This window comes from Hyla sarda, chromosome 3 (assembly GCF_029499605.1).
Source record: "Hyla sarda isolate aHylSar1 chromosome 3, aHylSar1.hap1, whole genome shotgun sequence".
In the NCBI taxonomy this organism is placed as follows: domain Eukaryota; kingdom Metazoa; phylum Chordata; class Amphibia; order Anura; family Hylidae; genus Hyla; species Hyla sarda.
In genome coordinates, this window is record NC_079191.1 from 4,355,622 (window position 1) to 4,427,710 (window position 72,089).

A 72,089-nucleotide genomic window follows, 5' to 3' on the forward strand; every position below is an offset into this window, starting at 1 on the left:
TGGTCACCACCTTACCCAGACGGAACGTGATTGGTCGGATTCTTCAAAAAAGAATTGCCGCGGATGCCTCTTGGAATTCTCCAAAGAGGAAATACACGTCTCATCCCTGCTTGGTCTCTGCCCGGACCAGCCCAGCAGCGATTGGTCGAATTCTTCAAAAAAGATTTGCCGCTGATGCCTCTAGGAATCCCCCAAAGAGGAATTATACATCTTTAACCTGATTGGTCACCGCCCGGACCTGCCCAGCAGCGATTGGCTGAAAGAGTTGAAAGACATCCTGCCGCCACCAGCGGCAAAGACTTGCAACCTGAACTCATACGACCCCTCTCTGATTGGCTCACTCGACATCCCGAACAGCCAATCAGAGTTAAGCCTACCATCCTCATGCCCATGTTTGGATGACATCCCCTCACCGACTTTTTCCTATGACAGCGTAACTGTACACAGCCATGTACGTTCCTGATTGGTTGCCCCCATACCATCCAGCAGCGAGTGACCAATCAGCTTCAAGAGGCCCGTCTTCATTAAAAATTCACCGTGGCAACCCTGCACAGTGTCACCAGGTTTACCCAATGCGCAGAGTAGGTGATATACCGGTCCTGACCATGTGTTGCAGACCAGGTATCAGTGGTCAGATGGACCCTTGACCCAACACTGTGTGCCAGACATGCCATTACATCCTGTTGCACAATTGAGTACCGGCTGGTGATTGCCTTTTGTGCAAAGAAATTTTGGCCGGGTACCTTCCACTGCGGTGTCCCAATAGCTAAAAAAGAAATTTTTGCTATTTTTTTTTTTTATTAAATTTTTTACATTTTGTAACATTTTTTAAAATTATTTTTTTAAAAGCTGGCGGGCTATGAGTTCAGACAAGCCAGCTGTCAGACGCCGGCCTAGGGAGTGACCTTGTGACATTGGCATCTTACCCTCAAACATGTCCTTGATAGACGTAGACGTAGAATAGACGCTGTAGGCCTGACACACACGCTTGCAGACAACTAACTGCTATTCAATTACAGTCAAAATTTTATTTATTTTTGTTAAATTTACACAACTGTCACACCACATATGATTTGCACTAGTGTGACAATGAGCCCAGCAGGCCCAAAAACTCCCAAGTGTGAAGTGAACTGACTGATTTTATTTCACAGCCAAAAAAGGTATTTTTTTTTCAAATTTACACTATGGTCGGTGTTACACCCAGACCTTCTGCTGTTGCCCCTGACTACGACTCTTGCTGTCTGCCCTGACCTTCTGCTACGTCCGACCTTGCTCTTGCCTTGTCCCTGTGTACCGCGCCTGTCTCAGCTGTCAGTGGGGTTGAGCCGCTATCGGGTGGAACGACCTGGGGGTTACCTGCCGCTGCAAGTCCATCCCGCTTTGCGGCAGGCTCTGATGAAAACCAGTAACCCCTTAGATTCCGTTCCCGTGGTACGGCCCACGCCATCACCCCACTGACACAGAGGATCCACCTCCAGTGTCCTCGCTGCATACCAGTCCGGACCCTGACAGTCGGTCACCCCAAAGATGATTTGCACTAGTGTGACAATGAGCCCTACTCACACTCCTGAGGAAGTCACTTTGTGACGGAACGCGTGGAGGTTCTTGGATCCGGGCGGATGGGTGATATCTTGCTCTTCCCCTCTTGTGAGCCTTGCCTCTCTCATATCTGGTCTCCATATTTGGCAGCTATCTCTACAGGATTATTTGCCCAGCTGACTCTTTATCCATTTATTTATTATATGAGCTATGTGTGATTTTTTCTGAGATTTCCACTGTGAGACCATTGTCTGCATTTACTATTAGAGATTCTTTATAGCATATTGATATTTTGCAGATTTTTGACCGGGTTGAGATTTCATGTGCTTGCTCATATATATTTATTGTTATTGTCTTCAAGGGTAGAACGCTATATTTATTAGCCCGGATTTTGATGAGACATACACCATGTCTCATCTGTGTGGTGTGGCCCAGGTTGGGCCTTTTTAAGTGTTTTTAACTTGTGTGTGTGTCTTTATATTTCCTCATTTGCTTTGTAACATTTTGTGCTCCAATAAAGATTGTCATTTTTGGAATAATTGATTGTTTCAGGTGTGCTTCCATATGCATTTCTTTTCCTTTTTTTTCCTGTGGTTTGTTTTATGCAGGTTAAGCACCCTCATTCACCATCATTTTAGCTGAGCCCCCCTTTTTCTTTCTTCTTTCTTTTTTCTCTACAATGAGCCCTAAGGGCCAAAAGACTCCCAAGTGTGAAGTGAAGTGACTGATTTTATTTCACAGCCCAAAACATTTTTTTTTCCTAATTTACACAACTGTCAACCCACATTTGATTTGCACTAGTGTGACAATGAGCCCAGCAGGCCCAAAAACTCCCAAGTGTGATGTGAACTGACTGGTTTTATTTCACAGCCAAAAAAGTGCCACACCAAATGTGATTTCACTAGGGTGACACAATTAGCCCTGCTGCAAAAAAAAAAACTCACAACTGTGACGTGAACTGACTGGTTTTATTTCACAGGCAAAAAGGGTATTTTTTTTTTATTTGCACAACTGTCACACCAAATGTGATTTGCACTAGTGTGACAATGAGCAAAAAAGGTTGCCAGCGGAGTTCCTCTATTAAGCAGTGGTCCCCAACCAGGGTGCCTCCAGCAGTTGCAAGACACAGGAACTGAATTTATAGCCCTTTTAATACTGTAGTAGTTAGTTGCTTGAAGGAACTTAAGTTTTACACTGGAGTACCCCTTTTAACCAGCGTCCCCTCCCAACCAAGGTGCCTCCAGCTGATGCAAGACACACGGACTGAACTTATAGCCCTTTTAATACCGTAGTTAGTTGCTTTAAGGGACTTAAGTTTTACACTGTAGTACCCCTTTTAACCAGCGGTTCCCTCCCAACCAGGGTGCCTCCAGCTGTTGCAAGACACATGGACTGATATTTGAGCCATAAAAAGGGCTTTTTTTGGGTGCTGTCCTTAAAGCAGATGTTACACTAGTGCTTTATGAGTAAACTGGACCCTGAATACACCACCTAGCAGCAATCTAGCTATCGCTTTCCCTATACAGCAGAAGCAGCTTCTCTGCCCCTCCAAGGGAGGGAGGGACTGCTACTGATTGGCTGTAATGTGTCTGCTGACTCTGACTCACAGGTTTAAAGTTTACCGCAATGTTAAAGTATAGGGGGCGGATCGAACTTCACATATGTTCGCCTGGCGATGCGAGCGCGAACATGCTAAGTTCGCTGGGAACTGTTCACCGGCGAACAATTCACGACATCTCTATACCCTACATGACTGGTTATATCTGGTACCGTCTGCTTTCAGCTCCGTTCTCTGTCTATGATCTCAATCCCCGGATTGTGCAGACAGATGATTGATGGGGTCGGGGGTCAGCGCCCACTGATCTGATAGTGATGACCTGTCCTGAGGATGGCCTATCAATATATTGTGAGCAGAAAACCCCTTTAATTCTTACATTTAGGGATCAGTTTGGTGTGACTGCTCCTTTAAGACACATTGTTTGGATATAAGGTGCCCATACATGGCGTTTTACCAACACCTATTCTTCCTGACCCCTCCCCCATATACATGAATGTGTTTCCAATGGGCACATTCCAACACGCTGCCATCAGACACCAAGGGCACCAACTGATCTCTAGAGGGGAAAAATGTTTCGGCAAGATGGAGCCCACCCCCCCAACCTTCTGACCCCCATAATTCCTGTTAATACTAAGTCACTTGTAGACATCTACCCCATCTATATCATTAGGACATCCCCCACCACATATCCCATCATCCTCCTCTACTGACCTGCAGCCGATATATATCCGGCACACACCGAGCCGAGGACAAGGACCAGGAGGACGGATCGAGCAGACGCTTCCATCTCCCCGGATCACTATGTGGACAGATCCCTGAGATCTGCTTAGGGCTAGTTGACTGACTGCTAGGACCTGGGTTTGGGAGAAGACGTATTTAACAGCCAGACCAGGGGGAGGGGACTCCAGCACATTCCTACTGGGTTATATATCCCCCTGTTTTGATCCCTGTGGGTCCTCCAGCTGACGTTGGCTTTATGACAAGTCTTCTGGCTGACTTGGCTCTCCCCCTACTGGTACTGGTCATGGTGACTTGTTGCTTTGTTAGCAAAATTGGAGAACTGCCCTATGGTTTCTGGGTCTCGTCATACTCTCCGCCCCTGAATCCCCTTCTGCTGTCAGTGCATGCTGGGAGTTGTAGTTTTGCAACAGCTGGAGGTTTGCCCCCCTCCCCCCCATGTGAATGCACAGGGTTTACAGTTTCTCACTGCAAGTGTGAGATGTGGCAACTTTTCCGCTGCATCTCAAAATCTAAAAACACTACACAAAATAAAGGGTAAAACTCTACATATACACCCCCTTACACTGTCCCCCCCAATAAAAATGAAAAACATCCGATACGGCACTATTTCCAAAATTTAGCCTCCAGATGTTGCAAAACAACAACTCCCAGTATTACCGGACAGCCATTGACTGTACAGCCAGGCTAGGAGTTTTGCAACAGCTGGAGGCACCCTGTGTGGGAATCACTGGCGTAGAATACACCTATACAAATCCCTAATATAGGTCTCAAATGCGCATGGCGCTCTCTCACTTCAGAGCCCTGCCGTATTTCAAGGCAACAGTTTAGGGCCACATATGGGGTATCGCCGTACTTGGGAGAAATTGCTTAAGGTTTCTCCTTTTACCCCTTATGAAAAGGTAAAATGTATTTTTTACACTATCTTGCTGGTGTTGCCCCACACTATTTATTTTCACAAGAGGTAAAAGGAAAAAAGACACCCAAAATTGGTAACACAATTTCTCCTGAGTACGGAAATACCCCATACAGTATGTGGACATAAAATGCTCTGCGGGCGCACAACAAGGCTCAGGAGTGAGAGCCCCATTTACATTTGAGGTGATTTGCACAGAGGTGGCTGACCGTTACAGCGGTTCTGACATAAACACAAAAAAAAAAAAAAACACCAAGATGTGACCCCATTTTGGAAACTACACCCCTAACGGAACGGAACAAGAGGTATAGTGATCCTTAACACCCCAATGGTGTATGAAGAATTTTTGTTGAAAATGAAAAATTTAAATTTTTTCACTAAAATGCTGGTGTTATCCCAATTTCTTTATTTTCGCAAGGGGTAATAGGAAAAAAGCCACCCAAAATTTGCAACCCCATTTCTTCTGAGTAAGAACATAACCCATATGTGGATGTAAAGTGTTCTGCGGGCGCACTACAGGGATCAGAAGAGAAGGAGCGCCATTGGGCTTTTGGAGAGAGAATTAGGCTGGAATTGAAAGCCATGTGTGTTTACAAAGCCCCCATAGAGCCAGAACAATGGACTCCCCACAAGTGACCCCATTTTATAAACGACACCCCTCACAGAATTTAATAAAGGGTGCGGTGAGCATTTACGCCCCACAGGTGTCTGACAGATTTTTTGAACAGTTGTCCGGAAAAATGAAAAATTACATTTTTCATTTGCACAGCCCACTGTTCCAAAGATCTGTGAAATGCCAGTGGGGTGTAAATGCTCACCGCACCCTTTATTAAATTCCGTGAGGGGTGTAGTTTATAAAATGGGGTCACTTGTGGGGAGTCCATTGTTCTGGCACCACGGGGGGGCTTTTTAAACGCACATTCCATTCTAAACAAATTCTCTCTCCAAAGGCTCCTTCTCTTCTGAGCATTGTAGTTCGCCTGCAGAGCACTTTACATCCACACATGGGGTATTTCCATACTCAGAAGAGATGGTGTTACAAATTTTCGGGGGCATTTTCTCTTTAAAATGGTAAATTTTGGGGAAAAAACAGCATTTTAGTGAAAAAAAAATTTCAATTACACATCCAACTTTAACGAAAAGTCATCAAACACCTGTGGGGTGTTAAGGCTCACTGTACCCCTTGTTACATGCCTGGAAGGGTGTAGTTTCCAAAATAGTATGCCATGTGTTTTTTTTTTTTTTTGCTGTTCTGGCAGCATAGGGGCTTCCTAAATGTGACATGCCCCCCAAAAACCATTTCAGAAAAACTCACTCTCCTAAATCCCATTGTCGCTCCTTCTCTTCTGAGCCCTCTACTGCGCCCGCCGAACACTTTACATACACATATGAGGTATTTCCTTACTTGAGAGAAATTGGGTTACAAATTTTGGGGGTCTTTTTCTCCTATTACCCCTTGTAAAAAATCAGAGACTGGGTCTACAAGAAAATGTTAGTTTAAAAAAGGGAAATTTTTTATTTTCTCCTTCACTTTCTGAATGTCATTTTGAATACTTTGAGGGGTGCAGTTTTTATAATGGGGTAATTTATGGGGTATTTGTAATATGAAGATCCCTGAAATCCACTTCAAAACTGAACTGGTCCCTGAAAAATTCCGATTTTGAATTTTTTTTTTAAAAATTTGAATATTGCTGCTGAACTTTGAAGCCTCTGATGTCTCCAAAAGTAAAAACATCTCAACTTTATGATGGAAACATAATATATTGTATATAATATAATAATATAAAGATGTCTCCTGTATGATTGCAACATAAAGTAGACATATTGTATATGTGAATCAATATATCGTTTATTTGGAATGTCTATTACAGCTTCACAGTTGGAAAAATTCAAAATTTTCAAATTTTTCATAAAATTTTGGAATTTTTCACCAAGAAATGATGCCAGTATTGAAAAAATTTACAACTATAATAAAGTAAAATATGTCACAAATAAAATATCTCGGAATCAAATTCATAAGTAAAAGCATCCCAGAGTTATTAATGCTTAAATTGAAAGTGTTCAGATGTGCAAAAAATGAACGGGTCCTTAAGGCCAAAATGACCTCGTTCCTTAAGGGGTTAAGACCCATTGTTTGGATATAAGGTGCCCATACATGGGGTTTGACCGACACCTATTCTACCTGACACCCCCCCCCCCCCCCCCATATACATGAATGTATTTCCAATGGGCACAAGCCAACACGCTGCCATCAGACACCACTGGCACCAGATGATCTCCTGAGGGGACAAAGGATTGGACAAGATGGAGCCCATCCCCCCAACCTTCTAACCCCCATCATTCCTGTAAAGGATAAGTCCCTTGTAGACATCTGCCCCATCTATATCCTCAGGACATCCCCCACCACACATCCCATCATCCTCCTCTACTGACCTGCAGCCGATATATATCCGGCACACACCGAGCCGAGGACAAGGACCAGGAGGACGGATCGAGCAGACGCTTCCATCTCCCCGGATCACTATGTGGACAGATGCCTGAGACCTGGCTGAGTGTCATATATATATATACACGGACCTGATACTATTACAGCTACACCCACACACATCCTGGATACACAGAACAAACACAACAGGAACGAACTAAAGGATCATACCTGGGCACTATTATGTGTGTGACTGCTGATATCTGGACACTGTGATGTGATGTGACTGGTTATATCTGGACACTGTGATGTGACTGATTATATCTGGACACTGTGATGTGATGTGACTGGTTATATCTGGACACTGTGATGTGATGTGACTGGTTATATCTGGACACTGTGATGTGATGTGACTGGTTATATCTGGATACTGTGATGTGACTGGTTATATCTGGACACTGTGATGTGATGTGACTGGTTATATCTGGACACTGTGATGTGATGTGACTGGTTATATCTGGACACTGTGATGTGATGTATCTGGTTATATCTGGACACTGTGATGTGATGTGACTGGTTATATCTGGACACTGTGATGTGACTGGTTATATCTGGACACTGTGATGTGATGTGACTGGATATATCTGGACACTGTGATGTGATGCGACTGGTTATATCTGGACACTGTGATGTGATGTGACTGGATATATCTGGACACTGTGATGTGATGTGACTGGTTATATCTGGACACTGTGATGTGATGTGACTGGTTATATCTGGACACTGTGATGTGATGTGACTGGTTATATCTGGACACTGTGATGTGACTGGTTATATCTGGACACTGTGATGTGATGTGACTGGTTATATCTGGACACTGTGATGTGACTGGTTATATCTGGACACTGTGATGTGACTGGTTATATCTGGACACTGTGATGTGACTGGTTATATCTGGACACTGTGATGTGATGTGACTGGGTATATCTGGACACTGTGATGTGATGTGACTGGATATATCTGGACACTGTGATGTGATGTGACTGGTTATATCTGGACACTGTGATGAGATGTGACTGGTTATATCTGGACACTGTGATGTGATGTGACTGGTTATATCTGGACACTGTGATGTGACTGGTTATATCTGGACACTGTGATGTGACTGGTTATATCTGGACACTGTGATGTGACTGGTTATATCTGGACACTGTGATGTGACTGGTTATATCTGGACACTGTGATGTGACTGGTTATATCTGGACACTGTGATGTGACTGGTTATATCTGGACACTGTGATGTGATGTGACTGGATATATCTGGACACTGTGATGTGATGTGACTGGTTATATCTGGACACTGTGATGTTATGTGACTGGTTATATCTGGACACTGTGATGTGATGTGACTGGTTATATCTGGACACTGTGATGTGATGTGACTGGTTATATCTGGACACTGTGATGTGACTGGTTATATCTGGACACTGTGATGTGACTGGTTATATCTGGACACTGTGATGTGACTGGTTATATCTGGACACTGTGATGTGATGTGACTGGGTATATCTGGACACTGTGATGTGATGTGACTGGATATATCTGGACACTGTGATGTGATGTGACTGGTTATATCTGGACACTGTGATGTGATGTGACTGGTTATATCTGGACACTGTGATGTGATGTGACTGGTTATATCTGGACACTGTGATGTGACTGGTTATATCTGGACACTGTGATGTGACTGGTTATATCTGGACACTGTGATGTGATGTGACTGGTTATATCTGGACACTGTGATGTGATTGGTTATATCTGGACACTGTGATGTGATTGGTTATATCTGGACACTGTGATGTGAAGTGACTGGTTATATCTGGACACTGTGATGTGATGTGACTGGTTATATCTGGACACTGTGATGTGATGTGACTGGTTATATCTGGACACTGTGATGTGACTGGTTATATCTGGACACTGTGATGTGACTGGTTATATCTGGACACTGTGATGTGACTGGTTATATCTGGACACTGTGATGTGATGTGACTGGTTATATCTGGACACTGTGATGTGGTGTGACTGGTTATATCTGGATACTGTGATGTGACTGGTTATATCTGGACACTGTGATGTGACTGGTTATATCTGGACACTGTGATGTGACTGGTTATATCTGGACACTGTGATGTGACTGGTTATATCTGGACACTGTGATGTGATGTGACTGGTTATATCTGGACAATGTGATGTGACTGGTTATATCTGGACACTGTGATGTGATGTGAATGGTTATATCTGGACACTGTGATGTGATGTGACTGGTTATATCTGGACACTGTGATGTGATGTGACTGGTTATATCTGTACACTGTGATGTGATTGGTTATATCTGGACACTGTGATGTGATGTGACTGGTTATATCTGGACACTGTGATGTGACTGGTTATATCTGGACACTGTGATGTGATGTGACTGGTTATATCTGGGCACTGTGATGTGACTGGTTATATCTGGACACTGTGATGTGGTGTGACTGGTTATATCTGGACACCGGGATGTGATAGGTTATATCTGGACACTGTGATGTGATGTGACTGGTTATATCTGGACACTGTGATGTGACTGGTTATATCTGGACACTGTGATGTGACTGGTTATATCTGGACACTGTGATGTGATGTGACTGGTTATGTCTGGACACTGTGATATGACTGGTTATATCTGGACACTGTGATGTGATGTGACTGGTTATATCTGGACACTGTGATGTGATGTGACTGATTATATCTGGACACTGTGATGTGATGTGACTGGTTATATCTGGACACTGTGATGTGATGTGATTGGTTATATCTGGACACTGTGATGTGATGTGACTGGTTATATCTGGACGCTGTTATGTGATTTGACTGGTTATATCTGGACACTGTGATGTGATGGGACTGGTTATATCTGGACACTGTGATGTGACTGGTTATATCTGGACACTGTGATGTGACTGGTTATATCTGGACACTGTGATGTGATGTGACTGGTTATATCTGGACACTGTGATGTGATGTGACTGGTTATATCTGGACACTGTGATGTGACTGGTTATATCTGGACACTGTGATGTGACTGGTTATATCTGGACACTGTGATGTGATGTGACTGGTTATATCTGGACACTGTGATGTGATGTGACTGGTTATATCTGGACACTGTGATATGACTGGTTATATCTGGACACTGTGATGTGATGTGACTGGTTATATCTGGACACTGTGATGTGATGTGACTGGTTATATCTGGACACTGTGATGTGATATGACTGGTTATATCTGGACACTGTGATGTGATGTGATTGGTTATATCTGGACACTGTGATGTGATGTGACTGGTTATATCTGGACACTGTGATGTGACTGGTTATATCTGGACACTGTGATGTGATGTGACTGGTTTTATCTGGACACTGTGATGTGATGTGACTGGTTATATCTGGACACTGTGATGTGATGTGACTGGTTATATCTGGACACTTTGATGCGACTGGTTATATCTGGACACTGTGATGTGATGTGACTGGTTATATCTGGACACTGTGATGTGATGTGACTGGTTATATCTGGACACTGTTATGTGATTTGACTAGTTATATCTGGACACTGTGATGTGATGTGACTGGTTATATCTGGACACTGCTATGTGATGTGACTGGTTATATCTGGACACTGTGATGTGATGTGACTGGTTATATCTGGACACTGTGATGTGACTGATTATATCTGGACACTGTGATGTGACTGGTTATATCTGGACACTGTGATATGATGTGACTGGTTATATCTGGACACTGTGATGTGATGGGACTGGTTATATCTGGACACTGTGATGTGATGTGACTGGTTATATCTGGACACTGTGATGTGACTGGTTATATCTGGACACTGTGATGTGACTGGTTATATCTGGACACTGTGATGTAATGTGACTGGTTATATCTGGACACTGTGATGTGACTGGTTATATCTGGACACTGTGATGTGACTGGTTATATCTGGACACTGTGATGTGATGTGACTGGTTATATCTGGACACTGTGATGTGATGTGACTGATTATATCTGGACACTGTGATGTGATTGGTTATATCTGGACACTGTGATGTGATGTGACTGGTTATATCTGGACACTGTGATGTGATGTGGCTGGTTATATCTGGACACTGTGATGTGATGTGACTGGTTATATCTGTGTGGTGCTCGGGGATGAGGGGTGAACAGGGGTGTTGCAGGGTAGTGTTGCTGGGTATAGAATTAACCCTTGATTGTCGTGCCGCCAGGGTGCGGGTTTCCTCAATGTATATATATATATGTTCTACCGCCACCCGTCCCAGGAACGATAGGGAGGAATAAAGGATTGTTCATAGTCGGAATTGTATTGAACTTGGAATAATTTTACTGCAGATTTTATGCAGGATGCAATTAACAACAGTCTGTACAAGAGGACCAGAATTTAGGCTCCTCACAGGTTGGCTGGGACCTTGTAGGGAATAAGCTTTGAATCCTTGCTTTACGCTGTTCCACTGATTTAGGGGTATATTTTAGGTTCAGAAGTCACGTAGGATTTTAGGATGGAGTTGGAATTGGTCGGATTCAGTCCTTGTAGAATTGTACAGAGCTCGGCTCGCTGTCATATCCCGGAGGAAAGAGCGATCATTGGATACAGCGCCATTATATCTGAAGGGGCAGGCTCAAAGCTTATAGGTTCCACAAACCTGTCAGTCCTAGTACAAAGGATTGTGTTTATAACACATGACCTAGTCACATGACCCGAAGGTCCTTAACCTCCAATACAACACAAATATCATTGATCACGTGTTCTAAGGTCCTTACACTACATTATAATATATTAAATATATACAATTTTAAGAACACTAGGAGAGCCCTATCAGCATTAGGAACTCTGACTATGGGGACTTACAACCAAAGGTTGGTCCCTGTGCAATAACCACTTACATTTTATTTAGGCACAAGAATTTGCATTTCACCGGACACAAGTGCAAATGGGCAACACAAAAAGACAACATATTACTTTAGAGGAATATACATGTAAACAGACAAACAAGGATCAGCAGTCCACCTGTGCTAAGAGTTCAGTAGACACGGCTGCCACCAACAGCCGGGCACACACTTACGAATCTCCTAAGACCCAGGAGTCTCTTGGCCAAAGGCCAGGTACAAGCTTGACAGTTTCAATGGTGAACAAAAACTCTCGTGGCATAGTCCTGCCAGGCACCAGCGTAAACATGTTACAACAGTCTGCGGAAGACAAAAACTAAACCAAAGAAATTAGTACAGGCCTCACTTGAAACCCCTCCTGACACTCCACCCGCTCCTGATTGGACTCTTGCCAGTTTTAGGCTCAGGACGAGAGGAGGACCCTCTAACAGGGTTCATGCTGGAGGGACTCTCTGTTGCAGGACTTGATGGTGGAGGCAATAGGGGCGAACCTCTTCGGCCTCAGTCCAAATGGATCCGCCCCTCAATCAATCGAGGGAAAATATTTGAATGGAAGCTTTGTGGGGTTTTTGGTTCTTGTGACCGCTGCAGCCCACTCACCCCGCCGACTTTGGACCGGAGTATACGCTACAATTTCTCCCACTTCTAGGGAGTGGTATTTCTTGTGCAAAGAGTCCCTCTGGACGGCCCTTCGGTTCACCAGGATGGTACCCCGTGCCTGCAATCTAAGAGGGTACCATATCCCCTGGACTTATCAAATTTGGCCACCGTGGCACGGCGGATAGTCCCACATCCGGATGTAAAGGGCCTCCAGCTGCTTTATGTCTTGTTGCTGTCAGACCCTTCCCTCATAAGAGAGGTGGATGGACTTAGGGCCATAGAGTTCCCTATGTCGGGCCTTTAACTTTTCCATGAGTTGAGCCATTTCGGCCTCCCTGCGGGCCCTCTCTCTTTGTGCTGTGGGGATCGGTGGAATAATCTCGTGCATGAACTGGATCACCTCCATGTCTATTTTGCTTGTGGCCCCCAAATTCCTTCAAAACGGCCCTGCCTGCACTACCCCTAAATTGTCACACTGGAAACCCCCCCCCCCCCCCCCCCGTGATTCCTGAGCTGCTCCCCCAAATCTCCATCACCACCATGATGGGAAACAGGAAGGTTCCTGACAAGACCAGAAACTTTCCACTCCTCCCACCAAGACCCCCCCACACTACTGACCCTGCGGATAAGCTCCAAAGCCTAGCCCCGACCCTCACTGCATCTGTAAACAGCTTCAGATTCCAGCTGCCCACCAGGCTTTTCGTAACAACTGCCCTCCCATTGTACCTCTCCAAAAATTATTGCCACATACTAAATCAGCCACCAAATCTGCCAACAACCGCACGTAGTGCCCCGGCCACCAGATCCCAAAGGTGGAGGCCGCCAACTTCCTGCAGAACACCCGCACCATGGGCATGATGCGGCATGCAAAATTCAGGCGGCCCAACAGGGATTGCATGCTGCAGCTTGCGCGCCGCAGTGCAACTGCTACAAGCGACCTCAACTCACTCAGCTTATCAGCAGGCAACCTGCACTCTATCGCCACCATGTCAATCACGATCCCCAAAAACGTAATCTTGTCAGGGGCCAATAAGACCACCCGCTCCATTGTCTGCAACAAAATCCCAAACAAACCTAACCCCCAGGCCCCTAAAACATCTTTATCTGGGTACTGGGCGAGGAACGGCATCTCTGCCAGCCTCCCCAGCATCGCCCCTCTTCTGCTCAGGATCCCTCCCCCGGCCCTTACCATGCTTGAAGCATTGTGACAAACTGTGGGAGCCCCCACAGCCTGAACACTTGTGTTTAAAGTGGCAATTGCCGCCAAACTTGCACTGGCCCCTTCGTTGAACTGCCAGCAGCAACCCTTCCCAGCTCCTGCAGACCAACCTGATCCAAACCCTGAGCCGCCGGCACCATCCCAAAAGGACTACTGCCCACCCCCTGCCTTCTGCCCTGACATAAGCCTCATCCAGGGGCTTTTGTTCTTATGGTCCCAGTGCAGCGACAGGTGGACGGGCTTCCTTTGCCTAAACTGCTCATAGTACCGCAGCCAAGCACTACCCCCCATAAATGCGATAGGCCTCTTCCACCGAATCTAAAAAGCAAAACAGGGCCGAACACATTTAAACTTCAACCCTAAACTAATCTGCCAAGTACAACCCATCCACCACCTTATCCGCCACTGGCACAACAGGCGTGGCTGCTGACGGAACCCGACATGGGCGCACTAGACTTTCACACAACACCACCTCTTAAAGCTTAAAACACACACACGGACCCGACGCGCCCACCCTGTCTGCCCAAAGCCACATCTCCCCCCGAACTGGAGAAGGTGGTCCACTCACCCAATCTCTCTGGCACGGATGGAACAGCTACCAGCCTCCTGCACTGGATGAGATGGAGATGCCGCAACATGTTCTGTACGCCATGTTCCGCACGAATTGCTCTCTTTGCAGGGAACGGCCGGCCCCACCCCCCACTCCCTTCCGACACCCTGGGCAGGCTGCGAGAAGCACCACTGCAGGGGGTCCATCGGGGGGAGGAGGTGGGCGCTGTCATTCCCACATTCACAGTGCACTGGTGCTGCCAGGAGGTACTCCCCGCTACATGAGGGGGTATAGGACTAGCAGAGGAGGCCAGAGAATTCCCTGCTGGGCTCCCCTGACGCCGCCACGCACGTGGGACAATGTCGGGCCTCAGCAGGGAGAAAGGACAGGAGTGGTGTGCTCTTTCCCACTGGTTGCCCAAGCCAGGAGGAACAATTGGAACAGAGAGAGACCCCAGCAACCTCCTACCTGTAAACCCCTTAACCACTTAAACGCTCTCATACAGCCCCCTGTCATGGGCCCCTCCCATTCTGTCCACTCCGGGGGCTCCATTGAACACCTATGGTTGAGGAACTGGATGACAAACAAGCTCTGTAGATGTGATGGCCACAGTCAGATCTCCTTCTCTCTATGTTACAGGATTGTTCTAGACCTGGCACAGGACATCCTCTTGGTTATGCACCTGGATTTCAGAGGGCACTATTACTTAAAAAACAGGTTCACATGATGGATCAGTAGACTCTACGGCCTTAAAAGGGTCTTCTGCCCGGTTTAGAGAGGTCACTTAGTGAATGTCACATATTAGACATGTGTTGGCCGGAGAGTTCAGCAGGACCAGCTGACCTTCTTATGTGTATGGGGGGGGGCTATATCCGACTCTCCCCCATCCACAATACATGAAGGCCCAGCAGTAGGTGAGAGCTCCTGGTAGAGCCTTCACTCAGCAGGTATCTTATGTGTCTCGTTACCTCTAGACACTCCTGATGAAGGGTTTTCTACAATGTTTGGATTTCTCAGTGTTTAGGTTTATTGGCCTTCCTCTGGGTCATGTATGGAAATTCAATGGCTTCCTTTAGGTATGCTGCTTGAGGTCCAATTGGAAAAATAATTGATCAGGCCTAATGAGAAATAGTGATACAGAGCCGGTGCTGTATACAAGAAGTATGATTCTTATACACAAAGATGGCGCACTGCCAGATTATACGTAACTTCAACAGATCTTCTCTCTAAGATGGAAGAACAGGATGTGTGGGAGTCTTCAGAGTTTGCAAACTACGCAACCTTGAAACTTCTGCAAACTCAGCAGCTATGGCCTTGGATACAGGTTCCCTGCTTATAATTGCCAGTAAAGTTCATATTTAGTTCATGATGAAGGAATATGGACAAGATGGCAGATTATAGACAACATGGCGGATGATATACAAGATGGCGTATAAAATGTAAAAAGAGTAATATAACAAGCTGACTTCCCTCACAATCAACACCGGGAGGTCATAGGTTAAATTGGATGGACTGTTTGTCTTTTCCACGGTGTTAGTATGTTAATCTCTTCACTTAGGGTTATCGGGAGGAAGTCTTGTGGATGAGAAGATCCAGGGAAGAAAGATTCCTCATATTCATGATATTATGTAATGGATGATATAATGGGGATTATCTCTGACAATGAGGGACCCCCAGAGAATCCTAAAGCCTAGAGGCCCAAACCTCTAGTGGCTTCTGATTCACAGACCATGTGCGGGACCTCAGTCCCCCACATGAAGGCTACACCTGGTGCTAAGACCCCAAGACCGAGTCCAATAGAAAAACCCCAAATGGGATCCAAAGGCCTATGGGACAGTATACAAACCTCAGTGCGGCCTCTGATCCTTATTTTCAGGTCTCATGGTCAGAATTACACTTGGACACCATAGAAGAATTTCACACACAGACGTCTGCAGATGATCAAATAACTTTATTGATTTTACTCGACATGGACATTAACAATCGTAGAATTCTCCGAAACAGCGCCCCAGGAGGTGAGATCCGGAGGTGCCCATCATCATCGTCATCGTCCCCACCAGTCGCCTACTGGAAGAGGATAAAATATTTGTTATTTTACAGACATTATTACAACCATCTCCTAAAACCCTCTGTGCTGCTGGACCCTCCGCTCCCACCATGTGACGCCCCCATAGACTTTATAAGGGACACCTTCTTAGCACCTGGTTCGGGGTCCCAGCAGCCTTTCCCACAGAAATCGCAGCACTTCTTCCCATCATCGCATTCGGAGTCGTCCTGGCACCGATCCACCGAGGGCTCCACACATGACACCATCATATTGGGGCATCCGTAGGCGATTGTTGTTGTCGTCGTTGTCATTGTTGTTGTTGGTGTCATTGTTGTCGTTGTTGTAGGCGGAATGGCTGAAAGATGAAGAGAGAAGAACAAGGAAGATCTCAGCTGTTTGTATTACAACCCCCATCATGGAAAAATATCCTCCTATCTACAGCCTAATAAGTCCTAAATTACCTAAATCTCAGGAAAAATCTCCATCTGCCATCTAAGGATTAAATACCTATATATATGGCAGTACCCTACATGACTGGTTATATCTGGCAGTACCCTACATGACTGGTTATATTTGGCAGTACCTTACATGACTGGTGATATCTGGCAGTATCTTACATGACTGATTATATCTGGCAGTACCTTACATGACTGGTGATATCTGGCAGTACCCTACATGACTGGTGATATCTGGCAGTATCTTACATGACTGGTTATATCTGGCAGTACCCTACATGACTGGTTATATCTGGCAGTACCTTACATGACTGGTGATATCTGGCAGTATCTTACATGACTGATTATATCTGGCAGTACCCTACATGACTGGTGATATCTGGCAGTATCTTACATGACTGGTGATATCTGGCAGTATCTTACATGACTGGTTATATCTGGCAGTACCTTACATGACTGGTGATATCTGGCAGTATCTTACATGACTGGTTATATCTGGCAGTATCTTACATGACTGGTTATATCTGGCAGTACCCTACATGACTGGTTATATCTGGCAGTATCTTACATGACTGGTTATATCTGGCAGTATCTTACATGACTGGTTATATCTGGCAGTACCTTACATGACTGGTTATATCTGGCAGTACCCTACATGACTGGTGATATCTGGCAGTACCTTACATGACTGGTGATATCTGGCAGTACCCTACATGACTGGTGATATCTGGCAGTATCTTACATGACTGGTTATATCTGGCAGTATCTTACATGACTGGTTATATCTGGCAGTACCCTACATGACTGGTTATATCTGGCAGTACCTTACATGACTGGTTATATCTGGCAGTACCCTACATGACTGGTGATATCTGGCAGTACCCTACATGACTGGAGATATCTGGCAGTACCCTACATGACTGGTGATATCTGGCAGTACCCTACATGACTGGTTATATCTGGCAGTATCCTACATGACTGGTTATATCTGGCAGTACCCTACATGACTGGTGATATCTGGCAGTACCCTACATGACTGGAGATATCTGGCAGTACCCTACATGACTGGTGATATCTGGCAGTACCCTACATGACTGGTTATATCTGGCAGTATCTTACATGACTGGTTATATCTGGCAGTATCCTACATGACTGATTATATCTGGCAGTACCTTACATGACTGGTGATATCTGGCAGTATCTTACATGACTGGTTATATCTGGCAGTACCTTACATGACTGGTTATATCTGGCAGTACCCTACATGACTGGTGATATCTGGCAGTACCCTACATGACTGGAGATATCTGGCAGTACCCTACATGACTGGTTATATCTGGCAGTATCCTACATGACTGGTGATTTCTGGCAGTATCTTACATGACTGGTTATATCTGGCAGTACCCTACATGGCTGGTGATATCTGGCAGTATCTTACATGACTGATTATATCTGGCAGTACCTTACATGACTGGTGATATCTGGCAGTATCTTACATGACTGGTTATATCTGGCAGTACCTTACATGACTGGTTATATCTGGCAGTACCCTACATGACTGGTTATATCTGGAAGTACCCTACATGACTGGTGATATCTGGCAGTACCCTACATGACTGGTGATATCTGGCAGTACCCTACATGACTGGTTATATCTGGCAGTATCCTACATGACTGGTTATATCTGGCAGTATCCTAAATGACTGGTTATATCTGGCAGTACCTTACATGACTGGTTATATCTGGCAGTACCCTACATGACTGGTTATATCTGGCAGTACCCTACATGACTTGTTATATCTGGCAGTATCCTACATGACTGTTTATATCTAGCAGTACCCTACATGACTAGTTATATCTGGCAGTACCCTACATGACTGGTGATATCTGGCAGTATCCTACATGACTGGTTATATCTGGCAGTACCCTACATGACTGGTTATATCTGGCAGTACCCTACATGAATGGTTATATCTGGACACTGGTTATATCTGTCATTACCCTACATGACTGGCTATATCTGGACACTGGTTATATCTCGCAGTACCCTACATGACTGATTATATTCGGCAGTATCCTACAGGACTGGTTATATCTGGACACTGGTTATATTTGGCAGTACCCTACATGACTGGTTATATCTGGCAGTACCTTGCATGACTGGTTATATCTGGAAGTACCCTACATGACTGATCGTATCTGGCAGTAACTTACATGACTGATTATATCTGGCAGTACCTTGCATGACTGGTTATATCTGGAAGTACCTTACATGACTGGTCATATCTGACAGTACCCTACATGACTGGTTATATTTAGACTCTGGTTATATCTGGACACTGGTTATCTCTGGCAGTACCTTACGTGACTGATACGCTCACAGACTTGCCTCACTTGGTTATGGGGCAGACAGATGGGTCTGATTGTTGGTGTACAGATCGGCCATGCTTGGTCACATTCATTTCAGTAGGAGCTGAGCTGCAGTTACCCGACAAAGCCACCGTACAATGTATGGCGACGTCTGCTTTCAGCTGCGTTCATTGCCTATAATCTCGATCCCCGGATTGTGCAGACAGATGATTGATGGGGTCGGGGGTCAGCGCCCAATGATCTGATAGTGATGACCTGTCCTGAGGATGGCCTATCAATATATTGTGAGCAGAAAACCCCTTTAATTCTTACATTTTGGGATCAGTTTGGCGTGACTGCTCTTTTAAGACCCATTGTTTGGATACAAGGTGCCCATACATGGCGTTTGACCAACACCTATTCTTCCTGACCCCTCCCCCATATACATGAATGTGTTTCCAATGGGCACATTCCAACACGCTGCCATCAGATAGCACGGGCACCAGCTGATCTCTTATCTGAGGGGACAAAGGATCCGGCAAGATGGAGCCCATCCCCCCAACCTTCTGACCCCCATAATTCCTGTAAAGGATAAGTCACTTGTAGACATCTGCCCCATCTATATCCTCAGGACATCCCCCACCACACATCCCATCATCCTCCTCTACTGACCTGCAGCCGATATATATCCGGCACACACCGAGCCGAGGACAAGGACCAGGAGGACGGTTCGAGCAGACGCTTCCATCTCCCCGGATCACTATGTGGACAGATGCCTGAGACCTGGCTGAGTGTCATATATATATATATATATATATATATATATATATATATATATATACGGACCATGTGACATACTGATTACACCCACACATTGTCCTGGTGACACCTGATCACACACATCCAGGTGAAATGTCGATCACAGCCATACACAGTTTCCGGTAAAACCACAATCACCCCTACAGTACAGTACAGGGTGGTATTAGAGCTTTTATTGACAAATATCACAGTTATTGAAAATTGTATTAAACGGTTATTCCCATCTCAACTTTTTACCTCCCATTTGCGCCCTGCAGAGGTGATCTGGAAACCGAAAACTGCTGAAGCAGACGATTTACCCATAGACTTTAATGGGTTTGTGGGTCTGCTCTGGTGGCACAACTTCCATTAATGTCAATTGTCAGTTTTCAGCTTCTTGTTCGACTCTGGGGTCCACAAATGGGCCTCAAAAAGGTGAGGTGTGAATACTCCTTTAACCCATTCAGTGCCACCACACAGTCTGCACAGTATCATAGATTAGTCTAATCAGTCCAGTTCTGCTAATTGTCCAAACTATCATTCGTAATCCAATCCAATACTGCCCCCAGGGTCTCCACAAATAACTGTGATCCAATCTCAGTCTGCCCCCTGTGGTGGTCACTACTAAATGATGAAATGCTATATGGCCCCCAGGGTCTCCACAAATAACTGTGATCCAATCCAAGTCTTCCCCTTTTGGTTCCCTGTGAACTATTGGACCCCTTCTCTGGTCTTGATGGTTCGGGGGCTGATGACATTATGGTTACAATATCCAATCACGGTTCTTGGATAAGATTAGTCAGCAGATGGATTGCTTTGTAAGGGGCTCATGGGGCCATGAAGCTACCCCCTTGTGTTTGCCCCTGCTAAGGAAGATCAGGACTTTGGGCGAGATAACATTTTATTCAGTGGAAAGTTCCACTCTACACTTTCCTCCTTATACAATCGCCTGTACGTGGTTGAGTTTCGGTATTTACTTTACCTCTTATAATCTTTATAATCCTTCCTTGTTTACCTGAAACCAACAGATCTGAGGAGGAACAATCTGTGCAGAACTTCTATTTCCAGATAAACATTACATCATCTGAGACTCCTCGGGGGCATTGACTCCAAACATCCGCCTCCCAACCAATCCAATTCAAACTGTTCACCACAACATACAAGGCCACGACCTGTCCCCTCCATACATCTGTGACTCGATCCCTGATACTGCTCCTCATGAGACCTCGGCCTGTGCTCTCCCCTTGTCCACACCTCACATGACCGTCTCCAAAACTTCTCCTGCACTTCCCTAATATACTGGAACTCTACTTGTAGATTGTAAGCCCTTGTTGGCAGGGCCTTCTCCTTGTAGATTGTAAGCCCTTGCGGGCAGGGCCCTCCCCTTGTAGATTGTAACCCCTTGTGGGCAGGGCCCTCTCCTTGTAGATTGTAAGCCCTTGTGGGCAGGGCCCTCCCCTTGTATTTTGTAAGCCCTTGTGGGCAGGGCCCTCCCCTTGTAGCCTGTAAGATCTTGTAGGCAGGGCCCTCCCCTTGTAGACTGTAAGTCGTTGTAGGCAGTGCCCTCCCCTTGTAGATTGTAAGTCCTTGTAGGCAGGGCCCTCCCCTTGTAGACTGTAAGCCCTTGTAGGCAGGGCCCTCTCCATGTAGTCTGTAAGTCCTTGTAGGCAGGGCCCTCCCCTTGTAGATTGTAAGCCCTTGTTGGCAGGGCCTTCTCCTTGTAGACTGTAAGTCCTTGTGGGCAGGGCCTTCGCCTTGTACATTGTAAGTCCTTGTAGGCAGGGCCCTCCTCTTGTAGACTGTAAGTCCTTGTAGGCAGGGCCCTCCCCTTGTAAATTGTAAGCCCTTGTAGGCAGGGCCCTCTCCTTTTAGACTGTAAGTCCTTGTAGGCAGGGCCCTCCCCTTGTAGACTGTAAGTCCTTGTGGGCAGGGCCCTCCCCTTGTAGACTAAGTCTTGTAGGCAGGGCCCTCCCCTTGTAGATTGTAAGCCCTTGTGGGCAGGGCCCTTCCCTTGTAGTCTGTATGTCCTAGTGGGCAGCGCCCTCCCCTTGTAGACTCTAAGTCCTTGTGGGCAGGGCCCTCCCCTTGTAGACTTTAAGTCCTTGTGGGCAGGGCCCTCCCCTTGTAGACTCTAAGTCCTTGTGGGCAGGGCCCTCCCCTTGTAGATTGTAAGCCCTTGTTGGCAGGGCCCTCCCCTTGTAGACTGTAAGCCCTTGTGGGCAAGGCCCTCCCCTTGTAGACTGTAAGTCCTTGTAGGCAGGGCCCTCCCCTTGTAGATTGTAAGTCCTTGTAGGCAGGGCCCTCCCCTTGTAGATTGTAAGTCCTTGTTGGCAGGGCCTTCTCCTTGTAGACTGTAAGTCCTTGTAGGCAGGGCCCTCTCCTTTTAGACTGTAATTTCTTGTAGGCAGGGCCCTCTCCTTGTAGACTGTAAGTCCTTGTAGGCAGGGCCCTCTCCTTTTAGACTGTAAGTCCTTGTAGGCAGGGCCTTCTCCTTTTAGACTGTAAGTTCTTGTAGGCAGGGCCCTCTCCTTGTAGACTGTAAGTCCTTGTAGGCAGGACCCTCTCCTTTTAGACTGTAAGTCCTTGTAGGCAGGGCCCTCTCCTTTTAGACTGTAAGTCCTTGTAGGCAGGGCCTTCTCCTTTTAGACTGTAAGTCCTTGTAGGCAGGGCCTTCTCCTTTTAGACTGTAAGTTCTTGTAGGCAGGGCCCTCTCGTCATTGTAAGTCCTCTCCCCCTCTGTGTCAGTTGGCATTGTTCTCTCAGCTGTCTCCATTATCACATATACAGTTCCCTGGAACCAAGAGCATATTTATCTATGGGGCGATTTCAGTGGCGGTTTATTGCCCAGTTCCTGGAATACAGTAAACATGTGACCTTTTATAGATGATTTTTTATATACATGATTTTTATTATCCAATCCCTCAATTTAAAGGAATATTCCGGCCAAAGACAACTTAACCCCTATCCAAAGGATAGGAGATAAGAAGTCTGATTATTAGGGGCCTGCCGCTGGGACCCCCGAGATCTCTGTGCAAAACTCTGCATTCTATGGCGGGCAGCTGCTTAAGGTCCGGTCTTTGTTTCTGGGACTGGAGACGTGACATCATGCCATGCCCCCTCCATAGACATGAATAGAGGGGGCGTGGTGTGACATCACAAAGGGGCGTGGTGTGATGTCCGAGACTGGAGCAGCAGCCCACTATACAATGCGGGTGCTGCAGGGAGTACACCATGACTACACCATGACTACACCATGACTGCACCATGACTGCACCATGACTACACCATGACTACACCATGACTACACCATGACTGCACCATGACTGCACCATGACTACACCATGACTGCACCATGACTACACCATGACTACACCATGACTGCACCATGACTGCACCATGACTACACCATGACTGCACCATGACTACACCATGGCTAAAACTACAAAGGGGCGACAATTCCTAAATTTATTGCAGGATAATTTTATGGGCCAGTTTGTGGAGGACCCAACAAGAAGTGATGCCTTGTTGGATCTGATCATTTCCAACAACGCAGAGCTGGTTGGTAATGTAACTGTGCAGGAAAACCTTGGGAATAGCGACCACAATATAGTTACTTTTGACTTAAAATGTAGAAAACAAAGACAGGCGGGGAAGGCAAAAACATATAACTTTAAAAAGGCAAATTTCCCTGGGCTGAGATCTGCACTACAGGACATAGACTGGGGGAGGGGTTCTCAAATACTGATACAGAAGGTAAATGGGACATCTTTAAATCAACTCTAAATAACTATACAGCTAAATATATACCAAAGGGGAACAAATATAAACCATTAAAACTAAATCCTACATGGCTGACAAATGAGGTTAAAAGAGCAATAAACAACAAAAAAAATAGCCTTCAAAAAATACAAATCTGATGGGTCAGCGATAACATTTAAACAGTACAAAGAGCTTAATAAAATCTGTAAAAATGTAATAAAAACAGCAAAAATTCAAAACGAGAGACAGGTGGCCAAAGAAAGCAAAACTAATCCTAAATATTTTTTTAGATATATAAATGCAAAAAAAACAAGGACAGGGCATGTAGGACCCCTTAATAATGATAATGGGGAGGTTGTCACAGGCGATCAAGAGAAGGCGGAGCTACTGAATGGGTTCTTTAGTTCTGTATACACTATGGAAAAAGGAGCTGACATTGGCCAGGTCAGTGCTGGTAACACATCATGTACAGGTCAGTGCTGGTAACACATCATGTACAGGTCAGTGCTGGTAACACATCATGTACAGGTCAGTGCTGGTAACACATCATGTAATGTACTGAACTGGCTTAATGTAGAGATGGTACAAGGTAAGTTAAGTGATATAAATGTAAGCAAATCTCCAGGGCCAGATGGACTACACCCAAGAGTTCTTAGAGAGGTAAGTTCAGTAATATCTGTACCCCTGTTCATGATATTTAGAGATTCTCTGGTGTCTGGTATTGTGCCAAGGGACTGGCGCAAGGCGAATGTGGTGCCAATCTTCAAAAAGGGCTCTAGGTCTTCCCCAGGAAACTATAGACCGGTAAGTTTAACGTGCATTGTGGGTAAATTGGTTGTGTATATAGAGGGGGGCTGTGTATATAGAGGGGGGGGGGCTGTGTATATAGAGGGGGGCTGTGTATATAGAGGGGGGGCTGTGTATATAGAGGGGGGGCTGTGTATATAGAGGGGGTATACTAATAACCTGCAGCATCGTATGTCTTAGGGGGGATTAAACTGGCAGAGTCACTGGTAGAGAAGGATCTGGGGGACTTGTAGATCACAGACTACAGAATAGCACAATGTCAGGCTGCTGCTTCCAAAGCCGGCAGGATATTGTCATGTATCAAGAGGCCTGGACTTAAGGGACAGGGACATAATACTCCCCCTTTATAAAGCATTGGTACAGTCTATAGTGTATAATACTCCCCCTTTATAAAGCATTGGTACAGTCTATAGTGTATAATACTCCCCCTTTATAAAGCATTGGTACAGTCTATAGTGTATAATACTCCCCCTTTATAAAGCATTGGTACAGTCTATAGTGTATAATACTCCCCCTTTATAAAGCATTGGTACAGTCTATAGTGTATAATACTCCCCTTTATAAAGCATTGGTACAGTCTATAGTGTATAATACTCCCCCTTTATAAAGCATTGGTACAGTCTATAGTGTATAATACTCCCCCTTTATAAAGCATTGGTACAGTCTATAGTGTATAATACTCCCCCTTTATAAAGCATTGGTACAGTCTATAGTGTATAATACTCCCCCTTTATAAAGCATTGGTACGGCCTCACCTGGAATATGCTGTTCAGTTTTGGGCACCTGTCCATAAAAGGGACACTGCGGAGCTGGAAAGGGTGCAGAGACGCGCGACTAAACTAATATGGGGCCTGGAACATCTTAGCTATGAGGAGCGATTAAAGGAGTTACAATTGTTTAGTCTTGAGAAGAGACGTATAAGGGGGGATATGATAAACGTATATAAGTATATAAATGGCCCATACAAAAAATATGGAGAAAAACTGTTCCAGGTTAAACCCCCCCAAAGGACGAGGGGGCACTCCCTCCGTCTGGAGAAGAAAAGGTTTAGTCTAAAGGGGCGACACGCCTTCTTTACCGTGAGGACTGTGAATTTATGGAACAGTCTACCTCAGGAACTGGTCACAGCAGGAACAATTAACAGCTTTAAAACAGGATTAGATAAATTCATGGAACAAAATAACATTAATGCTTATGAAGAAATATAAAATCCCATCCCTTCCCCAATATCGCGCCGCGCCCCTACCCCTTAATTCCCTGGTTGAACTTGATGGACATATGTCTTTTTTCGACCGTACTAACTATGTAACTATGACTACACCATGACTACACCATGACTACACCATGACTACACCATGACTACACCATGACTACACCATGACTACACCATGACTACACAATGACTACACCATGACTACACCATGACTACACCATGACTACACCATGACTACACCATGACTACACAATGACTACACCATGACTACACCATGACTACACAATGACTACACAATGACTACACCATGACTACACCATGACTACACCATGACTACACAATGACTACACAATGACTACACCATGACTACACAATGACTACACCATGACTACACCATGACTACACCATGACTACACAATGACTACACCATGACTACACCATGACTACACAATGACTACACCATGACTACACCATGACTACACAATGACTACACCATGACTACACCATGACTACACCATGACTACACCATGACTACAGCATGACTACACAATGGCTACACAATGACTACACAATGACTACACAATGACGGGTTAGGATAAGAGTACAACAAACATGCCCCTCCCCTGACCATGCCCTTTCTTTGTTAGAGTCCCCAAAATGGCCACCAATTATTTGAAATGGAAGCAGGAAGTACAGGCTAAATTTAAAGGGTCTAAATATGTTTGTAAACACCCAGAAACACTGATTACATTTTATACAACTATGAAATAATTGTACCAGGTATTTTGGCAGAAATGTCTTGTACCGACAGGGAATCCCACCAAATCAACTATCACTCAGTTACCAGCAAAGTTAATAACATTTAATAAAACATGAATTACCTAAACCAAATAAGACATACATACAAGCATTAATACAATAGTACATACTCTATGTTTAGCATAAATCTCTGATCTCTTATACTGATCATTGTTATCCCATAGGAAACTATAACACTGCACACACTGATCTCTTTCATTGACCATTGTTATCCCATAGTGGGCTATAACACTGCACACACTGATCTCTTATACTGATCATTGTTATCCCATAGTGGTCTATAACACTGCACACACTGATCTCTTATACTAATCATTGTTATCCCATAGGAGACTATAACACTGCACACACTGATCTCTTATACTGATCATTGTTATACCATAGGAGACAATCACACTGCACAGGGCACACACTGATCTCTTATACTGATCATTGTTATCCCATAGTGGGCTATAACACTGCACACATTGATCTCTTATACTGATCATTGTTATACCATAGGAGACTATAACACTATACTGATCTCTTATACTGATCATTATTATCCCATAGGAGACTATAACACTGCACACACTGATCTCTTATACTGATCATTATTATCCCATAGGAGACTATAATACTGCACACACTGATATCTTATACTGATAATTGTTATCCCATAGGAGACTATTACACTGCACACACTGATCTCTTATACTGATCATTGTTATCCCATAGGGATCTATAACACTGCACACACTGATCTCTTATACTAATCATTGTTATCACATAGGAGACTATAACACTGCACACTCTGATCTCTTATACTGATCATTGTTATACCATAGGAGACTATAACACTATACATACTGATCTCTTATACTGATCATTATTATCTCATAGGAGACTATAACACTGCACACACTTATCTCTTAAACTGAACAATGTTATCCCATAGGAGACACACTGCACACACTGATCTCTTATACTGATCATTATTATCCCATAGGAGACTATAACACTGCACACACTGATCTCTTACATTGGTCATTGTTATCCCATAGGAAACTATAACACTGCACACACTGATCTCTTATACTGATCATTGTTATCCCATAGGAGACTATAACACTGCACACACTGATCTCTTATACTGATCATTGTTATCCCATAGGAGATTATAACACTGAACACACTGATCTCTTATACTAATTATTGTTATCCCATAGGAGACTATAGCACTGCACACACTGATCTCTTATACTGATCATTGGTATCCCATAGGAGACTATAACACTGCACACACTGATCTCTTATACTGATCATTATTATCTCATAGGAGACTATAACACTGCACACATTGATCTATTATACTGATCATTGTTATCCCATAGGAGACTAAAACACTGCACACACTGATCTTTTACATTGATCAATGGTTTCTCAAAGGAAACCATTGATCAATGATTCTGCCGCTTGACTGCTCATGTCCGGATCTCAGGCACTGATCAGTCATTCGGCAATCGGACAATAGGAGGCAAGGTAAGGGACCATCCATCTGTTCTACAGCTGTTCAGGATGTCGCGATTTCACTGTGGCGACCCAGAACAACCCGCTGAGCTAGCCAGGGGGTAGTTTAGTTTCACTTTAGACACGGCGATCAACTTTGAATGCCGCATCTAAAGGGTTAATACTGCGTGGTACCGCTATCAGTGCCACGCGCTATTAGCCATGGGCCCGACCAGTTATGATGCGTTATAGAACAGGAGCGGACTCAGGCCGAATTTTGGTGCATGTAGTTAACAATTTTTTTTAAGTATTCAAATAAAATAAAACCTATATAAATAAATTGGGTATCCTTGTAACTGTATGGACCTACAGAATAAAGATAAGGTGTCATTTTTACCGAAACGTGCACTGCGTGAAAACGGGTGTCCCCAAAATTCACAAAATGGCGTTTCTTTTTTATTTCACCCCACAAATATTTTTATTTTAAATTTTGCCACAGGTTATATTAAGGGCCAGCATTAAGGCGGGGCAAACGGAGCAATTGCCCAGGGCCCCCATCCCTGCATGCAGGCTGCTCAGTGGCGGATCCAGATGGGGGGATCCCAGATCCGCCACTGAGCAACCGCAAGGGGCCCCCTGTCACATTCGGGACATTCCTGTGTCCCGAAAGATCTTTTTGGGACACAAGGATGTCCCGGTTACCTCTCTGCTGCCCCGCGTTCACTTTAAAAACGCAGAGGCCGCCTTGAGGTAGCGCACACAGGGACGTGACTGACGTCCCCTGCGTGCGCCCATAGGAACGGAGGGGCGGAGCAGCGGAGAGGAGGACGCTTGCTCGCCGGAATGGTAAGTGACCAGCAGCACGTAATCTTCAGTGCTCCGACCACTGCTCCTCCGGTCCCGGGACCTACTGCTATGGCCTATAGGCCATAGCAGTAGACCGTGACCCCTGACTGGAGGAGCGGTGGACGGAGCACTGAAATGGGGCAGTACACAGGCATACAGCCTCCAGCTATACACTGTATATGACTGAAGGCTGTATGTCTGTGGGGGAACTATACTGCCAACCTAATGTGGGGGGACTATACTGCCAACCTAATGTGGGGGAACTATACTACCAACCTAATGTGGGTAACTACAGCCTAATGTGGGGGAACTATACTGCCAACCTAGTGTGGGGGAACTACAGCCTAATGTGGGGGAACTATACTGCCAACCTAATGTGGGGGAACTATAACATAATGTAGGGAAACTATCCTGCTAACCTAATGTGGGGAAACTACAATCTAATGTGGGGGAACTACAACATAATGTGGGGAAAACTATACTGCCAACCTAATGTGGGGGAACTATACTGCCAACCTAATGTGGGGGAACTATACTGCCAACCTAATGTGGGGGAACTATACTGCCAATCTGATGTGGGGGGAACTATACTTCCAACCTAATGTGGGGGCAGTGGCATACTAAGGGGGGGGGGGGGCGGGGGGGTTTGGCCCGCCCCGGGTGCCGCTTACAAAGGGGGTGCCAGGGGCGGACTGACCCGCCGCAGCCGCCGCAGCCGCCGCCACTACTGAGGATCCGGGACACTCGTCCCAGATCCCCAGCAGACAGCAGTGCCTTCTCCTGTATGCGCGATACATGCACACACAGGAGAAGGCGTCCCCTCTGTGTGAGCCGCATCTGCAGCTACAGATGGGACCTCCGCCCCCACGCAGCACGCAGTACAGGCGCCGGTGACGTCACTTACCCGGCGCCTGTACTGTGGAGGGGAGAAGACGCGGCCCTGCAGTTGAGGAGATCGCTGCATGGGATATCAGGTGAGCATCATTTTTTTTTTTTCTCAACTCTGCCTATACCTATGGGGAAGGGGGGGGGGGGGTGTTACTCTACATATACCTATGGGGAAGGGGAGTTGGGGTGTTACTCTACATATACCTATAGGAAAGGGGAGGGGGGTGTTACTCTACATATACCTATGGGGAAGGGGAGTTGGGGTGTTACTCTACATATACCTATAGGAAAGGGGAGGGGGGTGTTACTCTACATATACCTATGGGGAAGGGGAGGGGGGGTTACTCTACATATACCTATGGGGGAGGGGGGAGGTTACTCTACATATACCTATAGGGAAGGGGGGGGTTACTCTACATATACATATGGGGAAGGGTAGGGGGGGTTACTCTACATATACCTATGGGGGAGGGGGGAGGTTACTCTACATATACCTACAGGGAAGGGGGGGGTTACTCTACATATACCTATGGGGAAGAGGAGGGGGTTACTCTACATATACCTATGGGGAAGGGGAGGGGGGTTACTCTACATATACCTATGGGGAACGGGAGGGGCTACTCTACATATTCCTATGGGGAAGGGGAGGGGGTTACTCTACATATACCTTTGGGGAAGGGGGGGGTTACTCTACATATACCTATGGGGAAGGGGGGAGGTTACTCTACATATACCTATGGGGAAGGGGAGTGGGCTACTCTAGATATTCCTATGGGGAAGGGGGGGGGTTACTCTACATATACCTATGGGGAAGGGGAGGGGAGATTACTCTACATATACCTATGGGGAAGGGGGGGAGGTTACTCTAAATATACCTATGGGGAAGGGGAGGGGAGATTACTCTACATATACCTATGGGAAAGGGGGGGTTACTCTACATATACCTATGGGGAAGGGGAGGGGAGATTACTCTACATATACCTATGGGAAAGGGGGGGGTTACTCTACATATACCTATGGGGGAGGGGGGAGGTTACTCTACATATACCTATGGGGAAGGGGGGGTTACTCTACATATACCTATGGGGAAGGGGAGGGGGGGGTTACTCTACATATACCTATGGGGAAGGGGGGGGGGTTACTCTACATATACCTATGGGGAAGGGGGGGGGGTTACTCTACATATACCTATGGGGAAGGGGGGGTTACTCTACATATACCTATGGGGAAGGGGGGGTTACTCTACATATACCTATGGGGAAGGGGGGGGGGGGTTACTCTACATATACCTATGGGGGAGGGGGGGTTACTCTACACATACTTATGGGGGAGGGGGGGTTACTCTACACATACCTATGGGGGAGGGGAGGGGGGGTTACTCTACATACATACCTATGGGGGAGGAGGGGGGGTTACTCTACATATACCTATGGGGGAGGGGAAGGGGAGGGAGTTAATCTACATATTCCTATAGGGGAGGAGGGGGGGGTTACTATACATATACCTATAGGGGAGGGGGGGTTACTCTACATATACCTATGAGGGAGGGTAAGGGGAGGGGGGGTTATTCTACATATACCTATGGGGGTGGGGGGGTTACTCTACATATACCTATGGAGAAGGGGAGGGGGGGTTACTCTACATATACCTGTGGAGAAGGGGAAGGGGGGGTTACTCTACATATACCTATGGGGAAGGGGGGGGGGTTACTCTACATATACATATGGGGAAGGGGAGGGGGGGTTACTCTACATATACCTATGGGGAAGGGGGGGTTACTCTACATATACCCATGGGGAAGGGGGGGGTTACTCTACATATACCTATGGGGAAGGGGGGGTTACTCTACACATACTTATGGGGGAGGGGGGGGTTACTCTACACATACCTATGGGGAAGGGGAGGGGGGGTTACTCTACATACATACCTATGGGGGAGGAGGGGGGGGGTTACTCTACATATACCTATGGGGGAGGGGAAGGGGAGGGAGTTAATCTACATATTCCTATAGGGGAGGAGGGGGGGTTACTCTACATATACCTATAGGGTAGGGGGGTTACTCTACATATACCTATGGGGGAGGGTAAGGGGAGGGGGGGTTATTCTACATATACCTATGGGGGTGGGGGGGGGGTTACTCTACATATACCTATGGAGAAGGGGAGGGGGGGTTACTCTACATATACCTATGGAGAAGGGGAAGGGGGGGGGGTTACTGTACATATACCTATGGGGAAGGGGAGGGGGGGTTACTCTACATATACCTATGGGGAAGGGGAGGGGGGGTTACTCTACATATACCTATGGGGAAGGGGAGGGGGGGTTACTCTACATATACCTATGGGAAAGGGGGGGTGTAACTGCATATACCTATGGGAAAGGGGGGGTGTAACTGCTTATACCTATGGGAATGAGGGGGGGTGTAACTGCATAAACCTATGGGAAAGAGGGGGGTTGTAACTGCATATACCTATGGGAAAGAGGTGGAGGGTACCTGCATATACCTATGGGGAAGAGGGGGGTAACTCTGCCTATACCAATGGGGAAGAGGGGGGTAACTGCCTATACCAATTGGAAAGAGGGGGGGGGATCTGCCTATACCTATGTTAAAAAAGGGGTTTAACTCTGCCTATACCTATGGGAAATGGGGTGGGGGGACTCTGCTGCCTATACCTAAGGAGAAAGGGGGATTAACTCTGTTCCTATACCTATTGGGAAGGGGGTTTAACTCTGCTGCCTATACCTACAGGGAAGGGGGGCTAGCTAACTTTATACCTGGATGCCTAACTACTTACCTACATACCCAGTTACCTAACTATGTACATACCTGGCCTTCCTACATCGCTGCCTAACTACCTAGCTAGCCCCCTACCTACTTGCCCTTTTACTGTGCAGGACACCAAGGAGGGCATTATTACAGTTTGTGGGCCTATAGATGGAAAGATTTTGTAGAGGAGAGCACTGGAAAAATGCAGAGTCTGACATGTTTTTCCTGCAGATGTTAAGAGATCCACATGGCGGTCTTATCCGGACGGAGAAGGAAAGGAAAGAGGACGCCGCTGATCAGAAAAGACGTAATTGTGAGTCCCAAAATGTAACTGTAATCACTTATATGGTATACACATCCTGTGTACAGCTGATATCTACTGCCATATGGTCCTGTATATAATCACTTATATGGTATACAGATCCTGTGTACAGCTGATATCTACCGCCATATGGTCCTGTATATAATCACTTATATTGTATACAGATTCTTTATAGTTTACTGGTCTGTATATAGTGGTATTATTCAGTACATTATGGCGGTATTATCCAATTATTGAGTGGTGGTATATATTTACTCCTATACCAGTATTATTGGTCATGGAAATTTACCTACGTTAAAGTGTTTCTTACATATATAAATTTTAGTTTATTGTGTGTGGGATTTAGGTGGAATAGGGGCGTGGCAGAAGATTGACGAGCTGCAGAGCCTAGTAGGGGCCCTTGCTTTTTTTTTGTCCGTGGGCCCCGAGTGTTGTCAGTCCGCTCCTGGGAGGGGGTGTAATTAAGGGGGGTGCAGGTGGGGGGTGCCAAAAAAAGGGTCCACCCTGGGTGCCAAATGCTCTAGGTACGCCCCTGTGTGGGGGGAACTATACTGCCAACCTAATGTGGGGGAACTATACTGCCAACCTAATGTGGGGGAACTATACTGCCAACCTAATGTGGGGAAACTATACTGCCAACCTAATGTGGGGAAACTATACTGCCAACCTAATGTGGGGGAACTATACTGCCAACCTAATGTGGGGGAACTATACTGCCAACCTAATGTGGGGGAACTATACTGCCAACCTAATGTGGGGGGGGGAACTATACTGCCAACCTAATGTGGGGGGGAACTATACTGCCAACCTAATGTGGGGGGGAACTATACTGCCAACCTAATGTGGGGGGAACTATACTGCCAACCTAATGTGGGGGAAACTATACTGCCAACCTAATGTGGAGGAACTATACTGCCAACCTAATGTGGAGGAACTATACTGCCAACCTAATGTGGGGGAACTACAACCTAATGTGGGGGAACTATACTGCCAACCTAATGTGGGGGGAACTATACTGCCAACCTAATGTGGGGGGAACTATACTGCCAACCTAATGTGGGGGGAACTATACTGCCAACCTAATGTGGGGGGAACTATACTGCCAACCTAATGTGGGGGGAACTATACTGCCAACCTAATGTGGGGGGAACTATACTGCCAACCTAATGTGGGGGGAACTATACTGCCAACCTAATGTGGGGGGAACTATACTGCCAACCTAATGTGGGGGAACTATACTGCCAACCTAATGTGGGGGAACTATACTGCCAACCTAATGTGGGGGAACTATACTGCCAACCTAATGTGGGGAGAACTATACTGCACCTAATGTGGGGGGAACTATACTGCTAGCCTAATGTGGGGGGAACTATACTGCACCTAATGTGGGGGGAACTATACTGCACCTAATGTGGGGGGAACTATACTGACAACCTAATGTGGGGGGAACTATACTGCACCTAATGTGCGGGAACTATATTGCCAACCTAATGTGGGGGAACTATACTGCACCTAATGTGGGAAGGTACTATACAAAAATATAACATTGTACTATTCTGATCCCTATAACTCTTTTATTTTTCTGTATATGGGGATGTATGAGGGTCATTTTTTGCGTTGTGATTTGTAGTTTTTATCGGTACCATTTTTGTTTTGATGGGACTTTTCAATAGCTTTTTAGTTATTATTTTATTGTATTTGAAGTGACCAAAAATGTGCAAATCTGGTTAGTGCACTATTACGACTTTTGGGGCCCAACTTTTGATTTTGCCCAGGGCCATGCTAAGCCTAAAACCGTCCCTGGTTATATTATAAAATAAGTGATGTCATTACAAAGTACCATTGGTGACGCAAAAAACAAGCCCTCATATGGGTCTGTAGGGGCAAAATTTAAAGCGTTCAGATTTTTAGAAGGGAAGGAGGAAGAAACGAAAATGCAAAAACGAAAATTTGCTGAGTCCTTAAGGTGAAAATAGGCTGAGTCCCTAAGTAACTAACAATTGGATTGTTATTTTTACATGTCAGCCTATGGTATGGCCCTAGTGTCCTGCGGAGACTCAAGCTGCACACGGTCAAGATCACCTTTATTCACCTCCATTTTGGTTTTCCTGAAAGACAAAACAAATATGTCTAAATATCTGCTTGGGCTGGAGAAACTTGGATGACTTTTGTCTGGGGTACTCAGCGTTTGGAGCCGGTGCTGGGAGCTTGTGATGTCATAACCCCGCCCCCTCATGCCGTCACACCCCGCCCCCTCAATGCAAGTCTATGGGAGGGGGCGTGACGGCCGTCACGCCCCCTCCCATAGACTTGCATTGAGGGGGCGGGACGTGACGTCATGAGGGGGTGGGGCTATGAAGTCAAAAGCTCCCAGCAAAGGCATTCAGAACAGTTAGTTCCAGACGCTGAGCAGCAGAGTACTCCTTTAACTTGCTTCCTTTGCGTCATGTTTCCAGTAGAATAGCAACTTGTGGAGATACGGCCCCTATGACCACCTCTATTACATTTTGCCGAACCGTATTTGCGTTGAGTCTTGTTACCATTTTCTTTACAATATCCAGCAATATGGCCAAAAACACCACCTGCAAAACCAGTCTTTACGCCATTGGTTGCGGTTCTAGGGTGGTAATCCTGGCGGCATCTCCACTTATGGTGGAAACCCGGTTGACTACACCAATTGTGTTTTTTTTAGGATAAGAGTACAACAAAACATGCCCCTCCCCCGACCATGCGTTTTCTTTGTTAGAGTCCCCAAAATGGCCGCCAACTATTCGAAACGGAAGCAGGAAGTACAGGCTAAATTTATAGGTCCTAAATATGTTTGTAAACTCCCAGAGACACTGATTACCTTTTGTACAACTATGAAATAATTGTACCAGGTATTTTGGCAGAAATGTCTCGTACCGGCAGTGAATCCCACCGAATTAACAATCACTCGGTAACCAACAAAGTTAATCACATTTAATAAAACATTAATTAGCTAAAGCAAATAAGACATATATACAAGCATTAACCGGATGCCGACGAAGGACGAGCCCTGAGCCGGCAACCGTTGTATGACACGTGCTCCCGACTCGAGCCCACGTCATACCGGCCGGCCCCCAGCGGATTCCTGTAGCTGGGGGCCGGCGTTAATAGCCGACATGCGGTAATTGCCACGGCCGGCTATTAACCGTTTAGATCGCCGCTGTCAAAGTTGACAGTGGCGTCTAAAGGGACAATCAAACGCTCCCTGGTGGCCCAGTGGGGTGGATTGCTCCCCTCCCTTGCAGCGCGATCGCGGGGGGATCCACTTCTGAGGTAGCCGGAGGGCTTACCTCTCCTTCCGGGTCTGCTACTGCGCTGTGAATGATAAAGACTGGCAGGACAAGGCTTTATCAATCGAGCGCAGATAACACAGATCAATGTGGTTTTATACAACCACATTGATCTGTATGAGAAATCAAATGATTCCTCCTAAAAGTCCCTTAAAGGGGTACTCCCGTGGAAAACTTTTTTTTTTTTAAATCAACTGGTGCCAGAAAGTGAAACAGATTTGTAAATCACTTCTATAAAAAAAAAATCTTAATCCTTCCAGTACTTTTTAGGGGCTGTATACTAAAGAGAAATCCAAAAAAGAAATGCATTTCCTCTGATGTCATGACCACAGTGCTCTCTGCTGACCTCTGCTGACCTTTTTGGATTTCTCTTTAGTATACAGCCCCTAAAAAGTACTGGAAGGATTAAGGTTTTTTTTTAATAGAAGTGATTTACAAATCTGTTTAACTTTCTGACATCAGTTGATTTTAACCCCTTAAGGACGAGCGCCGTAAATGTATGGCGCTGCTAAGAATTACTTAGCGCACAGCGCCGTACATTTACGGCGCAGCTTTCCTGGATCACTGCGTCTCCAGACACGGTGATCGGAACGCCCCCTCCCATAGAATTGCATTGAGGGGACGGGGCGTGATGTCACATGGGGGCGGAGTCCTGACGTCACAGACTTCCGTTCCAGTGGTCGAGACCGAGACCCTCCAGCACTTCCTGACAAGAAACAGGTGGGTGCCACATGCAACATGGCTGGGGTCCCCAACGGCGAGACCCCCGCGGTCAGGCATCTTATCCCCTATCCTATGTCTAGGGTGGGAGTACCCCTTTAAGGGGTTAATACAATAGTACATACTCTATGTTTAGCAAACTACCGTGTTTCCCCGAAAATAAACCCTACCCCGAAAGTAAGCCCTAGCAGGATTATGGGGTAGGGCTGCAATATAAGCCCTACCCCGAAAATAAGACCTAGTTCAGGGGTAATCTGCTGGCCGCCAGTAACGCAGACCCCACATGGCCACCCAGTAATGCCCGCAGACGCCACACACCTCCCCCCCTCACCGGCCGCCACAGTAATGTCCGCAGATCCGACACCGCGCCCGGCCACCACAGTGCGGTAATGCCTGCAGATTCCACATCCCCCCGGCCACCCCATTAATGCCTGCCGACCCCACAGCCCCCCTCGGCCAGCCCCCTGCCTCTTTTGGCTGGTCCCGCGGCACCCGCAACAAGTTAGCTTACCGTAATTCAGCTGGGGCAGGGGCGCTGACGTTCTAAAACGTTGGCGCGTATGCACGGCCGACGTCACGGACGTGTCCCTGCCCCCGGCTGCTAAGCAACAGGCGAAGATCTCGCCGCAGGGTACCGTATGGTAAGAAAGTGAAACGAGTACCGGTGCCCAAGTTTATTATGGCAGAGGGGTGGGGGGCACTGTAGGGCAGTGTTTCCCAACCAGTGTGCCTCCAGCTGTTGCAAAACTACAACTCCCAGCATGCCCGGACAGCCAAAGGCTGTCCGGGCATGCTGGGAGTTGTAGTTTTGCAACAGCTGGAGGATATTGGTTGGGAAACACTGCTGTAGGGTATGGTAGGAGTGTGGATAACGACAGGGGAAGTGGAGGATGGGGGGCTGAAGGAGTATGGGGGGCTGCAGGAGTGTGGAGGATGCCCCCTATCCTTCACACTCCTGCAGCCCCCCATCCTTCACACTCCTGCAGCCCCCCATCCTCCACACTCCTGCAGCCCCCCATCCTTCACACTCCTGCAGCCCCCATCCTCCACACTCCTGCAGCCCCCATCCTCCACACTCCTGCAGCCCCTCATCCTTCACACTGCTGCAGCCCCCCATCCTTCACACTCCTGCAGCCCCCATCCTCCACACTCCTGCAGCCCCCATCCTCCACACTGCTGCAGCCCCCCATCCTTCACACTCCTGCAGCCCCCCATCCTTCACACTCCTGCAGCCCCCCATCCTTCACACTCCTGCAGCCCCCCATCCTTCACACTCCTGCAGCCCCCATCCTTCACACTCCTGCAGCCCCCATCCTCCACACTGCTGCAGCCCCTCATCCTTCACACTGCTGCAGCCCCCCATCCTTCACACTCCTGCAGCCCCCATCCTCCACACTCCTGCAGCCCCCCATCCTCCACAATCCTGCAGCCCCCCATCCTTCACACTGCTGCAGCCCCCCATCCTTCACACTCCTGCAGCCCCCCATCCTCCACACTCCTGCAGCCCCCCATCCTTCACACTCCTGCAGCCCCCCATCCTTCACACTCCTGCAGCCCCCATCCTCCACACTGCTGCAGCCCCCCATCCTTCACACTCCTGCAGCCCCCATCCTCCACACTGCTGCAGCCCCCCATCCTTCACACTGCTGCAGCCCCCCATCCTTCACACTGCTGCAGCCCCCCATCCTTCACACTCCTGCAGCCCCCCATCCTTCACACTCCTGCAGCCCCCATCCTCCACACTGCTGCAGCCCCCCATCCTTCACACTGCTGCAGCCCCCATCCTCCACACTGCTGCAGCCCCTCATCCTTCACACTGCTGCAGCCCCCCATCCTTCACACTCCTGCAGCCCCCCATCCTTCACACTCCTGCAGCCCCCATCCTCCACACTGCTGCAGCCCCCCATCCTTCACACTGCTGCAGCCCCCATCCTTCACACTCCTGCAGTGATACATGAATATTTAGTGTAGAAATGATACAATCCATGAGGGGCATTTATGAAAACTATCATACGTCTGTGTTTTTTTGGTCAGTTTTTCTTTAACTTGTTTTTGTTGTCGTGCGCCAAATTTACTATATTGTCTCACGGCGTAAGTGTCACACGTTAGCAAAATAAGGATTGTCGCACGTATAAGCAAATTTTTTAGTCAGCTCTATGCTTCTTTCACAGAGCGCTCAACTTAATTCTTCGCTTTTTTGCCCGGGAAAGTTTTATTTCTTTAATTTATAAGACCTCCCTTTGTGCCTTTCCTGGTTTGTTGCCAAACTTACTACCTTAAAATGTCGAGAGCTGGAGGGAAAAGCATCAGCAAACGTTAAGGTTGTAGTTTGGGTTTATGTCAGGTGTGGTAGCCCTTAGGGGGATATAATACAGTGGGGGTGTTGCTTAGGTATATGAGGGGTTAATTTAACCCCTGTCACTCGTGACGCCAGGGTGAGGGCTAATACGCTGAGGTAAATCTTCGGCCACCCTTCCCAGGAATGATAGGTGCGTGCTTAAATGAATGAAGGTCCACAATGGAGATGAACTATAACTGGTATAAATTTTACTAAAGTACTTGCGGTCCATCCAATTACCAGTAACAGTCTCAGTAATACAGTCTCTATACAGCACGGCAGTGATTGACAGATGCTGCGGACCATTGACTTATCCAAGGATTAGCAGAATTAGGATTTATGCAGAGATCCGTCCGGATTTAGGGGTCTGTTTAGGTCCGGTGATCTTGCGAAGTTAACAGGGATTGAGATAACTCACAGTTTTGTATGAATGGCCGTTGCCGCAAGGCTTGGGCCTAGTTATTGCGGAAGATAGCTGCGCAGATCCGTCCTCATCAGTAGTGCAGGAACAAGAGAGCGATTAATGGCCGCCGCTCCCTTATATGGGCAGGGGCAGGGCCGTTTTGGATTGGTCCATGCCAGCTGTCACTCACCGTTACAAGGCATGGTGGGTGAACACGTCACTGGGACCTCCAAAGGTCCTAAAGCAAAACCATAGAGTTTACCTGATCACGTGACCCGCAGGTCCTGCTACGCTCCGCACAGGTAAATAACCAAATATATACATTTCTATACCTATAATGATATAAGTAGAACTGCTATGTAGTTAGTGACTAAGTGAGAGGTGACAAGGGGAAAACTAAACAAGAGGGACCCCGACGTCCTAGGGACTCTGACTATGGGGACCTCTATACAGGTAACGTATAGTCCAAACACCTCAAAGAATGGAGAAATCGGCACTGTATAATGTAGAGCTCACCAGCGGGTGCTCTGCTTCTCAGGTCTTGACCCCAAACCAAGGAAACTCCAGCAAAAAAGTAAAGAAGCGGCACTCCGCTTCTTTACTTTTTTGCAGGTAACGTATAGGATTTGGTACCGGGACACCACACAGGCATTTAAGTAGATATGAAGCGCAAAATATTAATCGGGCTATGTCCCTGGGCAGCCAAAAAATAGTAAGCAAGCTTTAACTTACCTGCCTGTGGTCCCCATTTGCTCTGGTATGTGTCCCTTTCCTCTGGCCATGTTTCTTTTGGGGCTCGGAACCTCAGCCTATCCCCACCTGCAGTGATGTCCCGCCTCAGCCGGTGATAGGCTTACCAACCTGTCCGTTAAAGGAGCTCTGTCCGGGCTTGCTCAGCCTTTCACCGTCCAAGATGCGACATCGCCGGGGTTGACAACACGCTGAGGTTCCCAGCCCATAGGGCACCATTTATGGCTGACCCGGACACTTACCGTAGCAACTGTGAAGCGCTGTCAGTTTAGTTTAAGTTTGCTTTCTATTTTTCGTCTGGCTGGTGCCGTAGACGACTTTAAAATTTGCGCTACATATCTCTTTAAAAAGCTTTGTTCAAAATGCCCCTCAGTATGTTTTGCAATGGAAAAATTACTTAGATCATTCTCACCTTTTAAACTAATTTAACCTTCCAATAAGTAAATTTAACGTATAGGACATCTATATTTTATATTATATTATTATATTATATTATTTTATATTAAACATTTATTACAATAAATCGTACAACCTGAACATTCCCTGTTAAAACATTCACACAACAGAGTAATAGCAGCATGAGTTCAGCAGTCAGGTTCGTAAGCCGTGATTTTGCTGGGGTATATTTAGTCGGTTTTTGAAGGCTTTGCGACTTTTTTGTCGCGGTTGATAAATCCTTGACTAAACCAAGTAAAGTTTACAAACCCGCGTACCGTAGTAAAAAAAAAAACTTGCTCTTCTTGTTCACATAGATGATTGTCGCACGAAAAGTCACGGTGTCGCAGTAGCGAATTTTTTGTGGCAAATTTACACAAAAAAACTCATGTAAAAGGGTTGATAAATGCCCCTCAATACACTCATCCATCCCAGGCTAAGGTGTTGAGGAGCAGATGTTTTAATTTTTATTAGGGGAGGGGCTTGTATATAATTTTAAAAGCATTTTTATTTGACACTTTTTAAGTCCTCATAGGGAACTATTATATGTAATCATTAGATTGTATCCACTGTATATTATGCCTATTGCACAGCATTATACAGTGTGATCTGCCCTCTACTGGCTGCATCATTGGAGCGCCGATCCGGCAGAATGTAAGGCGACCCTCCCCCACCATTGTAGCTCATCGGACCCTAGCTGAGCTAACCAGCATCTATCATTTATACCTTTAGACGCCATAATTGTCATTGATCAAAGGGTCTAATGGGCTAATAATGGGCAGTGGTGGAGTCAATGCCCCCCCCCCCCCATCATCATTAGCTGTGAACCAATAGCAGCCGTCACTCACCGCCAAGGATGCAAGTGCCCTGGTGCATTAAGTCCCAGACAAGGGCTTATCAGTACGTCTGATGTCATCTAATGGAAAATTAGTAAACAAATAAATAAGGTGACAAAATTGTTGAACAATTAAAGGAGTATTCTGACCATAGGTATCTTATCCCCTATCCAAAGAATGAGGGTGCTGCAAGGCGGGCCCCCTGTGATTAGACATCTTATCCCTTATCTTTATCCTTTGGCCATGGATAAGATGGCTATGGCCAGAATACTCCTTTAAGAATGAAAACATATAGATATGCGGTAACTATGTTTCACCTGTAGGTGGCGATAAAGATTCACAGTAGAAAAATAAGGAGAATTTCCTGAGCACGGAGACTGGAAAGTGATCTCTCTAGCTGCAGTAAAGGAGTGATGATCGGACGGCACAGAGCACGGTAAGGGACTTCTGATCATCCTCTTAGCTGAGCAGGACACCGTGAATTCTCTGGCTTTATTAGACAGGTTGCTGGATAAATAAAAACATAACACAGGAACAAACAAAATCCTAGACCGTCCAGTCACTGACTGCACAACCCAGCATGCCCTGACTATCAACTGGAGGGCTTTTCCCTGCCAGTAAAAATACAAGTTTCCTGCAACCTTTTACTCACAGTTCACACACAGCATTTGCAGCCTCTTGCTGTGTGTGACTCCTTGTCTTGTCCACTTCACTGTTGTGGGTGTCACTCACAGTTCCCAACTGTGTGCTCCTCACCAGGACCCCTGCCTCCCCCCTCTACAGCCACCTTGTTGTCTTCCGGGGAGAGCCCAGACTATTGTGTTTCCTTTCCTAATATACAGACTTCCCACATTTCTGCTTGCCTCCTTAAAGGGGTCCTCCGCTGCTCAGCACCTGGAACAAATTGTTCCGAACGCTGGAGCCGGCATCGGGAGCTGGTGACATCATAGCCCCGCTTCCTCATGATGTCCCTCCCATATGCTTGCATTAAGGGGGCAGGGTGTGATGTCATGAAGGGAACGGGGCTATGAGGTCACGAGCTCTCGGCACCAGCTTTAGCATTCGGAATAGTTTATTCCAAACACTGAGCAACGGAGTGCCCCTTTAATTAGGCACCTGATGAACATCTCTGCTAGCTCACCTAGGATAAAGGACTGGGAAAAACACCCTTTCATTGCCCTCAAACCTGTCTCAACACCACACTACCCAGATATTATGATGCAGACACTGCAACCTAAAGGTCTCAATAAGGGGACTGAGGATACAAAATGACTTTCCAGTCTACATCGCTCTGCCTATGGTATACATCACGCCGCTAGCGCCGCCTACAGGTAAAACACACTTATTACATAGTCGCATGTTTGAATCTCAAACATTTGAGGTCTTATTGACTTGTTTACTCATTTTCCATTAACAAAGTGAATATTACCTCACATCATTTCATGTTGTATTGTTGCTCTATTCCAGTGCTTTCCAAACTATGGCCCTGCAGATGTTGAAAAACTACAATTCCCAGCATGCCCCGAGAGCCGATAGCATGCTGGGAGTTTTAGTTTTGCAACATCTGAAAGTGAATAAAAATATAGTAAACCAGTCGTTAAAGGATCGTGCAGAGTGAAAAATGAATAGATAAATAGAAAGAAAAGGATTATTTCTTGTGATCGCTCTGCACTTGCAGGTTGGCGCGGAGCTGCGTCCGACCTCCGGTTAGTGGCTTCGCTGCAGTCAGGGGAAAAAGTCCCAGAATGTCCTGATACAGTTGCCTGTGAGTGCACGTCAGGATCATCAGTCTCTGCGCTCTCTGTTCTTAGATGGACGGGCTGGCTGCTGTTGGCACAGAGCGATGTCCGGCCTGGATGTATACAGTTATAGCAGGTACAGCAGGTAAAACGCAAGCTGGCAGATGGAATGAGCTGGTAGATGGTGTGAGCTGGTAGATGGTATGAGCTGGCAGATGGAATGAGCTGGCAGATGGTATGAGCTGGCAGATGGTATGAGCTGGCAGATGGTATAAGCTGGTAGATGGTGTGAGCTGGCAGATGGTATGAGCTGGTAGATGGTATGAGCTGGAAGATGGTATGAGCTGGTAGATGGTATGAGCTGGTAGATGGTGTGAGCTGGTAGATGGTATGAGCTGGTAGATGGTGTGAGCTGGCAGATGGTATGAGCTGGTAGATGGTGTGAGCTGGTAGATGGTATGAGCTGGTAGATGGTGTGAGCTGGTAGATGGTGTGAGCTGGCAGATGGTGTGAGCTGGTAGATGGTATGAGCTGGAAGATGGTATGAGCTGGTAGATGGTGTGAGCTGGTAGATGGTATGAGCTGGTAGATGGTGTGAGCTGGTAGATGGTATGAGCTGGTAGATGGTGTGAGCTGGTAGATGGTATGAGCTGGTAGATGGTGTGAGCTGGTAGATGGTATGAGCTGGTAGATGGTGTGAGCTGGTAGATGGTATGAGCTGGTAGATGGTGTGAGCTGGTAGATGGTATGAGCTGGTAGATGGTGTGAGCTGGTAGATGGTATGAGCTGGTAGATGGTGTGAGCTGGTAGATGGTATGAGCTGGTAGATGGTGTGAGCTGGTAGATGGTATGAGCTGGTAGATGGTGTGAGCTGGTAGATGGTATGAGCTGGTAGATGGTGTGAGCTGGTAGATGGTATGAGCTGGTAGATGGTGTGAGCTGGTAGATGGTATGAGCTGGTAGATGGTGTGAGCTGGTAGATGGTATGAGCTGGTAGATGGTGTGAGCTGGTAGATGGTATGAGCTGGTAGATGGTGTGAGCTGGTAGATGGTATGAGCTGGTAGATGGTGTGAGCTGGTAGATGGTATGAGCTGGTAGATGGTGTGAGCTGGTAGATGGTATGAGCTGGTAGATGGTGTGAGCTGGTAGATGGTATGAGCTGGTAGATGGTGTGAGCTGGTAGATGGTGTGAGCTGGTAGATGGTATGAGCTGGTAGATGGTGTGAGCTGGCAGATGGTATGAGCTGGTAGATGGTGTGAGCTGGCAGATGGTATGAGCTGGTAGATGGTGTGAGCTGGTAGATGGTATGAGCTGGTAGATGGTGTGAGCTGGTAGATGGTGTGAGCTGGTAGATGGTATGAGCTGGCAGATGGTATGAGCTGGTAGATGGTGTGAGCTGGTAGATGGTGTGAGCTGGTAGATGGTGTGAGCTGGTAGATGGTGTGAGCTGGTAGATGGTGTGAGCTGGTAGATGGTGTGAGCTGGTAGATGGTATGAGCTGGTAGATGGTATGAGCTGGTAGATGGTATGAGCTGGCGGATGGTGTGATCTGGCAGATGGTATAAGCTGGTAGATGGTATGAGCTGGTAGATGGTATGAGCTGCGAGATGGTATGAGCTGGTAGATGGTGTGAGCTGGCAGATGGTATGAGCTGGTAGATGGTGTGAGCTGGTAGATGGCGTGAGCTGGAAGATTGTGTGAGCTGGTAGATGGTATGAGCTGGTAGATGGTATGAGCTGGTAGATGGTATGAGCTGGTAGATGGTATGAGCTGGTAGATGGTATGAGCTGGTAGATGGTATGAGCTGGTAGATGGTGTGAGCTGGTAGATGGTATGAGCTGGTAGATGGTGTGAGCTGGTAGATGGTGTGAGCTGGTAGATGGTATGAGCTGGAAGATGGTATGAGCTGGTAGATGGTGTGAGCTGGTAGATGGTGTGAGCTGGTAGATGGTATGAGCTGGTAGATGGTGTGAGCTGGTAGATGGTGTGAGCTGGTAGATGGTATGAGCTGGTAGATGGTGTGAGCTGGTAGATGGTGTGAGCTGGTAGATGGTATGAGCTGGTAGATGGTGTGAGCTGGTAGATGGTATGAGCTGGCAGATGGTGTGAGCTGGTAGACGGTGTGAGCTGGTAGACGGTGTGAGCTGGTAGATGGTGTGAGCTGGTAGATGGTATGAGCTGGTAGATGGTATGAGCTGGTAGATGGTGTGAGCTGGTAGATGGTGTGAGCTGGTAGATGGTGTGAGCTGGTAGACGGTGTGAGCTGGTAGATGGTATGAGCTGGTAGATGGTGTGAGCTGGTAGATGGTGTGAGCTGGCAGATGGTATGAGCTGGCAGATGGTGTGAGCTGGTAGATGGTGTGAGCTGGCAGATGGTATGAGCTGGTAGATGGTATGAGCTGGTAGATGGTGTGAGCTGGTAGATGGTGTGAGCTGGTAGATGGTGTGAGCTGGCAGATGGTATGAGCTGACAGATGGTGTGAGCTGGTAGATGGCATGAGCTGGAAGATGGTGTGAGCTGGCAGATGGTATGAGCTGGTAGATGGTATGAGCTGGTAGATGGTGTGAGCTGGTAGATGGTGTGAGCTGGTAGATGGTGTGAGCTGATAGATGATGTGAGCTGGTAGATGGTATGAGCTGGTAGATGGTGTGAGCTGGTAGATGGTGTGAGCTGGTAGATGGTATGAGCTGGTAGATGGTGTGAGCTGGTAGATGGTGTGAGCTGGTAGATGGTATGAGCTGGTAGATGGTGTGAGCTGGTAGATGGTATGAGCTGGCAGATGGTGTGAGCTGGTAGACGGTGTGAGCTGGTAGACGGTGTGAGCTGGTAGATGGTATGAGCTGGTAGATGGTGTGAGCTGGTAGATGGTGTGAGCTGGTAGATGGTGTGAGCTGGTAGATGGTATGAGCTGGTAGATGGTATGAGCTGGTAGATGGTGTGAGCTGGTAGATGGTGCGAGCTGGTAGATGGTGTGAGCTGGTAGATGGTGTGAGCTGGTAGATGGTGTGAGCTGGCAGGTGGTGTGAGCTGGTAGACGGTGTGAGCTGGTAGACGGTGTGAGCTGGTAGATGGTATGAGCTGGTAGATGGTGTGAGCTGGTAGATGGTGTGAGCTGGCAGATGGTATGAGCTGGCAGATGGTGTGAGCTGGTAGATGGTATGAGCTGGTAGATGGTATGAGCTGGTAGATGGTGTGAGCTGGTAGATGGTGTGAGCTGGCAGATGGTATGAGCTGGTAGATGGTGTGAGCTGGCAGATGGTGTGAGCTGGTAGATGGCATGAGCTGGAAGATGGTGTGAGCTGGCAGATGGTATGAGCTGGTAGATGGTATGAGCTGGTAGATGGTGTGAGCTGGCAGATGGTATGAGCTGGTAGATGGTATGAGCTGGTAGATGGTGTGAGCTGGTAGATGGTGTGAGCTGGTAGATGGTGTGAGCTGGCAGATGGTATGAGCTGGTAGATGGTGTGAGCTGGCAGATGGTGTGAGCTGGTAGATGGCATGAGCTGGAAGATGGTGTGAGCTGGCAGATGGTATGAGCTGGCAGATGGTATGAGCTGGTAGATGGTATGAGCTGGTAGATGGTATGAGCTGGTAGATGGTATGAGCTGGTAGATGGTATGAGCTGGTAGATGGTATGAGCTGGTAGATGGTGTGAGCTGGTAGATGGTATGAGCTGGTAGATGGTATGAGCTGGTAGATGGTGTGAGCTGGTAGATGGTATGAGCTGGCAGATGGTATGAGCTGGTAGATGGTATGAGCTGGTAGATGGTATGAGCTGGTAGATGGTATGAGCTGGTAGATGGTGTGAGCTGGTAGATGGTATGAGCTGGTAGATGGTGTGAGCTGGTAGATGGTATGAGCTGGTAGATGGTATGAGCTGGTAGATGGTGTGAGCTGGTAGATGGTATGAGCTGGCAGATGGTATGAGCTGGTAGATGGTATGAGCTGGTAGATGGTATGAGCTGGTAGATGGTATGAGCTGGTAGATGGTATGAGCTGGTAGATGGTATGAGCTGGTAGATGGTGTGAGCTGGCAGATGGTGTGAGCTGGTAGATGGTATGAGCTGGTAGATGGTGTGAGCTGGTAGATGGTGTGAGCTGGTAGATGGTATGAGCTGGTAGATGGTATGAGCTGGTAGATGGTATGAGCTGGTAGATGGTGTGAGCTGGTAGATGGTATGAGCTGGTAGATGGTGTGAGCTGGTAGATGGTGTGAGCTGGTAGATGGTATGAGCTGGTAGATGGTATGAGCTGGAAGATGGTATGACCTGGTAGATAATGTGAGCTGGTAGATGGTTTGAGCTGGCAGATGGTATGAGCTGGTAGATGGTATGAGCTGGTAGATGGTATGAGCTGGTAGATAATGTGAGCTGGTAAATGGTGTGAGCTGGCAGATGGTATGAGCTGGTAGATGGTGTGAGCTGGTAGATGGTGTGAGCTGGTAGATGGTGTGAGCTGGTAGATGGTATGAGCTGGTAGATGGTATGAGCTGGAAGATGGTATGAGCTGGAAGATGGTATGAGCTGGTAGATAATGTGAGCTGGTAGATGGTGTGAGCTGGTAGATGGTATGAGCTGGTAGATGGTATGAGCTGGTAGATGGTATGAGCTGGAAGATGGTATGAGCTGGTAGATAATGTGAGCTGGTAGATGGTGTGAGCTGGCAGATGGTATGAGCTGGTAGATGGTATGAGCTGGTAGATGGTGTGAGCTGGTAGATGGTGTGAGCTGGTAGATGGTGTGAGCTGGTAGATGGTATGAGCTGGTAGATGGTATGAGCTGGTAGATGGTATGAGCTGGTAGATGGTGTGAGCTGGTAGATGGTGTGAGCTGGTAGATGGTGTGAGCTGGTAGATGGTGTGAGCTGGTAGATGGTATGAGCTGGTAGATGGTGTGAGCTGGTAGATGGTGTGAGCTGGTAGATGGTGTGAGCTGGTAGATGGTATGAGCTGGTAGATGGTATGAGCTGGTAGATGGTATGAGCTGGTAGATGGTATGAACTGGTAGATGGTGTGAGCTGGTAGATGGTATGAGCTGGTAGATGGTATGAGCTGGTAGATGGTATGAGCTGATAGATGGTATGAACTGGTAGATGGTGTGAGCTGGTAGATGGTATGAGCTGGTAGATGGTATGAGCTGGTAGATGATGTGAGCTGGTAGATGGTATGAGCTGGTAGATGGTATGAGCTGGTAGATGGTATGAGCTGGTAGATGGTGTGAGCTGGTAGATGGTGTGAGCTGGTAGATGGTATGAGCTGGTAGATGGTGTGAGCTGGTAGATGGTGTGAGCTGGTAGATGGTATGAGCTGGTAGATAATGTGAGCTGGTAGATGGTATGAGCTGGTAGATGGTACCCTGCCACACATGTGGGGTGTTAAAGGCTCACTGGACCCCTTGTTACATGCCTTGAGGGGTGTAGTTTCCAAAATGGTATGCCATGTGGGGGGTTTCTGCTGTTCTGGCACCATAGGGGTTTCCTAAATGTGACATGCCCCCCAAAAACCATTTCTGAAAAACTCACTCTCCAAAATCCCATTGTCGCTCCTTCCCTTCTGAGCCCTCTACTGCGCCCGCCGAACACTAGACATCCACATATGGGGTATTTCCTTACTCGAGAGGAATTGGGTTACAAATTTTGAGAGGATTTGTCTCCTTTTACCTCTTGTAAAAATTCAAAAACTGGGTCTACAAGAACATGCGAGTGTAAAAAATGAAGATTTTTCTCCTTTATTTTGCTGTTATTCCTGTGAAACATCTAAAGAGTTAACACACTTTCTGAATGTCATTTTGAATACTTTGGGGGGTGTAGTTTTTATAATGGGGTCATTTATGGGGTATTTCTAATATGAAGACCCTTCAAATCCACTTCAAACCTGAACTGGTCCATCAAAAATTCCGATTTTGTAAAATTTTGTGAAAAAGTGGAAAACTGCTGCTGAACTTTGAAGCCTCTGATGTCTCCAAAAGTAAAAACATCTCAACTTTATGATGGAAACATAATATATTGTATATAATAATATAATAATATAAAGATATCTCCTGTATGATGGGGACATAATATATTGTATATAATATAATAATATAAAGATATCTCCTGTATGATGGTGACATAATATATTGTATATAATAATATAAAGATATCTCCTGTATGATGGTGACATAATATATTGTATATAATAATATAAAGATATCTCCTGTATGATGGGGACATAATATATTGTATATAATAATATAAAGATATCTCCTGTATGATGGGGACATAATATATTGTATATAATAATATAAAGATATCTCCTGTATGATGGGGACATAATATATTGTATATAATATAATAATATAAAGATATCTCCTGTATGATGGTGACATAATATATTGTATATAATAATATAAAGATATCTCCTGTATGATGGTGACATAATATATTGTATATAATAATATAAAGATATCTCCTGTATGATGGGGACATAATATATTGTATATAATATAATAATATAAAGATATCTCCTGTATGATGGTGACATAATATATTGTATATAATAATATAAAGATATCTCCTGTATGATGGGGACATAATATATTGTATATAATAATATAATAATATAAAGATATCTCCTGTATGATGGGGACATAATATATTGTATATAATAATATAAAGATATCTCCTGTATGATGGGGACATAATATATTGTATATAATAATATAAAGATATCTCCTGTATGATGGTAACATAATATATTGTATATAATAATATAAAGATATCTCCTGTATGATGGTGACATAATATATTGTATATAATAATATAAAGATATCTCCTGTATGATGGTGACATAATATATTGTATATAATAATATAAAGATATCTTCTGTATGATGGTGACATAATATATTGTATATAATAATATAAAGATATCTCCTGTATGATGGGGACATAATATATTGTATATAATAATATAAAGATATCTCCTGTATGATGGGGACATAATATATTGTATATAATATAATAATATAAAGATGTCTCCTGTATGATGGGGACATAATATATTGTATATAATAATATAAAGATATTGTCACGATGCCGGCTGGCAGGTAGTGGATCCTCTGTGCCAGAGAGGGATTGGCGTGGACCGTGCTAGTGGACCGGTTCTAAGCCACTACTGGTTTTCACCAGAGCCCGCCGCAAAGCGGGATGGTCTTGCTGCGGCGGTAGTGACCAGGTCGTATCCACTAGCAACGGCTCACCTCTCTGGCTGCTGAAGATAGGCGCGGTACAAGGGAGTAGGCAGAAGCAAGGTCGGACGTAGCAGAAGGTCGGGGCAGGCAGCAAGGATCGTAGTCAGGGGCAACGGCAGAAGGTCTGGAAACACAGGCAAGGAACACACAAGGAACGCTTTCACTGGCACTAAGGCAACAAGATCCGGCAAGGGAGTGCAGGGGAAGTGAGGTGATATAGGGAAGTGCACAGGTGAACACACTAATTGGAACCACTGCGCCAATCAGCGGCGCAGTGGCCCTTTAAATCGCAGAGACCCGGCGCGCGCGCGCCCTAGGGAGCGGGGCCGCGCGCGCCGGGACAGAACAGACGGAGAGCGAGTCAGGTAGGGGAGCCGGGGTGCGCATCGCGAGCGGGCGCTACCCGCATCGCGAATCGCATCCCGGCTGGCAGCGGAATCGCAGCGCCCCGGGTCAGAGGACGAGACCGGAGCGCTGCAGCGGAGAGAGTGAAGCGAGCGCTCCGGGGAGGAGCGGGGACCCGGAGCGCTCGGCGTAACAGTACCCCCCCCCTTGGGTCTCCCCCTCTTCTTGGAGCCTGAGAACCTGAGGAGCAGACTTTTGTCAAGGATGTTGTCCTCAGGTTCCCAGGATCTCTCTTCAGGACCACAACCCTCCCAGTCTACTAAAAAAAAATTTTTCCCTCTGACCTTTTTGGCAGCCAAAATTTCCTTGACCGAGAAGACGTCCGAGGAGCCGGAAACAGGAGTGGGAGGAACAGATTTGGGAGAAAAACGGTTGAGGATGAGTGGTTTGAGAAGAGAGACGTGAAAGGCATTAGGGATACGAAGAGAAGGAGGAAGAAGAAGTTTATAAGAGACAGGATTAATTTGACACAAAATTTTGAAAGGACCAAGATAGCGTGGTCCCAACTTGTAGCTAGGGACACGGAAGCGGACATATTTTGCGGAGAGCCATACCTTGTCTCCAGGGGAAAAAACGGGGGGAGCTCTTCTTTTCTTATCCGCGAACCTCTTCATGCGTGAAGAAGCCTGTAAGAGAGAATTTTGGGTCTCTCTCCATATAATGGAAAGGTCACGAGAAATCTCATCCACAGCGGGCAGACCAGAGGGCAAGGGGGTAGGGAGGGGGGGAAGAGGGTGACGGCCGTACACCACGAAAAATGGGGATTTGGAGGAAGATTCAGAGACCCTGAAGTTATACGAGAATTCGGCCCATGGAAGGAGATCTGCCCAGTCATCCTGGCGGGAGGAAACAAAATGTCGCAAATAATCACCCAAGATCTGGTTAATTCTTTCTACTTGTCCATTGGACTGGGGATGATATGCAGAGGAAAAATTTAATTTAATCTTGAGTTGTTTACAGAGAGCCCTCCAGAATTTAGACACGAATTGGACACCTCTATCCGAGACAATCTGCGTAGGCAACCCGTGAAGACGAAAAATGTGTACAAAAAATTGTTTAGCCAACTGAGGCGCAGAAGGAAGACCAGGAAGAGGGATGAAATGTGCCATTTTGGAGAATCGATCAACGACCACCCAAATAACAGTGTTGCCACGGGAAGGGGGTAAATCAGTAATAAAATCCATACCAATCAGAGACCAAGGCTGTTCGGGGACAGGCAGAGGATGAAGAAAACCAGCGGGCTTCTGGCGAGGAGTCTTATCCCGGGCACAGATAGTGCAGGCTCGCACAAAGTCCCCAACATCCGTCTCCAGAGTCGGCCACCAATAGAAGCGGGAGATGAGTTGCACAGATTTCTTGATGCCCGCATGACCTGCGAGATGGGAGGAGTGACCCCATTTGAGGATTCCGAGGCGTTGGCGTGGAGAAACAAAGGTCTTTCCTGGAGGAGTCTGCCTGATGGAGGCAGGAGAAGTGGAGATCAGGCAGTCAGGTGGAATGATGTGTTGCGGAGGGAGATCAACTTCTGAGGCATCCGAGGAACGAGAGAGAGCATCGGCCCTAATGTTCTTATCGGCAGGACGAAAGTGAATCTCAAAATTAAATCGGGCAAAGAACAGAGACCACCGGGCCTGGCGAGGATTCAGCCGTTGGGCAGACTGGAGGTAGGAGAGGTTCTTGTGGTCGGTGTAGATAATAACAGGAAATCTTGATCCCTCCAGCAGATGCCTCCATTCCTCAAGTGCTAATTTAATGGCTAGAAGCTCTCGATCCCCGATGGAGTAGTTCCTCTCCGCTGGAGAGAAGGTCCTAGAGAAAAAACCACAAGTGACAGCATGCCCGGAAGAATTTTTTTGTAGAAGAACAGCTCCAGCTCCCACTGAGGAGGCATCAACCTCCAATAGGAAGGGTTTGGAAGGGTCAGGTCTGGAGAGCACGGGAGCCGAAGAAAAGGCAGACTTGAGTCGTTTAAAGGCGTCTTCTGCTTGAGGAGGCCAGGACTTGGGATCAGCATTTTTTTTGGTTAAAGCCACGATAGGAGCCACAATGGTAGAAAAATGTGGAATAAATTGCCTGTAATAATTGGCGAACCCCAAAAAGCGTTGGATAGCACGGAGTCCGGAGGGGCGTGGCCAATCTAAGACGGCAGAGAGTTTGTCTGGATCCATCTGTAGTCCCTGGCCAGAGACCAAATATCCTAGAAAAGGAAGAGATTGGCATTCAAACAGACATTTCTCAATTTTGGCATAGAGTTGGTTGTCACGAAGTCTCTGAAGAACCATACGGACATGCTGGCGGTGTTCTTCTAGATTGGCAGAAAAAATTAGGATATCGTCCAGATATACAACAACACAGGAGTATAACAGATCACGAAAAATTTCATTGACAAAGTCTTGGAAGACGGCAGGGGCATTGCACAGTCCAAAGGGCATGACCAGATACTCAAAGTGTCCATCTCTGGTGTTAAATGCCGTTTTCCACTCGTCCCCCTCTCTGATGCGGATGAGGTTATAGGCGCCTCTTAAGTCCAATTTAGTGAAGATGTGGGCACCTTGGAGGCGATCAAAGAGTTCAGAGATGAGGGGTAAGGGGTAGCGGTTCTTAACCGTGATTTTATTAAGACCGCGGTAGTCAATGCAAGGACGTAGGGAGCCATCTTTTTTGGACACAAAGAAAAATCCGGCTCCGGCAGGAGAGGAGGATTTACGGATAAAGCCCTTTTTTAGATTCTCCTGGACGTATTCGGACATGGCAAGAGTCTCTGGGGCAGAGAGAGGATAAATTCTGCCCCGGGGTGGAGTAGTGCCCGGGAGGAGGTCGATAGGGCAATCATAAGGCCTGTGAGGAGGTAGAGTCTCAGCTTGTTTTTTGCAGAAAACATCCGCGAAGTCCATATAGGCCTTAGGGAGACCGGTTACTGGAGGAACCACAGAGTTACGGCAAGGGTTACTGGGAACCGGTTTTAGACAGTTCTTGGAACAAGAGGACCCCCAACTCTTGATCTCCCCAGTGGACCAATCCAGGGTTGGGGAATGAAGTTGAAGCCAGGGAAGTCCAAGGAGAATTTCCGAGGTGCAATTGGGGAGGACCAAAAGTTCAATCCTCTCATGATGAGATCCGATGCTCATAAGAAGGGGCTCCGTGCGGAAACGTATGGTACAGTCCAATCTTTCATTATTTACACAATTGATGTAGAGGGGTCTGGCGAGACTGGTCACCGGGATGTTGAACCTGTTGACGAGAGAGGCCAAAATAAAATTTCCTGCAGATCCAGAGTCCAAGAAGGCCACAGCAGGGAAGGAGAAGGCAGAGGCAGACATCCGCACAGGCACTGTAAGACGTGGAGAAGCAGAGTAGACATCAAGGACTGTCTCACCTTTGTGCGGAGTCAGCGTACGTCTTTCCAGGCGGGGAGGACGGATAGGACAATCCCTCAGGAAGTGTTCGGTACTAGCACAGTACAGGCAGAGGTTCTCCATACGGCGTCGTGTCCTCTCTTGAGGTGTCAGGCGAGACCGGTCGACCTGCATAGCCTCCACGGCGGAAGGCACAAGAACAGATTGCAGGGGACCAGAGGAGAGAGGAGCCGAGGAGGAGAAACGCCTCGTGCGAACAGAGTCCATATCTTGGCGGAGTTCCTGACGCCTTTCGGAAAAACGCATGTCAATGCGAGTGGCTAGGTGAATAAGTTCATGTAGATTAGCAGGAATTTCTCGTGCGGCCAGAACATCTTTAATGTTGCTGGATAGGCCTTTTTTGAAGGTCGCGCAGAGGGCCTCATTATTCCAGGACAATTCTGAAGCAAGAGTACGGAATTGTACGGCATACTCGCCAACGGAAGAATTACCCTGGACCAGGTTCAACAGGGCAGTCTCAGCAGAAGAGGCTCGGGCAGGTTCCTCAAAGACACTTCGGATTTCCGAGAAGAAGGAGTGTACAGAGGCAGTGACGGGGTCATTGCGGTCCCAGAGCGGTGTGGCCCATGACAGGGCTTTTCCGGACAGAAGGCTGACTACGAAAGCCACCTTAGACCTTTCAGTGGGAAACAGGTCCGACATCATCTCCAGATGCAGGGAACATTGGGAAAGAAAGCCACGGCAAAACTTAGAGTCCCCATCAAATTTATCCGGCAAGGATAGGCGTAGCCCAGGAGCGGCCACTCGCTGCGGAGGAGGTGCAGGAGCTGGCGGCGGAGATGAGTGCTGAAGCTGTGGTAGTAACTGTTGTAGCATAACGGTCAGTTGAGACAGCTGTTGGCCTTGTTGCGCTATCTGTTGTGACTGCTGGGCGACCACCGTGGTGAGGTCAGCGACAACTGGCAGAGGAACTTCAGCGGGATCCATGGCCGGATCTACTGTCACGATGCCGGCTGGCAGGTAGTGGATCCTCTGTGCCAGAGAGGGATTGGCGTGGACCGTGCTAGTGGACCGGTTCTAAGCCACTACTGGTTTTCACCAGAGCCCGCCGCAAAGCGGGATGGTCTTGCTGCGGCGGTAGTGACCAGGTCGTATCCACTAGCAACGGCTCACCTCTCTGGCTGCTGAAGATAGGCGCGGTACAAGGGAGTAGGCAGAAGCAAGGTCGGACGTAGCAGAAGGTCGGGGCAGGCAGCAAGGATCGTAGTCAGGGGCAACGGCAGAAGGTCTGGAAACACAGGCAAGGAACACACAAGGAACGCTTTCACTGGCACTAAGGCAACAAGATCCGGCAAGGGAGTGCAGGGGAAGTGAGGTGATATAGGGAAGTGCACAGGTGAACACACTAATTGGAACCACTGCGCCAATCAGCGGCGCAGTGGCCCTTTAAATCGCAGAGACCCGGCGCGCGCGCGCCCTAGGGAGCGGGGCCGCGCGCGCCGGGACAGAACAGACGGAGAGCGAGTCAGGTAGGGGAGCCGGGGTGCGCATCGCGAGCGGGCGCTACCCGCATCGCGAATCGCATCCCGGCTGGCAGCGGAATCGCAGCGCCCCGGGTCAGAGGACGAGACCGGAGCGCTGCAGCGGAGAGAGTGAAGCGAGCGCTCCGGGGAGGAGCGGGGACCCGGAGCGCTCGGCGTAACAGATATCTCCTGTATGATGGGGACATAATATATTGTATATAATAATATAAAGATATCTCCTGTATGATGGGGACATAATATATTGTATATAATATAATAATATAAAGATGTCTCCTGTATGATGGGGACATAATATATTGTATATAATATAATAATATAAAGATATCTCCTGTATGATGGTGACATAATATATTGTATATAATATAATAATATAAAGATATCTCCTGTATGATGGGGACATAATATATTGTATATAATAATATAAAGATATCTCCTGTATGATGGTGACATAATATATTGTATATAATAATATAAAGATATCTCCTGTATGATGGTGACATAATATATTGTATATAATAATATAAAGATATCTCCTGTATGATGGTGACATAATATATTGTATATAATATAATAATATAAAGATATCTCCTGTATGATGGTGACATAATATATTGTATATAATATAATAATATAAAGATATCTCCTGTATGATGGGGACATAATATATTGTATATAATAATATAAAGATATCTCCTGTATGATGGTGACATAATATATTGTATATAATAATATAAAGATATCTCCTGTGAGGGGCGTGGCTTGGCACGCTGGAGACAGGCAGCAGTGTGTGAGAGCTCCGGGCCGGGCCGAATCTTAACAGGCTAAAATCGGGCTATGGGAGGCAGATCCAGAGCCAGAAAAGCACACTCGGCTCCCTCACACCACAGTGCTCCTACTGGCCGAATACCGGCTTATTTTGTACCGGTACCGCCGACCGCGGCCCTGACAGTGCAAGGACCGCGGCCATTACGGGAGAAACCTCCGGCTCCTCCAAACTCCTGCCCAACGGCAATTGAACTCCCCGCAGCGAGTAAGGGACTGACAAGATCATCTCCACAGTCACCTGCAACCGGAGGCCGTCACCCCGAGACCCACACCGGATCCCCAGCAGCGCTGAATAGGGTGCGCACGCGAGACCTGCCGGCTCCGGAGCGTGCAGGACTCCACAGACAGCAGAAGGAGGCCTTCCCTGAGCCCCGACCATCGGGTGAGTGGACCGTCCTACCCATGCAACAACCGCAGATGATGACCCTAACAAATGATAGGGGGGCCCAGAAGATGGACACCCAGACCCCTGTTGGTGCTGCGGCACCTCCCTATGCCACAATGGAGGACATTTCACCTCTTCCCCCAGCTGAGACACTGCTAAACCACCACCCTGCTGCCTTGGAGAAAGATTCAGATCCCGGACCTGCACTTAACCCTTCCTCTCCCAGTATTGCAGGAGCTTGTTCTGCACCATCTCTCTCAACATCCCCTGCAGTAATTGATAAGACTGTGTCTGTCCACATGGCCCCTGTACCAGGCCCACCAGCACAAGTGGTCACTGACTGGGCAGCGGAAATGGACTCTGATGATACTAGGTCTGCTCAGAGCTCACAGGACTCCTCAGAGGGTAGTGATTCGCCTGGTTTCTGGGAAGATAGCCCCCCTGCTAAGAAGAAGCTCTTTAAGACACCACTGAAGTACCCTGCTCACCGGGACCCTGATACTCTAAGATCGTCCTCGGATGATTTACAGAAACGTACTAGATCTGAGAAGCGTCACTCCTCTACACACAAACCGAGAGTCGCTCCTATGGGACCTCAAGAACCTGTGCGAATGTCCCCAGAGCCCATCCTGCCATCTCCTGAAATGGCGGCTAATACCTTGAAAAGCTTTCCTGAATTGAAAGCTCTATTGGCTTTTTTACCTTCCAAGAACGATCTACTCTCTATGGCGTCTGACTTAAAATCGGCGTGGCAACAAGACCTCCAGCCGGTCAAGACCGATGTCTCTGAATTGCAGACCAAAGTGAAGGAACTTGAGATCTTCCGCACCACAATCTCTTCTCAAATCCAAGCCCTGCAGCAAACCACAAAATCGCTCTCTGACCAACAGGCTGCTACCATTGAACACATGGACGATATAGATAACCGAAACAGAAGAAACAATATTAGAATCAAAGGACTAATGGAAACTGTCCCCCCTCAGGAGATTTCTCATTGCTTACAGAAACTCTTTAACCAAATACTTCAAAAACCACCTGATAACCCAATCGAAATGGACAGGGCTCACAGGGCTCTCAAAGCTAAAGATCCAGACCCCAAGCGCCCTCGAGATGTGATCTGTAGAATACATCACTTTCAGCAGAAAGAAGAGATTATGCGCAAAGCGCGTTCCCTGAAGACAATTGCCTATAATGGTTCCGAAGTCCGGCTGTATCCTGATCTATCACTCCGCACCCTCAGACTTAGGGCGACTCTGAGACCTCTCCTGCAATTACTCCTGAACGCTCAAATAACCTACAGATGGGGGTTTCCATTCGCTCTGATTGCAAGACACGGATCGACGACAGCTGTTCTTTGCAGACCTGAAGATCTCCAGGGATTCCTGATGACCTTCCGCCTCCCTCCCGTACACCTACCTGAATGGGACAGCATGTTCCGACTGCCTATGATGCCTCCATTGACATCACAACCATACCGCACTCTGGCGGAGGGTGTTGAAGATGCCAGCCTACCAAGATCGCTACCACAGCGACAGAAGAAGAAGACCTGACTCTGTTATGGACTCTAAGTATACTTTTTCTCTTTAAACCCTGTCCTGATGACTTGACCCCCTTATGGCGCGTTTGTCCTGGGGCCAACTCAGACGGAGTTGTTCAATGTCGGTAGAGATGTTGTTCTTTTTTGTATTACCTGAATGTGTTCTACCGTTATCGGGATAATACCCGTAGGGTTCAGATGTCATCCCTAATTTTCTACTCTGATATTACATTTGGATCGCTGTTCCCACTTCTCTTTCTCACCCACCAGTTGTGTGCTATATCTTTTGTTTACACATAGTTTACTGCCTCCCATCCACTGATAGTCAGAGGGCGCTTTAGCCCCCTTTATTTTTTCATTAGCCCACCTTAATTAGAGCCTTCATGCCCACATGGGTGTGGAGACTTCCTTTATATGCCTAATGGCCCTTATGTTCCCTGCTACATGTTATTGATAGTTTTCTTTATGTCTATCCTGTACTGGCTTGCCGTGAAGCAGCTTGCTTCCTGGCGTGCCTTCTGCGTATCCCCCACTAGGTCACAGGTCGGACTGGTTCCGATCATAGTGCTGGCCCTTATGGCCATATCTCTTAGCTCCCTTGCTCCCATGTCTATATGGTTGCTCTCTTACTCACTGCATCTTTCCTCTCTCCTCATTCACTCTCCCTTTCTTGTCTTTAGCAGGCCTCTCCTACCCAGTACACCTGAACCTCGTGGGCTGGGCGCTCCGGTGACCTCCAGATCGTGTGGTAAGTGTAGATCCATGTTCTCATATCCACATGGCAGCTGAGATAAACATAGCCTCATTCAATGTGAAGGGATTCAACACCCCAGAAAAAAGGGCACAGATACTATATTCCTTACACAGACAAAAGGTTCAGATTATAGCACTACAAGAAACCCACTTCAAGGAGGGTCATCTTCCACGAATCGCTGATAGATATTACTCACAATGGTTACACAGCACTAACCCTGAAGCAAGGACGAAGGGTGTCTCGCTCGCATTTCATAGGTCCTTGCCGGTTATTATACATTCATCACTCATAGATTCGGAGGCGAGGTACGTGTTCGCTAATTGTGAGATAGCTGGTCGCAGACTAACGGTAGCCTCAATTTACGCTCCCAACCAGGGACAGATCCCCTTTCTCATAAAGACCATTGACAGATTGGCATCCTTTGCCACAGGCCCGATGTTTCTTTGTGGAGACTTCAACCTGCCCCTCTTTCCCTCTGTTGACACATCTTCAGGATGCTCCCATATTTCACATGCCAAACTTCGTGCCCTCAGACGTAAATTACACTCCCTCCAGCTTAGTGACATCTGGAGATCACTCCGGCCCCAAGATAGGGACTACACATTCTACTCCCACCCCCAACGGTCCTACAGTAGGATAGATTATATATTTTGCCCCCACAATTACTTACCCTCAGTCTTATCTGTCAATATTGGAGTAGTTACGCACTCGGATCACGCCCCTGTGTTCTGCACCTTCACCCTTCCCTCTTATGACAAACCTCAACCTAGTTGGAAACTGAATGAGTCTCTCCTTCTTGACGCCTTGTGTCTCAAGAACTTGAAAGACTCGGTATCTCACTTCATGCAAGATCATGAAAATGACCCCTCATCACCTATGGTGAAATGGGAAGCCCTTAAATGTGTATTAAGAGGTGTTTTAATGACCCATGGGGCAAGACTTAAGAGGGAAAAGGCGACTAAATTCCAGGAACTTATTCGAACCCTACAGACACTGGAAACCCAACACAAACAGACCCAACTAGAGAGCACTTTTCGGGAACTGATAAAAGTACGCCATGATCTACTTTCCCACCTCAATGACAGATACCGCTACTATAGACAGATCACGGGGAAAACATTTTATGAATGGGGTAATAGAGCGGGTCGACTATTAGCTACTGCCCTTAAAGCGAAAAAGTCCACATTATTCATCCCAGCGATTCGCACTCCTGTGGGCTCCACCTCTTTTCTTACACCAGACATTCTCTCTGCTTTCCGTTCTTACTATTCTGCTCTTTACAACTTGCCAAAACCTCAGGTCCCGACCTCTTCTGCAGAGGCTTCTCCCTCTTTAGAGCAATACATAGCATCAACGGCACTTCCTGAACTTCCCCAGGAAGTGACCCAGTCACTAGAATCTCCATTCTCCTCAGAGGAACTGATGGGGGCGATATCTTCCTTAGCGGCCGGTAAGAGCCCGGGACCTGATGGTTACACTGCCAAGTTCTACAAAATACTAGGTACTGACCTCTCTCCCACATTACTCTCAGCTTTTAACTCCATTTCAGGAGACACCCCACCCCCTGCCTCCTTCCTGCGCGCCTTCATTACTGTCATCCCAAAAGAGGGTAAGGATCCTTTGCTCTGCCCCAGCTACCGACCCATTTCTCTAATTAACAGTGATGCTAAGCTGTTTGCAAAACTTATTGCGAATAGGTTGGCGGATCACATGCAATCCCTCGTCCACCCTGATCAAGTAGGTTTTATAAGGGGGAGGGAGGCCAGAGACAATACCCTAAGGGTGTTCTCGGTTCTCCACGGTGCACGATCACATGATATCCCATTGTGTCTGCTCTCTTTAGATGCAGAAAAAGCCTTCGATCGGGTGGACTGGGGATTCCTACATGCCACCCTCTCCCAAATTGGACTGGGTGCAGTCATGAAGTCGCGCATAATGGCACTTTACTCCCACCCTCAGGCCCAAATTAAGATAAATGGTCATCTGTCGTCTCCCTTTGACATTGGCAATGGCACGAGACAGGGGTGTCCTCTTTCTCCACTTCTATTCGTGCTTTGTATGGAGCATCTCCTTGTAGATATTAGACAGAATCCGAACATCACAGGCCTCTCACTATCCTCGGGCCATTGCAAATGCTCGGCATACGCAGATGATCTTCTTCTCTTTCTCTCCTCACCTGTCACCTCTCTCCCTTCTCTACTCGCTTCTATACGCAGATTCTCTGCCTACAGCAATTATAAACTGAATACTTCCAAAAGTGAGGCCCTTAGTGTGAACCTCCCCCCTATGACGGATAAGACACTACGGGACTCCTATTCCTTTCAATGGCAATCGAAATCCCTAAAATATCTAGGCATTCGTGTCCCAGCTAACCCTGCTGACATCTACACTCTCAACTTTCCCCCCTTACTATGCGCCCTGAAGTCGGACCTGTCGAGGTGGGATAAAACTGATATCTCATGGTTAGGTAGAATTAACATATTTAAAATGAATGTACTCCCACGACTCCTCTACCTGTTCGCGGGTATACCCACTCATATCCCTCGAACCTTCTTCCAGGCATTGTCCTCCCTACAAACTAGATATGTATGGGCGAATAAACATCCCAGATTAGCTAGACGCATACTTATTAGACGTAAGAAAGACGGAGGACTGGCTCTTCCTGACTTCCTTTCATACTACCTTGCGGCGATCCTTTCTAGAGTGTTGGACTCGTTCCGTACAACTGATAGGAAACAATGGGTTTCCCTAGAAAGTGCTCTATCTGGCAGAGATATTAGAGCTATCTTATGGACGAATACACACATGACCTCCCCCCTCCCTAGACCCCCCATATATGCCTCCATTATACGTGCCCGCTTGACTTACCTAAGACGCTCTCCCTTTTTCTCTTCTGACGGACCGCTCACTCCGCTCTTTGGTAATGCAGCATTCCCACCAGCTTTTAGAGCTCGTACCTTTCTGACCCTACCTCGCTCTGAAGGCACAACCTTTCATACTCTCACGCGTGATGGGGATCTGAAAACCTTTAGTGAACTTTGCCCAAATAGCCCGACTACACCATTATATCAGTTCCAATACGCCCAGCTATCTCACTTTTACCACACCAATAAACAAAGCTTGGCTCTCAATCGTCCCTTGACATCGTTCGAGCGCCTTTGTGCTGAATCGCACCCTTCCAGGGGTCAAATTAAGATGCTATACGCCCTCTTTTTAGACAGCTTTGCCTCTCCCCCGCTTAGATTTAGGTCCTCATGGGAATCTGAACTGGGACACACGATTAGCGATACAGACTGGAACAGGGCGATATCAGTTTGTCACAAAATGACGATTTCCTGTAGAACGCAAGAGACCAACTACAAATTGCTGACCAAATGGTATAGAGTCCCATCCTTGTTGGCCCATATATATCCTGGGGTCTCGGAGATGTGTTGGAGATGTGGAGTTAACAGAGGTAATATGAGCCATATTTGGTTCACCTGCCCATCACTTGACTCCTATTGGACGGGCACATTAAAACTCATGTCCAAGCTAACTTCCCACACATTCCCCAAGACCCCGGAACTGACTTTATTATCCATCCTGCCCCCATCGCTCCCTAAACATTCGACCCGCCTTCTACACTACGTATTGATGGCTGCCAGATCGGTGATCCCCAGGCTATGGAGATCTCCCAGACCTCCAACCCTCTCGTCCTTGCTCCAAGAAATATCACATATTTGTAGAATGGAGGAACTGATGGCAGTATCGGAACAACAGATTGACAAATACCAGCATATCTGGGGTCCTTGGCTTGCCTTTATGTCATCTGGGGAATTTGAGTCCTTTCACTTGGAGGCATAATGTGATACATCTGTGCTCAGCTGCCAATCTCTTCAGTACTACCCTGGTGGCCGCGGATCTGGAGGTGACCGGACCTGCCAGACTCATGAGGTACGTCCTTCCCTAGCTCGCCTGCTTCCCTATTCCTTCTTTTCTCTCTAACATTCATCTCACATTCTTGTTCTTGTTCTACTTTGATCCATCCCCCCCCTCCCCCTTTTTCCTTTCTCTTCTCTCTCTTCTCTCTTGATCTATGTGACTGTGCTCATATCCTCCATAACTTGACGGCCCTTACCTACACCTGGCCTACACCCTTATTGAGATTTACATTCCAGTTACTGTGTTTATTCTCATGTTCTCTCTGAATTGCACTGTTATATTGAATTGAATTAACCATTGTCATGCTGTAAGAAGCACCTCTATGATATTGAACTGGCCGTCCCGTGAGCATATCGAAGAGAGTCACTCATATCATCCTTTCTCCCTGTAAGATGCTCTTGTTGTTTTTAGTGTCTTGTCTGCTATTTTTGAAAATAAAAAAAAATTTTACTTTGAAAAAAAAAAAAAAAAGATATCTCCTGTATGATGGGGACATAATATATTGTATATAATAATATAAAGATATCTCCTGTATGATGGGGACATAATATATTGTATATAATAATATAAAGATATCTCCTATATGATGGTGACATAATATATTGTATATAATAATATAATAATATAAAGATATCTCCTGTATGATGGGGACATAATATATTGTATATAATAATATAAAGATATCTCCTATATGATGGTGACATAATATATTGTATATAATAATATAAAGATGTCTCCTGTATGATGGTGACATAATATATTGTATATAATAATATAAAGATATCTCCTGTATGATGGGGACATAATATATTGTATATAATAATATAAAGATATCTCCTGTATGATGGGGACATAATATATTGTATATAATAATATAAAGATATCTCCTGTATGATGGTGACATAATATATTTTATATAATAATATAAAGATATCTCCTGTATGATGGGGACATAATATATTGTATATAATAATATAAAGATATCTCCTGTATGATGGGGACATAATATATTGTATATAATAATATAAAGATATCTCCTGTATGATGGAGACATAATATATTGTATATAATAATATAAAGATATCTCCTGTATGATGGTGACATAATATATTGTATATAATAATATAAAGATATCTCCTGTATGATGGGGACATAATATATTGTATATAATATAATAATATAAAGATATCTCCTGTATGATGGGGACATAATATATTGTATATAATAATATAAAGATATCTCCTGTATGATGGGGACATAATATATTGTATATAATAATATAAAGATATCTCCTATATGATGGTGACATAATATATTGTATATAATAATATAATAATATAAAGATATCTCCTGTATGATGGGGACATAATATATTGTATATAATAATATAAAGATATCTCCTATATGATGGTGACATAATATATTGTATATAATAATATAAAGATGTCTCCTGTATGATGGTGACATAATATATTGTATATAATAATATAAAGATATCTCCTGTATGATGGGGACATAATATATTGTATATAATAATATAAAGATATCTCCTGTATGATGGGGACATAATATATTGTATATAATAATATAAAGATATCTCCTGTATGATGGTGACATAATATATTTTATATAATAATATAAAGATATCTCCTGTATGATGGGGACATAATATATTGTATATAATAATATAAAGATATCTCCTGTATGATGGGGACATAATATATTGTATATAATAATATAAAGATATCTCCTGTATGATGGAGACATAATATATTGTATATAATAATATAAAGATATCTCCTGTATGATGGTGACATAATATATTGTATATAATAATATAAAGATATCTCCTGTATGATGGGGACATAATATATTGTATATAATATAATAATATAAAGATATCTCCTGTATGATGGTGACATAATATATTGTATATAATAATATAAAGATATCTCCTGTATGATGGGGACATAATATATTGTATATAATAATATAAAGATATCTCCTGTATGATGGGGACATAATATATTGTATATAATATAATAATATAAAGATATCTCCTGTATGATGGGGACATAATATATTGTATATAATAATATAAAGATATCTCCTGTATGATGGTGACATAATATATTGTATATAATAATATAAAGATATCTCCTGTATGATGGTGACATAATATATTGTATATAATATAAAGATATCTCCTGTATGATGGGGACATAATATATTGTATATAATAATATAAAGATATCTCCTGTATGATGGTGACATAATATACTGTATATAATAATATAAAGATATCTCCTGTATGATGGTGACATAATATATTGTATATAATATAAAGATATCTCCTGTATGATGGGGACATAATATATTGTATATAATAATATAAAGATATCTCCTGTATGATGGTGACATAATATATTGTATATAATATAATAATATAAAGATATCACCTGTATGATGGTGATATAATATATTGTATATAATAATATAAAGATATCTCCTGTATGATGGTGACATAATATATTGTATATAATAATATAAAGATATCTCCTGTATGATGGGGACATAATATATTGTATATAATAATATAAAGATATCTCCTGTATGATGGTGACATAATATATTGTATATAATAATATAAAGATATCTCCTGTATGATGGGGACATAATATATTGTATATAATAATATAAAGATATCTCCTGTATGATGGGGACATAATATATTGTATATAATAATATAAAGATATCTCCTGTATGATGGGGACATAATATATTGTATATAATATAATAATATAAAGATATCTCCTGTATGATGGTGACATAATATATTGTATATAATATAAAGATATCTCCTGTATGATGGGGACATAATATATTGTATATAATAATATAAAGATATCTCCTGTATGATGGTGACATAATATACTGTATATAATAATATAAAGATATCTCCTGTATGATGGTGACATAATATATTGTATATAATAATATAAAGATATCTCCTGTATGATGGGGACATAATATATTGTATATAATAATATAAAGATATCTCCTGTATGATGGGGACATAATATATTGTATATAATATAATAATATAAAGATAACTCCTGTATGATGGGGACATAATATATTGTATATAATAATATAAAGATATCTCCTGTATGATGGTGACATAATATATTGTATATAATATAATAATATAAAGATATCTCCTGTATGATGAGGACATAATATATTGTATATAATAATATAAAGATATCTCCTGTATGATGGTGACATAATATACTGTATATAATAATATAAAGATATCTCCTGTATGATGGTGACATAATATATTGTATATAATAATATAAAGATATCTCCTGTATGATGGGGACATAATATATTGTATATAATAATATAAAGATATCTCCTGTATGATGGGGACATAATATATTGTATATAATAATATATAGATATCTCCTGTATGATGGGGACATAATATATTGTATATAATATAATAATATAAAGATATCTCCTGTATGATGGGGACATAATATATTGTATATAATATAATAATATAAAGATATCTCCTGTATGATGGGGACATAATATATTGTATATAATAATATAAAGATATCTCCTGTATGATGTGGACATAATATATTGTATATAATAATATAAAGATATCTCCTGTATGATGGGGACATAATATATTGTATATAATATAATAATATAAAGATGTCTCCTGTATGATGCAAATATAAAGTAGACATATTGTATATGTGAATCAATATATCATTTATTTGGAATATCCTTTTTCCTGATAAGCAGAGAGCTTCAAAGTTAGAAAAATGCAACATTTTTTATTTTGTCATCAAATTTTGGAATTTTTCACCAAGAAATGATACAAGTATCGACAAAATTTACCACTAACATAAAGTAGAATATGTCACGAAAAAACAATCTCGGAATCAGAATGAAAGGTAAAAGCATCAGAGTTATTAATGCTTAAAGTGACAGTGGTCAGATGTGCAAAAAACGCTCTGGTCCTACAGTGAAAATTAAGGGGTTAAGGACTGGTTTACTATATTTTTATTAGATTTTAGGTCTATTTAGGGTTTGGATTACGCCAGTTAACCTTGGGAAGGTTCTTATGCTTTAGTGAGCGTCACCGCCTCTTTAACCCCTTAACGACGCAGGACGTATATTTACGTCCTGCGCCGGCTCCCGCGGTATGAAGCGGGATCGCGCCGCGATCCTGCATCATATCGCGTCGGTCCCGGCGCTCATCAATGGCCGGGACTCGCGGCTAATACCACACATCGCCGATTGCGGCGATGTGCGGTATTAACCCTTTAGAAGCGGCGGTCAAAGCTGACCGCCGCTTCTAAAGCGAAAGTGACCCGGCTGCTCAGTCGGGCTGTTCGGGACCGCCGCGGTGAAATCGCGGCGTCCCAAACAGCTGACAGGACACCTGGAGGGCCCTTACCTGCCTCCTCGGTGTCCGATCGGCAAATGACTGCTCCGTGCCTGAGATCCAGACAGGAGCAGTCAAGCGCTGATAACACTGATCACAGGCATGTTAATACACGCCAGTGATCAGCATAGGAGATCAGTGTGTGGAGTGTTATAGGTCCCTCTGGGATAACAATGATCAGCATGAGAGATCAGTGTGTGCAGTGTTATAGGTCCCTATGGGATAATAATGATCAGTATAAGAGATCAGTGTGTGCAGTGTTATAGGTCCCTATGGGATAACAATGATCAGTATAAGAGATCAGTGTGTGCAGTGTTATAGGTCCCTATGGGATAATAATGATCAGTATAAGAGATCAGTGTGTGCAGTGTTATAGGTCCCTATGGGATAATAATGATCAGTATAAGAGGTCAGTGTGTGCAGTGTTATAGGTCCCTATGGGATAAAAATGATCAGTATAAGAGATCAGTGTGTGCAGTGTTATAGGTCCCTATGGGATAACAATGATCAGTATAAGAGATCAGTGTGTGCAGTGTTATAGGTCCCTATGGGATAACAATGATCAGTATAAGAGATCAGTGTGTGCAGTGTTATAGGTCCCTATGGGATAACAATGATCAGTATAAGAGATCAGTGTGTGCAGTGTTATAGGTCCCTATGGGATAATAATGATCAGTATAAGAGATCAGTGTGTGCAGTGTTATAGGTCCCTATGGGATAACAATGATCAGTATAAGAGATCAGTGTGTGCAGTTGTTACGCCTAGCGCTCCGGGTCCCCGCTCCTCCCCGGAGCGCTCACGGCGTCTTTCTCCCTGCAGCTCCCCGGTCAGTCCCGCTGACCGGGAGCGCTGCACTGTCATGGCCGTTGGGGATGCGATTCGCACAGCGGGACGCGCCCGCTCGCGAATCGCATCCCAGGTCACTTACCCGTTCCCGTCTCCTGCGGTCATGTGCTGGCGCGCGCGGCTCCGCTCTCTAGGGCGCGCGCGCGCCAGCTCCCTGAGACTTAAAGGGCCAGTGCACCAATGATTGGTGCCTGGCCCAATTAGCTTAATTAGTTCCCACCTGTTCCCTGGCTTTATCTAGTCTCCTCCCTTGCACTCCCTTGCCGGATCTTGTTGCCCTTGTGCCTAGAGAAAGCGTTTTGTGTGTTTATACCCTGTGTACCAGAACTTCTGCTATTTCCCCTGACTACGAACCTTGCCGCCTGCCCCCGACCTTCTGCTACGTCCGACTTTGCTTCTGCCTACTCCCTTGTACCTCGCCTATCTTCAGCAGCCAGAGAGGTGAGCCGTTGCTAGTGGATACGACCTGGTCACTACCGCCGCAGCAAGACCATCCCGCTTTGCGGCGGGCTCTGGTGAAAACCAGTAGTGTCTTAGAACCGGTCCACTAGCACGGTCCTCGCTATCCCTCTCTGGCACAGAGGATCCACCTCCTGCCAGCCGGCATCGTGACAGTAGATCCGGCCATGGATCCCGCTGAAGTTCCTCTGCCAGCTGCCGCCGACCTCCCTACATTGGTCGCCCGACAAGAGCACCAGCTGTCGTACTTGACCACCATGACACAGCAACTCCAGTCGCAGCTACAGCAGCTCCAGTCACAGCAACAGCAGCAACAGTCACAGCTACAGCAAGTTCAGTCTCAGCTACAGCAGCAACAACCATCTCCTCCGCCAGCTCCTGCACCCCTTCCGCAGCGAGTGGCCACTCCTAGCCTCCGCCTGTCTTTGCCGGACAAATTTAATGGGGACTCTAAGTTTTGCCGTGGCTTTCTTTCCCAATGTTCCCTGCATCTGGAGATGATGTCGGACCTGTTTCCCACTGAAAGGTCTAAGGTGGCTTTCGTAGTCAGCCTTCTGTCCGGAAAAGCCCTGTCATGGGCCACACCACTCTGGGACCGCAATGACCCCGTCACTGCCTCTGTACACTCCTTCTTCTCGGAAATCCGAAGTGTCTTTGAGGAACCTGCCCGAGCCTCTTCTGCTGAGACTGCCCTGTTGAACCTGGTCCAGGGTAATTCTTCCGTTGGCGAGTATGCCGTACAATTCCGTACTCTTGCTTCAGAATTGTCCTGGAATAATGAGGCTCTCTGCGCGACCTTTAAAAAAGGCCTATCCAGCAACATTAAAGATGTTCTGGCCGCACGAGAGACTCCTGCTAGCCTGCATGAACTCATTCATCTAGCCACTCGCATTGACATGCGTTTTTCTGAGAGGCATCAAGAGCTCCGCCAGGAAAAAGACTTAGATCTCTGGACACCTCTCCCACAGTCTCCACTGCAATCTGCGCCTAGGCCTCCCGCCGAGGAGGCCATGCAAGTGGATCGGTCTCGCCTGACCCTGGAAGAGAGGAATCGCCGTAAGGAGGAGAATCTTTGTCTGTACTGTGCCAGTACTGAACATTTTTTGGTGGATTGCCCAATCCGTCCTCCACGCCTGGGAAACGCACGCTCGCACTCAGCTCTCGTGGGTGTGGCGTCTCTTGATGCTAAGTCGGCTTCTCCACGTCTCACGGTGCCTGTTCGGATTTCTACTTCAGCCAGCTCTCCCCTCTCAGCCGTGGCCTGCCTGGACTCTGGAGCTTCTGGGAATTTTATTCGGGAGTCCTTAGTGAATAAATTCCGCATTCCGGTGACCCGTCTTGTCAAGCCACTCCACATTTCCGCGGTCAACGGAGCCAGGTTGGATTGCACCGTGCGTTACCGCACGGAGCCCCTCCTAATGTGCATCGGACCTCATCACGAGGAAATTAAATTTTTTGTCCTTCCTAATTGCACTTCCGAAATTCTCCTTGGACTACCCTGGCTTCAACACCATTCCCCAACCCTGGATTGGTCCACTGGGGAGATCAAGAGTTGGGGTCCCTCTTGTCCCAAGGACTGCCTTCAACCGGTTCCCAGTAATCCCTGCCGTGACCCTGTGGTTCCTCCTGTATCCGCTCCCCCTAAGGTCATTAAGGACTCTGCCTGCCTCAGGAAATGCCTCTCCCCCCCTCCCAGTCCCATCAGGCAAACCTCTGTGTCCCCTCTTGGCCCTCGTCCTGGTGTCACACTGCCCCGTGCCAGGTCTCGCCCTCTGCCCTCCCTCCCCATTCCTACTCCTGCTGTACTGCCTGCCATTGAGGAAACCATCCATTCCTTCCCGGTGTCCTCATCCCAGGGGAGGCAGTCACCCGACAAAAAAAAGGGGAGACCTAAGGGGGGGGGTACTGTTACGCCTAGCGCTCCGGGTCCCCGCTCCTCCCCGGAGCGCTCACGGCGTCTTTCTCCCTGCAGCTTCCCGGTCAGTCCCGCTGACCGGGAGCGCTGCTCTGCCATGGCCGTTGGGGATGCGATTCGCACAGCGGGACGCGCCCGCTCGCGAATCGCATCCCAGGTCACTTACCCGTTCCCGTCTCCTGCGGTCATGTGCTGGCGCGCGCGGCTCCGCTCTCTAGGGCGCGCGCGCGCCAGCTCCCTGAGACTTAAAGGGCCAGTGCACCAATGATTGGTGCCTGGCCCAATTAGCTTAATTAGTTCCCACCTGTTCCCTGGCTTTATCTAGTCTCCTCCCTTGCACTCCCTTGCCGGATCTTGTTGCCCTTGTGCCTAGAGAAAGCGTTTTGTGTGTTTATACCCTGTGTACCAGAACTTCTGCTATTTCCCCTGACTACGAACCTTGCCGCCTGCCCCCGACCTTCTGCTACGTCCGACTTTGCTTCTGCCTACTCCCTTGTACCTCGCCTATCTTCAGCAGCCAGAGAGGTGAGCCGTTGCTAGTGGATACGACCTGGTCACTACCGCCGCAGCAAGACCATCCCGCTTTGCGGCGGGCTCTGGTGAAAACCAGTAGTGTCTTAGAACCGGTCCACTAGCACGGTCCTCGCTATCCCTCTCTGGCACAGAGGATCCACCTCCTGCCAGCCGGCATCGTGACAGCAGTGTTATAGGTCCCTATGGGATAACAATGATCAGTATAAGAGATCAGTGTGTGCAGTGTTATAGGTCCCTATGCGACCTATAACACTG

The 72,089-nt window shown here is 46.2% G+C and overlaps 1 long non-coding RNA gene across 1 annotated transcript; it reads right to left on the reverse strand.

The window, feature by feature from the left end:
• Positions 1-16,492: 16,492 nt before the first annotated feature.
• On the reverse strand, positions 16,493-40,739 carry LOC130361111 (uncharacterized). The gene is made up of 3 exons (XR_008890880.1): positions 40,626-40,739; positions 16,759-16,959; positions 16,493-16,624 (listed from the first exon to the last, which is right to left on the reverse strand). It is a non-coding gene; the product is annotated as an uncharacterized LOC130361111 (long non-coding RNA).
• Positions 40,740-72,089: the final 31,350 nt, after the last annotated feature.